This window comes from Calypte anna, chromosome 20 (genome assembly GCF_003957555.1).
Source record: "Calypte anna isolate BGI_N300 chromosome 20, bCalAnn1_v1.p, whole genome shotgun sequence".
Classification (NCBI taxonomy): Eukaryota; Metazoa; Chordata; class Aves; order Apodiformes; family Trochilidae; genus Calypte; species Calypte anna.
Genome location: NC_044265.1, coordinates 8790729 through 8862817, shown reverse-complemented (window position 1 = coordinate 8862817; position 72089 = coordinate 8790729). Strand labels below are relative to the sequence as shown.

General features: G+C 40.5%; 1 protein-coding gene across 6 annotated transcripts; it reads right to left on the bottom strand.

Moving 5' to 3' along the window:
* Nucleotides 1-24750: 24750 nt before the first annotated feature.
* DOK5 (docking protein 5) lies at nt 24751-64467 on the bottom strand. Of its 6 annotated transcripts, none has more exons than XM_030462966.1 (9): nt 64181-64332; nt 45406-45513; nt 37732-37846; nt 37512-37652; nt 36669-36858; nt 35228-35363; nt 28451-28513; nt 28137-28257; nt 24811-25420 (listed from the first exon to the last, which is right to left on the bottom strand). In XM_030462966.1, exons 1-9 carry the CDS (start codon nt 64244-64246, stop codon nt 25353-25355), a joined length of 1008 nt encoding a protein of 335 aa, XP_030318826.1. In that variant the 5' UTR covers nt 64247-64332; the 3' UTR covers nt 24811-25352. The 6 variants fall into 6 exon arrangements, with proteins under 6 accessions (XP_008496071.1, XP_030318826.1, XP_030318828.1 ...); XM_030462968.1 differs by having other exon boundaries at nt 36669-36819; XM_030462967.1 differs by having other exon boundaries at nt 37512-37631.
* Nucleotides 64468-72089: the final 7622 nt, after the last annotated feature.

The following is a 72089-nucleotide window of genomic DNA, read 5'->3' as shown; positions in this document are numbered from 1 at the left end:
TGCAGTCTTAAAGATATCATTACTTCAGACTTCTGGCCTGATTCAAAGCACATTGAAATTAGTGCAAGCTTTTCCTCTGGCTTCAGATTAGGCTGCTAAAATAGCCTGTCTCTCTGCTGAGTATCTGGCTAAGGAGTGTAACTAATACAGTTTAAGGGTGTATAATTCCTATTCATGTCATAAGTATAGAAATTCTATGAAGATCAACATCTCTTGATTGTATGGCTCACCCTTGCATTCCCGCTTCAGAGGAAAGGAAAAAAAAATAAAAATATTTTTTTCTGGGAATAAATAAATTCAAAAGTGACAGCTGAAGTGATAGAAGTTAATGGAGAAAGTAGCATTTCAACTGTGAGAAAAGATAAATAACTATTGAGGTCATGCAGAGGCAAGTAGAATAATAGCTATGCAATATATTTTGCCTATAGCAAAGCCAGTTGAATGTTTTTCCTTGATCCTTACTTCCACAGCCTGTTTATTAATGCAGACACATGGATTCTTCTGACACATTGCCTTCAAACACTGAACCCAGAAATGCATAATACAGCACTCATTTAATTTCCTTATTAATAGTTATCAAATACTTTGCAATCCCAGAACCAAACCATCCTAGTTAGAAAGTATTTGCCCTTAGAAACTCAGAACTTGGCTGCTTCAGCCTGCTTGGTGATCTGGCTCTCTGGACAAGGGCATCTTGAACATATGCGATGGGCACCAAACAGAACAAATGTGATCTCTACATTCCTACCTAGGTGCTACACTTACATAGACATTTATACAACTTGCATCATTATTAATATCAAATGTATCAATAGCTCCTGGTGAGCATTATCAGCCCATAGACCTTTAGATGGCCAGAAGTTTGTTAAAACATGGATTTTCTACTTTGTTTTTGTAAACTGTCCAAGTATTCATGCAGGGAAAAAAACCAAAACATCTGGAAAATACTTTAGAAAAGGGACAACAGGGGATGTCAGCTTATTTTTAAGGCTTCATGAATTGGGATGCAAGGATTAAGCTACAGTTTTTCTTGGTTTTTTATTATTATTAACAGTTAAAAAGAATGCTCTGATCAAGTTCTGGCCTCTATTTCCCTAGATAATAGGTTACAATTTTCAAATTGATCTTTTATTAATTCCTATTTTTAAAAAATACTTTATTTTGCACCCTTCCAGATTCAAGAATCTAAAACTAGAAGTTTTTTTTTTTTTTTGATTGGTTGGACTGGGGTTTTGTTCTGTTTTGCTGCTGGTCTTCTCTTTTATGAGCTGTCATTGCCTATCAGTTATTCTGCTGTGTATCATGAAACTGGTATCTAACTGGTATCTCCAGTAATACTGAAAGAATGTTTTGCTGGCTTCCATAGCTTGCCCAAAGAGAATCATGAATTTTGCTCAGTAATACCTTAGTTCTAGAACATGGACTGCTATGGCAGGCTAACATGGCACATTTTTGATTCACATTTAGTGAATCAAAGTATTTCAAAAGTAAATCACTGCCTTATTTCTAATGCAGTGAAATATCCTGGCTGCAACATTTCTTTACACTAAAATTTATATCCATTTTTAATATTTGTTTCTAAACCACATATAAAGATAGATTATTTTCATGCCACCTATTCAGTAGATTAAAACACAACTGATGTAAAGTCACTGCACTTCAGAGATTTATTTAAGGCTCCTAGAACCAAGAAGTGTTGTGAAGTCTATTCAGCATTTTCATTCAGGTTCTTAAATAGACTATAGAAGAAAATGTCTCTGTAGAGAGAGAAAACTTCCTTGGACTTACAGCTGGTCACTTAGCTTCAGCCTTGACCCTTGTGTTGATGATGATGATGAGCATGGAAAGCTATTTCTGCATTACTTTTGCATATCATAGACTTGCAATACCAAAAAATATGGGAGAGGCAGATTTGCCTTTTACCCTGAAGTTTTAAAATTACTTTCAATTACTATTTTAAATGACATTCAGTTAGTATTTTAAAACAGAGCAGCTTGACTGTGCCCTTAATTCTCCACTGCCTTTGTAGCAGCAAGGCATGGTGGCACACAGCAACCTAAAACAATAATCTAAATGTTAACAAGTCACCATTAAAGAATGATGACCATTTTCAAAGCAGAAACAATCCCTGACATGCTATCAGACATGATAGAAGACAAGATATTTTATTCATTTCAGGGCTTCATTATTAATCCTTCTTCAAAGCAGTCAGAACTTGTGCACCTCTCAAGTGCATTACAATGGCCCAGTGCCATAATTAGCATAAGTTAAGACTGAAAGCATACATAAGCACATAAGTACATGTATGTGCTTCTGGTTATTAAGTACAAGAAGTCTGTGTTCAGAAAGCCATTATACTGATTTTCAATTAGATGGACACCTCTGATTTTGGTCTGCCAACTTCTTAGAAAACAGAAGGAAAATGATTAAAAAGAAACATTATGCCTGCATAGCAAAACCTGTACAATAGGCCACCTCATTAAGCAAGTTTCAACAGCAGAGAGGCCAGGATAGCAACAATACAAGACTTGAGTTTCATCAGAGAGCAACTTCTGGCAAAGAAATAAGTTTTTCTGATGCAGATTTGCAGCCATCCAAAATTTCTGGTTGTCACAAAGCTGATCGTTATTATATCATGCCAAAAATGGAAGCTTGAATGCCATTCATGGCATTAGAAACAGCTTGGTCCTCATGTTTTCCTCAGCTGTGTTTTATAGGGTACTGTACATAAAAAATCCTTATCCAGAATCAATCCCAACACTCAAATACTATTAGAAAAATTTTTCTGTAAGCATTGAAAGAGCCAGGAGCTTTGGGAGAGAGAAATGAAAACAACACCTATCCTTTTGGCCTACTGTTTCATATACATTCATATCCTCAGTGTTTTAACATATTTTATCAAATGTGACCTCGTATTATTTGATTCCTGGTAAAGGAACTGCTATGGATGGAAGAAGAATGTTGTATTTTGATGACTAACTGCCCAAGTTGTGGTTTTGGGTTTTTTGTTGTTGGTTTTTGGTGTGTTTTTTTATTATTTTTTATTTGGGTTTTTGGGGTTTTTTTTTTGTAAAGACCAGATTTTTTTACCAGTCAGCTATTAAGATGCTTCTTAATAACATACAGAGAGATTTCAAACAAAACTGGGGAGATCTGAACAATGAGTATGACAGCTGCCTAAAGGCAAACAGGAGTTTCCTGTGAAACTGAAATCTGCAGGAGATTGAGCTAAACTGCAACAGGAAAATGAGTTACAAAAGTCATATCCTGAATATTCCCGGTAGGTCATTTGGTCAGATGAATGGTTGCTATAGCACCAACTCACCTTACATGAATTCAGTCCTAAAGACCCAAAATAACTTCTTTTTTAAGTAAAAAAAAAAAAAAAAAATACAGGCAGATAAATGTTATATCAGTAACACCACTGGAGATAGACAGTCTCCAATCACACAACAATAGCCCCCAATCTCTCTAGGAGATCTTTCCTTCTAGTTATGAGCTGACCCTAACAGCAGGCTCTGGTTCTACTTCCAGAAACCACTCGTGTCTTATTCTTTCACTGCAATGCTAAAAAAATCTGATCCATCAGCAGCAACTCCCTGCTGTGGTACCAATATGGTTCATGTTGCAGTTGCAGCAAGGAAGAGTAAGTTCAGTGAAGGGTACACAGATGATGAAGGGAATGGAGCACCTCATATGAGGAAAGTTTGATGGAGTTGGGGCTCCTTAGCCTGGAGAGAAGACTTAGGGGGATCCTATACATAAATACCTAAAGGAAGCGTATAAGGAGGAGAGCACCAGACACTCCTGAGTGGTGCCCAATGACAGGCAATGGGCACAACCTGAAGCATTTTTTATTTCCTAGAATAAATGAATCTTCATCAGGGTAGGACAGAAGTGAAGAGATATTGGGCTAGTAAGCTGAATTCTTATAGTCTTTGTTTTTGAGTCAGGTATTCTGGCCAAAGTAAAATAAACCCTGCCACAATGCTAAACTGCAAAGATCTCCCCCTGGCTGCTTTCCAGGACTAAGATAAGATATAGAGCTCCTTCTCTGATTTGGTCTCTCTCATGTATGAAGCATTAGCTCGGTAATATTAACTTCTATTTTAATTAAGTTAAAAACCAAAAACTTAATGAAATGGCTACATAGCATGACTATCTTTATGGGCCTAATTGAATCACAAAGCAAGTCATTTTCTCTGGGTTGCAGCAAAGAAATTTAATAAGAAAGGGAAAATATTTTCAGCTTCATGGTGAAATATGGTAATCATCTGTCCTTTCTTTACTGCACTCATTTAGAGGTCAACTCAGGTGGCACTTAAGGGGCTTCACTCTAGAACTGGTTGAGAAGCATGAAACCAGGTTTCAGAACTCAGGTACACAGCTGTCCAAATTTCCATTACCTGCTCTGTAATTACACAAATGGCACATTATTTATAGTTCATTGAGCTGGTGTACACAAAAGTTAATTCAGGTGAGCAGAGAGATAGCAATGGAAATGAGAGTAACTTGAGTTACTTGAGTGCAAGTCTCTCATGCTATCCCAAACCACTTCCAACTCCACTTCTTGATTTCTCTAAAGCCAAGTTAAGTTCACCAGAATTCATCAACATTTAGTCTTAATAACATCCCAATAAACATCTGGGAAGTCCCCTTCAGCTTACATCTGTCATTTGCTCCATGGAGCCTTGGATCAATACCTGTCAGAGGTCCCTAAACTGATGTTCATTCCTGCAGCTTGTAGAGCAGTTACAGAGAGCAGATGTGTTTAAAGCAAAATAATGGAGAAACCATTGATGTTGAGTGGTAAGAAGACAGAAGTATTGGGTTTGTGGCTCACAGATAGTTTCAGGTTTTTAACATTTCTTGGTCCTTAGTTTCCTGTAATGCCCGTTCCTGCTCATGCTTAATGTCACACTTTGCCATCTTTATAGCTTTGGCTACCTCTCCATTAGTAATTTCCACAGCTTTATCCTAACATTAGGGTCATTTTCTTAATTTGTTCAAATTAAAGTCCAATACTATTGTAACACCTCCTTCCAGCTGTGTTGAACGTGACCAGACATCAAGTCCTGGCACTATCCTATTTTATAGCAGGTTCTTTAAGAGTAATGAAATAAAATAAAATACCCTGAGGAACATTTAAGAAATTCTTGCAAACAGCATGAGGATCACATGCCAGTACTTTCTCCTTCCCTTTCAGATTTCTGAGTAAGATCAGAAAACTCAGCCAGCATCACTCTGTGCAGGTACAATTTGTAAGAAGTTTTGCTTGTGTACTCTAGAAGTTCAATCAAATAGAATCATGCAGGATTTTGAAAAAGCCATCTTTAGGCATTATTATCAACAAAACACAGTTCTGGAAAAAAAGAGACAAAGATCTGTATGTAAGAAGTGTTTGTTAGCCTGACAGTAACTGAAGTAGATTGCTCTCTCACTTACACATGGTCCTGTCAAGCTGGTGCTACCCTGCTGAGGGTGAGAACACAGCTTGGTTTGTGCTCATTAGTCTCACTTTCAGAAATGTCAGAGCCAGACTGGCTTTATTTAAATGAGAAACATACGTCCACTCCACAGGCTCCATTTCTACCTAAAAGGCCTCCTAATGACTGAGGCAATTTCTCTGTTTTTACCCACCTACACTCTTTTTCCTGTTAACTGCTGCAATTATCAAACTTGTCAGCCAGATTGCATAATGGAGTTGCCGTGCTAAATATTTTTACTTCTAATAAACATTCAGCTATATTCTTTTATATGATTTTCAAGCCAAAAGCCATGCTATGATTCCCAAGTATTCTTTTTCTTAACAGGACAAAGCTGAGAGACCTCCTGTAACAAACTGACCATGCTAATAAATAACAAGCAGTCTTCAGGTATATTTTGGGTTTCACTGTACATTTTCAGAAAGCTGACGACAGCTTTGCCAGAGCAACATTCACATGCAAAGATACTTTTGCCCATGGAATATCATTTACCATAAAAAAACCCTAAACACAGATGTGACAAATGAAGCACTTGTTTGTCCCCTCAATTGATGGGGGTCCAATAAAGCCTTCAGACTTCACTGGAGTTGGATTTTCCTTGCTATGACACCAGTTCCTTCAAACTGTGGGGGTTTTTATTTCCCACATAGCCTCCAGATACATAATTTAAAACTCAGAGCTTCTCCTTTCTTCAGAATTCTGACAATGATTTTCTTTGGTACTATCCAACTACCCTTGGCCAGGTCTCCCTCATTCCTCCACAGCTTCTCTAGGGAACAGCAGTTTCCCTCCCACTGTGTACAATCCCTTAGGTCTCTAAAAGTTGGCTGAAAAGCCTTAGAGTGTGATTTTTCTCATACTATTGCCACACTTCCAAACCTGATTTGGACCTTGGAGTACAGAAAGATCTGAAAATTAAGTGTCTCAATAAATAAAGAAAAAACATTTCAGGTTTACTTCATTTGAAGGTTGCAGGTTGGTTCTTTTGTAGTTAAATTGGGACCCATTGTGTCTTCTACCTGATCACTTTAAGACTATTGATCCAAGCATCTATGCCTGTAAAACTGCTTTATTGTATGGCTTCCATATTATTAACTGCAGTTTCAAAGATACTGTACGAGCTACAAAGTTCCATTGAGACCCATTATGTTGGCAATCAGGTGCCTCATAAGGGCAAAAGCATTCCAGGCAACATTCACTATTCAGCTTTGAAAGAATCTATGTTGTTATGCTCTTCTATGCTATTTAATGTATAACAATGCAGCATTTCAAGTACTTTAAAATTATTCTGTTACTGTGTACTTAAACACTCTGAAGTGACAGACATGGTTAGGATGTCGTAAAGTGAAAACTTTAAAAATTTATTTATTTATTTTCATTTTCTTCTAGTGAAAGGAAGAAGCAAAAATGTTGCTGAGATCTCAACAAAGGAAGGATATAGGCACATACACCCTTTTAAACTGAAATGCATATAGGAGCCCAGCAGCATTTCCCTGTGCTGGCTGTCTGCAGTGACCATGGAGAATCCACTAGTAGGAAAACACATTTCCAAGTAACACTTCAAGAGCTAAAGTAGCTATCCACAGCCCCTCTTCTGAAGGCACTGTCCTTCACATCACTACTTAGTCATTACCAAAAAGCATTTCTATCAGAACTATCCCTTGGAAGAGTAATACATGAAGGACATTCCAGGGCTGTCAGTGCCCTTTATCTGGGGAAGCATTGCCCTCAATTGGATTTTGGTTCACTCATCAAGACATGGTCTGTTCTGACTCTCCTAAAGTAGCTAAAAAAAACACCCAAGTAATTTCCTGGAGAGAGAAACACATCTGGCAATTAGGAAGCTCAAGTGCAGTGCATGTAATAGAGGTTTGGGACCAAAAATTTACTGCCTCTCACACTGTTGCTATTTATTTGAAGTTAGCATTTCTCATTTAAAACTAACAGGCACTATGAGCAGAAGAGATATATGTGAGCTGGATCCAAATAAGGTGCAACAAATTGCACAGTTTGTGTCTTGCACTTCTTCCTTCAAACAACTCCTACTAAATTCACCTCTCGCATTTCTCTCAACTGTCACCACGGTCCCCGGGCAACAATTCCCAAGATGATGATCCCTCAGCACTTGTCCAGCTACAGATCCTCCCCATCCTTCCTACTGGCCCCACACCCAAGCTCCCCAGGACAAGACCAAGAGCATCCTGAGGCACCTGGCCACACAGGCTGCTCAAAATCTCCTCAAGCTCCTCCAACCCTTCCCACCCTGCTGTGCCCAGGCCATTCTGCACAGCACCTGTGTTTGCGGTACTGGCTTCATTCTGAGCCCAGGCAGTAAACTGCCCAGATTTGCTGATGAGCAGATGACTATCACAATTGTCTGCAAAGATTGTTTATAGCTCCATAAACCAGCCCTGCATAAACCCAGGTAGTGATGATGGACAATTCAGGCCTACAGCAAAGAAAAATCCCAAGGGAAAACTCAAACAGCCAAGGGGACCCTTGCCTCACTGCTATTTCTGTCAGCTGCAAATGAGTCCTAACATATTCAATATTCTTTTTAACAAGGTTAGAAATCAGGAGCAGCCCAAGATTTTTTTTCCTAAAACTATAATAACTTATACCTATCAAGATCATTGGTTTTCCTTGGGTTTTGTTCAGTTTGTTGTTGGGTTATTTAGGTTTGAGAAAGAGCTGAAAAAGGTGAGCGACATGAAAGGTGACCAGCATGTGGAAAAATACAATTTCAGATTTTAAGGAAAACTGTTGAAAAGGAAACACAGAAGACCCCCTTCAAATTGCAGCAGATAGCAATGAAACCAAAATTTCATGACAAGGAAATAAATAAGTCCAATTGCAAAGTGCTTCCCAGCCACAACAAGCTGCAGAGTTTATTGTTTTGTTTCCAGACTGAGGTCTATAGAAAATAAATATATCAGGCTTGGGGCATTTACAGATAATGAACATCCAGACTGAGGAATGTACCCCAAGGTATTTTGGAATCATCACACTGACAGAGCAGAAATCAGATAAAAAAGTAAGGAAGAAATATGATCTGCAGAGACACAGAGAGACTCAAACCAACTGGTAAGTAATGGCATCTTTCTACCCATGGTACAAATAATTATGTTTGAAGCTTACTGAGGAGCAGATTTCAGCTGATTTAACCCTGACCAGCTTCTGAAGGTTTGTCTTTTCAGTGCAACTGGTGAACAAACCTGCAGGCAGGTTTCCTGCCTGTAAAAGCAGCCCTGGTCCCTGCCTTCCCTACCAGCAACCTCCACCTCAAGGCTGGGCACTGGCTGGGGCTGCCCTTACCTGCACCTAGAACATGCTGAGCATCCTAGCAGGGATTTAATTTCCCAGGCACGTTTGTTATCAGGATAATAGGAGGGATATTTTCACTCTTCTGCAAATGGCATTTTCATTACTCCAGAAAACCCATCTCTCTTGCCTAAAGGCAGATATCTGGGTGCAAGAATGGTCACCCAGAGCCGTCACCCATGCATGCAAAACTGTTCCCCTGCCACCCACACACCCCAAAACACCCAGGACTCTGAATTTCTGTTGATCAGCTCTGAATCCAGCCATCTTTCTGATGCTGCCATTTCTTGGTGCAGTTCACACTGCTGAGTCTAATACCAGTTACAGATGCAAAACCAGAAGAAAAAGTATACCTGATGCAAGATATCTTCCTGTGATATACAATTATTCACTTTGTTTTGGCACCAAGTAACTTATTTATTTTGGCTTGAGTAAGAGTAATAGACATCTTTGAAGGAATAGAAAGAGTACCATTACTTCCACCTCAAACCAACCTCCACCTATCTCTAAGAATAAATACGCTTGAACATTATCTGTAAAATCCAAGAACAAAAAGGAAAATCCACATGAATTCACTTCAAGTGCAAGAGCTTAAAGTCACTCTCCAAAAAGTAAAAAGGCTACACAGCTTTCTTCACAACAATTTTTTTCCAGTCTTTTTTATAACACTGCCAAGGTATCTATAGTGCTGCACTGGATAAAGGTTCCTGTGCATTACCACAGGAGCTGAGATCCTCCAGAGCTGTAAATTAAGGTTTCCCTGTTGACTTTAGCACACAGACTCTTTCCAATGAATCTTTACACAATACCAGTTTTGTCTGTTCTGATATTAACCTCAGTTTCTATTTATCAATTATTTAATCAAAAAAGGCTCTTGAAATGCATTATCACGCTTTGAAAAATAATACCAAGGATGAAAGAGAAAGCAACAGATGAGTAACAGTTCCAGCAGGACAATTCAATTTCCAAAGAAGAAGCTATCACAAGAATACCAACCCACCCCCAGGTTTCTTTCTGAGTTTAGCAATAACATATCAAGCATGTCTCCAATTGGTGAGGAATTTCACAGTGCTTCATGAACCTTTGCTGATTGCTGCAAAGCCCCCAGAGGCAAACAGCCCTGCTGGGACCCAGCTGTGCCTGAGATGCTGAGGTTGCTCTAGGTGCTGCAGGGACCTTCTTGCCCTGCAAATTTTGATCTTGAGCACCTGAACAGCAGGTTTAGTATGGTAGCACCTTCCTCTTCCAGGTACACATGATAATTTCCAGAATTTATAGCAGGGCAATAAGCTCAGAATGAAAACTCTTACGTTCAAACCCCTGCCTTCCTGCAGACTTCTAGTGCAAAGTTAGACCACGCAGTTAAATTCAGATAACACTGAAGCATCCAGCCTCTGTAAGCAATACTTACATATCTGAACTAAAGTTTGATTCATCTCTACATTTTATAAAAACAGAGAACACAATTTCCTTCATTAACTAAAAAAAATTTACAAAAAACATTAAAAACTAAAACAAATAAAAAACCCAACAAACCACAAGCTGCACAGCAATCAGAAACAGTGAACCCCATAAAAAAACCAAACACTAATTATCTCCCACCTTGAGCACCCAGTAAGAGGGCTGTTCTCCCAGGAGCAGCTCTGCAGAGGGTGTTCAGGTGGGAGCCAAAGGGATGGTGTAGCAGCAACAGCACACACTGAGCAGCAGGTCCAAGGGCAAGCTGGAAAGGCAGCAGGAAGCAAGATCCAGGGGCAGACAGGGCTGGGCAAAGGGCTACCCACAACAGAAATAAAGAAAAGCTCAGGTAAGGAGCAGGGTGTGCCCTAAATGTAGCTCCAGGGCCAGTGGGTGGGTGTCTCATGTGATCTTGATCAAGACAAATAAGGCCTTGGCAGCAAAGGAAAAGAGCCATGGTCTATGTTGCTTTTATTGAAGTCTTGGCCCTTGAGACCAATTAAAAAAACAAAAAAAATTAAAGAAAGGCCTTTTTTGTGATGAAGCAAAGTATTCCAATACCTCAAACATTTACTGTCTTCATCATCTTCCACAAAGTCTCTTGTTTCAAAACATTTTCATAATGATAATTTTCTTTTAAAATATCTATAGTTTTCACAAAATATTCTGACAGCACTCATTTTACAAAAGCATCCAGAAAAAGAGAACAACCACTCTATTAATCCAAGCTGGGTTTAATTTCTTAGTCACATCTGTCTGCCACTGCTAAGAGATGCCATAAAGGTTGAGTACATTTCTTAGGACACTCAGGACAGTTTTGGACTTGGCAAATCTCCATAAGTCATTCCCTACAACACACCTCTCTATTGCCACCAGGTTTTTTTCATTAGGGTTGAACAGAAGCAGGAGGCACTTTCTGAGAGCAACTGAGGTGATCAGCAGTCTCAAAATATCCCAGGAAACCTTAGGATGGGTTGGTTGGAAATGAATTGTGACATCTCAAGACACCACCAAAAGTGAAGGGAGTTTCAGGAGAACAAGTGACCACCATACTCAGCCCTTTCCCATACAGAAAGCAAGGGGTTACAGTGAAACCAAAGTTTGCAAATTCTCAGGAAGGAAAAGCAAAATCATGCTTGGGGGAATGACAAAAATCATGTTAATGAATGGGGCTCTTATTCAGCTCTGTTCTTGCTGCAGTCCTCTGGGTCACATGTCTTTCTCTGTGCATAATGGAAGAGTCAGCACCTTCTTTCTTGCTCTGAGATGATACAGTAAATTTAACCATCTGCTAAGTTTTGTTGGAGCTTGGAGGAAAGGGAACAGTAACAGGAAGAATAACCAGGCAATCAGTTGTGCATCTGATATATTAAACTAGTAAAGGTTTGCATGCATTAGCAGAGCATTCTGTTTTTTTTCTTCTGATTAATGTTGATGATGTTGTTCTCCAAACCCTGGAAAACTTTGCAGTAGTATCTGGATGGTATCATAACGACCTTGCTAATGGAAAACAAGTGGAGAGTGGATGGTGAGTACTGTGCCAACAAAAATACTAAAGAGGTTAACTGATATTCTTACAAAGTTCAGAGAGCATGACTCAGGAGTATTCTCCATGATTCTTGCTAAAAGTTTCTTAAGTTTTCCTTTTTTTTTTTTTTCTATTAGAACCACACAACCTGAAAACAAGAAATCCAAATACTCAAAGGCACTGAACGTCTGAACGTGTCTTGCACCCATCCTGGAGGAATATCTGCTATTATTTATACTAACAATAGAGGCAAAACTAGAGGAGAAAGTCACAGAAAATCTTCCATCAACAGGAAATTAAAAATGCTTTCACCACAACCATCTCTTTAGTTGAGCTTTGAAACCCTTGGGGAGAGCTGCCAGACAGATCTGATTCCAAGATGAGGGGCACCTCAGTATTGATCTCAGTAAGATCTGACTTCTGCAGTCAGTAAGACAACAGCTCAGCAGGTACCTGAGCCATGAGTGCAGGGTGTCAGGGTGCCAGGCTCTCTCAGGTGGGTGCTCACTGCTTCAGCAGATAGCTCCTTACCCCATACCTCAGGGATTGCCACAGCCTCCCCAGGAAAGGTGGCTGATGGAGGGAAGCAAAAGAGAGAAGAAATTGTGTCTATTTTTTATATTCATATGCAGCTCAAGCAAAGATGAAGGCATCCACAGATGTATTTCTCATGGTTCCTACACCTTTCCCTGCACAGCCTTCCCATTGCTTTTGCCCTTTTCTGGGGGAGAGCTGAGTGGTGGCTGAGGCAGGAGCTGGGCTGCAGCCTGGGAGCTGAGGGTGGGCAACACTGTGGGGGAGAAATGTAGGAATTTGGGACCTTCCACTGCTGGGAAGCTCTTAGCTACCACATACCAACACTGTCTACCTCTCTCCCTCAGTATAGTCAATAAAGGCAAAGGAAGTAGTAAGATTTCCAATATGCATTTTAATATACATTTTAAATACACAGTAACCACAGAGGCAATTTGGATTTGGAAGTGCTCATACTGTAGCCAATATGCATAAATAGTGGGGCAAACAGCATTTGACAGTTGTCAGTACCACACACAGATTGCATCATTTACTCCCCATGTGAGGCAGACTGCTGATGTACAGCACACATACATCCTGTGTATCACCCATCCAGCTGCAATCACCTCTCCTGCCAGCCTCAGCATTGCCACCAGCAAGAACAGTTCTTCGTATTTTCCTTCCATTTTATATTTTAAAACTCAGTTTCACAGTTTTAAACAGTTGCCTCAGATTAGTTAGAAATCACCTGCTTCTATTTCTCTGTTCCAATATGGCTTTTTTTAAAAAATTTTCTCATTACCTGTTTACAGTCACAACCTTAACATCTATTTAAACACTGATACATCCTGCTACCAAGAATAATTGAAGTAGGTGTTGATTTTAGGTACTCAGCAATTTACTGATTCGGAGAGCACAGTATCTCAGCACACCTTCTGCTTGGATCTCACGGTTTTGCTGCAGAGCAAAGAGAGTTAGCAGGATTTGATCTAGCAAGCACATGTTTTATTAAATTACTGGCATTCTGCAGTTTTCCATGGGGTAGCAATGGCTTACATTGCTTATCACTTCCTCTGGCTAAATTGCCTCGTTCTGTTTGACCAGGTGCAAAACCAAAGTGCATACTGTGTTTATAGAAAGAACAGTAGCATTTTAATTCAAAAGTATTAGATGTCCTCTGTGGTATTTACACAAACTCTTATTGCATATGTTTTAGTTAATGAATTGATTAATTCAGCATTAATTTAAGTATTAATATTAAACTGGGAAATTTGCATAATTATAACAATAGAAAGAAATGTCCTTCCTACTCAAAAGCTCAAGTTTTCAGGTTTTTTGGATTGTTTTGCTACCTCATGGACATCCATGCATCACAAACCACTTTAATTGACCCGATGCTGTGGGAGTGGTGCATCAAAGAGTGCATTTATTGCCAGACACAATGGGCTTGTGGTGCAGGAGCCTTATGGAAGAATAGGCTGGATTCTTTTCTCCAGGGCTGGATTATTTTCTGAAAGAGCAATCTAAGCCTATAAAACCCACCCGAAATCAACCCTATAGGATTGTCATATTGCCAGTTTTATTTATTTAAAATAACAATAAAAAATGTAAATAATAGGTGTCTTCAGAGTTCATTCAGGAAAGAAAATACAGTATATTCCTGTCTGCCCTGAACCAGGTGGAAATGACTAAAGACTCTCATCAGAGATGGCACAAATACTAATAGAACCAGAGATGTTTTATGTACAGCACTGCTTCAGCTGACAGCTCAGTATTTCCTTCGGGTGCTTCCCTGATGGAAGGAATTCTATCTTTGATCTATACTGTGAGGGGAGGAAATGGATATTTAAGTTATCAGTGTGTTGCTGTGGACTTTTATACTTGCTACCAGTAAAATAATAAGAGGAAATCAATGTTGTGTCAGTGGCTTAGTGCAATGCTGAGGCGGTGCAGATAATTCTCTGCACCTGGAATCTGCATTACACTAACCAGGACCTGGAATCTGCATTACACCACAGGGCCAGGGAACTGGGAGTGGTCTGAGCAAGCCTGACTGCAGAAGACATTTGGAATGGACTTGTGCAAAGTCATGACTGAGCAAGAGCACTGGAGGAGCCTCTGGCAGCAATTCTGACCACCAGGAGGCTGCAAAGCATTTTAAATTATTAGTCTCTGCCTACTCTGTGTGTGTGTGTGTTGGGGAAGGGGAGATAAAAGACACCCATTAAATTGCAGCCTTTCAAAATATGATGTCACAAAGAGTCACATCCTATTAGAGGAAGCAGAAGATAAATATTTGCTGTGAGCTGGTGAAAGGAGACAGGAAGAAAATAAAGTTTCCCACTCTGTGTGTAAATTGTAAAAGGTGTTGCCTTGCTTCTGCCAAAGAAAAGAATCTTTGCTAACGAAGAGAAATACAGCAAAAGATAAATATCACAAAGACAGAGATAACAACTGAGGCTTGCCATCAGAGAATGTCAGGGATTTCCAGATGCAATTGTGTTTTGCTTTGGTTTCAAACCCCACAGTCTGCAGACCAGGGCTCTGCTTTAATCCAAATGAATTCATCCAAACCTGGGGCAGAAAGTGCCTCTCTCAGGCTTTGGTTTCAACCATTAGAGATAAGAAACTGTTGTTTATGAAAGGGGAAAGTTGGGCTTTGAGCTGAAATTAATGAAGTCTTCTGTTTACACCAGTGTGTGTTATTCAAGCAGTACCAGGCAGAGGAAGGACAAGTTTCACTCAAGGCTCTCCAGCTGCCCAGCTCCTGCACTCACCTCCTGGGAAATGCATTTTTTTGTTTTTTATATAGAAAAAAGTGGCAGCTGTAATACTACCTGCCTGGCAGCCATTGACAGAGACAGTGAAACCACTCAGGACTCAAAAGAAAATGGTTATTTAATTAAAGCAACAGGAGAACTCCCTTCCCTGTGGTCGCTGGCAGCCAGATGGGCTCCAGCATCATCTCTCTCTTCATTCCCTAAATCATCTTCTGGAGAGGGGATATGCAAAGTTGGACTTTGTTTGCCACAGAGCTGGCAGGGACCAGCTTCCCAGGGACCCAAATTATGAGCTGGGAGTTCTGCAGCATCTACCTTTACCTCCATGGATCTCTTGAGCACCCAGTAAAAGGTGAATTCCTATCTCAGCCTTTCCCTCTGTTGAAAACGTCAGCTTTTCATGAAGTTTCTAGGAAATTAGTGATCTCTGAAACCATGACCACAGTGTAAACTCAAATGCAAATTACAGTCAGTATGTTGCAAGAGCAAGGTGCTCTGTTCTGAAAAATCTTTTGTTTTGCTATAAAAGAGGTCTGAGATCATTTTAACATATCTCTCTTAAGTTGGGAGTCAATCAGATGTGTCCTTAGAAGCTGGCCCCTGCAGACTTTGCTGCATAACCTAATATGAGGGTTTGCTGGAGGCATATACTAATGGCTTTAAAATAAACTTTCAGCAAATGGTGCCTTGGGAGCACCACTTTAGCCCGTACTTCAGAAACATTGTGAAATTAAATATAGTGAAACAGACAGCTAGAAAAATAGACCATATTAATACCAATAAAACCCCTAATAGACAACAGACTGCAAGGCCATTAAAATTCCAGTCATGGCTGGGAGAGCAGACTGCAAACTTTGGAGACAACAATGGAGAAAAAGCAACAGCAATTTTGAAGAGAATCTGACACGATTGTAAGAACATCAGATGGTTCTGCCTTGGTTGTTGTTAATAGACTCTGTTGTCACCCCCTGCACAGCAGAAATATAACATAATGAAAGACAGAGCATATAAATCAGCAATCAACTCTTCCTTTTTCTTGACACATCAGTAACAGCTAAATGAAATGAAGATCTGGGATGTTCCCCTGAGCTGATTCTGCAGCACCTCGATTGCACCCTCGAGTCTGCTGTATTTATGATGCAAGCAACTTCAGTGGATCAGGTTCTGTGAAATTCAGTGTCATTTTGTAAAACAAAGTACCTACGAAGCCAGTGCTTTCCAAAGGGCTATTAAGGTCACAGTTTACTACGGTGACAAAAGCTTCTGATTCCATAGAAGCCTGAATCTCTGGATTAGTTGCAGTGCACCATAAATACTTTCCTCCCTCATTCTGATGGTGAGCACGGACACATTGCTTTGAGAGCTAAGATTTCTTCCTAGACAATGTGTCTGTTGTTGTGCTCTGTATAAAAAGTTTGTGGTATGAGAAAAAAAAATTGGAAGAAATTATGAAAATTCCAGTATTTTAGGCAGAAATAGCCAGCCTGATACCCTGGTGATATACTGCAGCTACTGCCAATGTAATGCCTGTATAGGAAAGTCAGCACAATTATCTGAGTAACTCTCCTCCTTGTTTGACTCAGGCTTTTCATAAAGGAAAAATAAAAGCCTGTAAATCTGGTAACAAACAAAGAGGCAGAGGAGCTCTTTCATTCCCATCAAAATATTCTTTCAGAATCACTGTGAACACACACCTTGGTGTACTGTATCAGAGACAACATTCTTTGGGATCTCTGACAAGAAACTGCTCATTAAATTGTTCAACAAGATGCAAAACTGATGAAAAATAAAATGCAAGAGACTAAATTGTACAAGGATGATGGTTCAGGTCTTCTCACAGTTAAAACAAACAAACTCCATCCTGCTAAATGATTTATTCCTAATAAGATTTATTAGAAAGTGCTTTGGATCAGGTTATTCTCTGTAGTGAGGGAGAAAACAGGGAGATTTCACAGTTCAGGAAGATGGAATAGGAACAGTGCAAGCTGCAGATAATCCCATGGATAACAGGGACAAGGTCTAAACTCTCATGCTCCCTGTGCATTACAGCTCCTGGCTTTCTCTCCCAGCAATTCTCTGCTGCTTTGCATGGTATTTCCCTGCTCACAGAAGCAGCAGCCAGTTTTCCTACCCCACATACATTTGTTCAGCAAAACAGTGTTTGATCCTAAAGCTGATTTAACCTGCAGCTGCTTCTAGTAACTCCAAGCAAAGAGCAGAGGTGACACTTAGGTGGCAGGTACTGCCAGACACATCCAAAGGACCTATATGGCATCTTTGCTGGAGAGACACTGCAGTAGTAGCTACCTAAAAAAACCTCATTTATACTTTACTGTCATAGAACAACTCATCTCTCACATCTTATCCTGCTCTAAAACAAGTTTCAGTCCTCAATTACATCCAGCTGTCTTAGATGGTTTGAATGACTTCTGACCAGTCTAATTTTTTTTTTCTCCTTTGCAGTAGGCTCAGAGTTTTTTGCTCCTGGGAGCAGCAGGAGTATCCCAGCTCAACTCAGCATATCCATGCAATTAGGAGATGCTATAAATCTAGTTTTCCATGAAAAGTGGGAGTTATATTTTGAGTTCTAAACCAGTAAAACTCTCCCACATTTTGTAAAGCAGGTGAAGCCACATCTGCAAGTCCCTTCTGGAGGTACTAGGATTTGTATTATTGGCTCATGGGGGAGGTAAAATGAACGTGCCAGTAACAGGAGAAGCACTTCCAGCCTTTCATGGATAATGATGCATCAGGCTTGCTTCTTCTAATAAAGCAAAAAAAATGTAGCATTAGTCTTCAGAATGCCCTAATCATACTCAAACAAATTAACAAACACAGAAACATAATGAAATAGTATACAAAGATTTTTTACCAGCCTATTAGTAGATTCAACCACACTAAAAATTGCATTGTGAGCCTTCCTCTTCTAGATTTTCCTTCTTTATTTCTTCTTGCCTCGTTTTATGTGTTACAGACCTAATGTTCACATTGACATTAGCAGTGACAGCCAGTAATAATGCCAGTGTCATCCAATGTTGACTTCCTGCAATCCCATGAGTGCTAATAAATGGTTGCCTGATCCAAGCCCAGCAATATCAATGGAACAGATTCCTGCTGGCTTCTGTGGCTCAGTTGTTCACTTTCCCAGTTTAAAGCTGAATTAGGAGGTGACTATAGCAAATAGCAAAACCATCACCTGGGCTTGCTCAAATGTCAGATTTTATTTTGGGCTGTGCAGCTCAAGGAGGAAGCCTGGAGGAACCCTGACACTGAAGGCAATCTTTTCTTATATAACCTGCTATATGCTCTTATTTAAATAATGGCTCCTCAGCAAGACAACATGCTGGCACAGGAGGCTCCCCAGGGAAACAAAGACACACAAAAGAGAGAAACAATCTTCTGCAAATGCATCTACTTAAGGAGTTCTTAATTCCAGCTTTCTTACAGGTAAAAATTTGTTCCGTCCAAGCTCTCCCCATCTGACATGAAGTCTTTAGCAACAATTAGACAGCATAAGCCTTGCTGATTAGAAGTTAATGAACAATCTTACCCTCATTTGGCAAAAAGTGAAACTTAAAAAGAAAATATCCAAAACTTGAGTAAAACTCAAATCCTAAAGTTCTCTTGATGTAAAGATTTTCAATGTCAAAATCCACCCATGGTTTTTTACGTCTGCCTTCCTTTTGCTTAACCTCTCATTCAAGTGGGGCTTCCCACCACAGCTCAGTGAGCTGCACAACCCAGCACAGCTTGGCACTGATGCCAAAATTCTCCCCTCTGTGCTTTGCCCCTCTCTGTCTCCGAGCCAACACAACCTGGGAAATGCTTCAATTTACACAGACCTTACAAAAACCTCTACCCAAACAAAGCATTTCCCAAACCCAAGTGCCACTTTAAGATTGGTGTCTTCTGGTGGAGAACAGAGATCTAAAGACAAAGATCTAAATCAAGGCACAGCCCATTTTTACCCATTTTCAACCAACAAAACTGGTATGGTCTGGAAATTACAAATTCTTAGTACCCAGCAGCACATCAGCACCATAGGAGACTGGCAAGCTGAGCTTTAGGCACCTTGTACCAGTTCAGCTGCCACCAGTTCAGGCACGAGGGGGTTCTCAAACGTCAAAAATCACAGAATCACAAAAATCACAGAATCACTAAATTTATAGGCATTGAGTTATCAGCTCTAAGGATCAGGCCCATGTTAACAAGTGTACTGTATTCTTCTTGCTAGCAGGTCAGCTGGACAGATACATGTGTAATTTATGTGTAATTTATGTATATTCTTACACACTGGTGAACTATGTGGTGTCAGCCTGGGCACCCCGTTCTGCTACAGATGAAGGCAAACTCCAACAGACACCACTGAGCAAGTACAGAAAAAAAATCCTGAAAGCCATCAGAGAGCATCAAATCTCCCAAGATAATTAAACTCCAATTAAGCATTCTGTTCTCACTTTGAACTATAGATCACACAATTTAAGCCATTTTCCACTAGGCTTTGACAGTCACGTGCTGCAAAGGAAAAGCAACTTTCAATTGATTTTGTCTCACTCTGTAAGCAAGTAAATTGAATAATACATGGGATAAACAAATGCTAGAAATAACAGATGCCCCCAAACCAAGTTAAATGGAATTTTTATTTTATATATTGCTGCTTTAGGTGGACCCTGGCCTTGGATCGATCCTTATTGGCTCACTGCAAAAGGTCAGCAAAGGTCTGCCACAGAAGCATTTTTTTCTTGCTACCTTTCTGGGGCAGAGAAAAGGACAGACTGTGCTAGAGACCTACCATGGCTTTTAGGAAAGAAAATTACTCAGCCCCACTTAAGAGTGTGCATTCTGCCTTTCCTTTGGCTTGATACTGAAAATGCCTTTGGTAAAAACTCCAAATGTCTCAAGATGAAAGGGAAAAAATAGTAAGAATGTGCAGTTAGGCCAGGTCAAATCATGTCACTGAGAGTTTCTAGTATCTCATTCAAGCATCTCTGCCTGGGTATTGAACCAACTCAATCTTCTTTCCCAACCACAGGAATGCTGCTTGTGTCCTGGAGGGACCACCCATGCGTGAGTCCAGCCCGCTACCCACTGACAGATGCATTGGGGTAAAGGAGTGAGAGAGACTTTTTTCCTGATAAATTCCACTGAGAATCTGTATCCAAAGAGGAATCAGGTATGTCAGTACCCTTCCAGCCCCAGTCAACAACAGCTGGTCCTCTCTTGGACAGACTCAGCCTCTCTGGGGATCCTCTTGATCAGCTGCTGGCTGGGAACAGTGATGGACCATGACGAGACAGGATGAGCCAAGTGACTGCAGCTCATCTCCACAAGGCAGGGCCCTGCAGCATCATCCTTTCTGTGGGCTGCCACAGTTGCAAAGTGTGGTGGCATCTGGGGAGGCCACAGACTTGTTTTTCCCAACCATCTCTTCATCTGGCTCAGGAAAAGCTGTCATTCTGCTGAGGCTTTAGGTTGACATCGCTCCATCATAGTCAGCCCTGTTCCTCCATGCTGCCTATGTCCCAAGACATTCCTTTAAGAATACCATCAAAAGATTTAGGAGGCACATGAAAGTCTAGCCTCGTCTCCACTTTGGGACAAATACCTGAAGAAAAGGACAGGTTATTCAAGGGTACTAAGGGACCCTAGTTTAGAGGAGATGAGAGCCCAGCAGGCAGTGATCAGGTAACCCAGCAGTACAGGCAAGGCTGGCACTGCTGGCTGGGGCAGCTGGATCCTTGTGCCCAGAGACTGCCTGGGGCTCAGGGGACACAGACTGCCAGGACAAGAACCAAACACACACTAAGCTGCTTTCAGTCATGCATTTCTGTATTTTCTCACACTGGTGTGACTGCAAGACCAGGAATTAATTTCACCAGAAAGACAGTAACATTTTTTTTTTTTTTAATGGGTAAGATGAATACCTCATACCTTTTATTTCTAAGATTTCAAGAGTATTTAAAAGACAGATAGATGAGAAAATACTTTTATAAAAACCCAGGCATCTTGACTGTCTCAGCACGTTATTGTCAAGAAATAGGCTAAAAACTAAAGAGAAAGCCACTACAATAAACTTTTTCCTCGCAAGTTTCTTTGCTGGCATTTCTAAATCCACCGAGAAAGCACAGTGCAATCAATACAGCTGAGGCCCAAGTTCTAATTAGAGCCTTCTGTTTGAAAACAGCTTTTCTTTAAACACTACGTGGCTCGTGGTAGTGATAAGAATATTCCCTAAAAATAAGAAAATGGTTCATTAGTGTTCATGGAAACAGAAGATCAATTTGCCCTTGTGAAAGTTAATGAATACACAGAAATATCACATCATGACCCCTGACTTCAATGCCTGAGGCAGCAGTATTATTATGCACTCACCAGAATTGCTCAGCAACAGGACTCAGATACAACTCTTATTGCATTAATTTTATCCATGTGATTATCTAAATTAATGACATTCTGGCTGCAAGTCACAAACTTCAAGAGATGTTAATCTGCTTAAATATTAATGATGCTTTTCTGCTGTAAGGTGTAAGAAGGGAAAGTAGAACTAAATACTACCCATTTCAAGAATAAATATTAACAACAATACAAGCATGAAAAATAAAGCTGTTTCACTCAGAGAAATGCTGAAACAACTCACTTAAACTGCTACCCTCCTGCCCTCAAGGAAGCAAAAACTGTTTTGTTAAATCTTAGTCAAACAACAAGTGTAAAATCCCATTTAAAACAAACAGAAGTTTGGAAGTATGAAAATACCTTGAGGTCTTGAGCAACTTTTGGCAAGTCCTTGAGTGACTCCATCTCTCCCTCCAAAATGGAAATGCAGAGGATGTCAGCCACTCCATTTCTCTTGGCAACACCATGATTTACAGTGGTTACCTTGCCCTCTGTGCTTCTTTAGATAACATTTGCATTGTTACCTGTAATAACATCTAAGAAACGTAATTTTAAGTCTTAACATTATGATTTTTTTCCCCTAATGTATTTGATGCCACCATTAGCTTTTTAAAGATCATTACCTACCAAGTTCTGCTGCAGTCTGGACCAGCTCCATCTACCTACTGTGCTATTACTGGTTTGCTGGTTCATTCCTGCCCAGAACACCTATTCTTAGCATGGGTTTGAAAAGTGGGGGAAGCAGATTCTTCTGATCCCTTCTTCTCTTAGCCCTAAAATGTATTATTTGGTCTCCACAATTACGACTTCTAGGTTGACCACTGGCCTTTTGTGGGATGAAAGGCAACCAGAGGGTATGGCATTTCTGTTCAGTCTTTGAGGAGCAGCTGTCTCAGAAATCACACAGAGTTACTTAGAGCTCTATAAATGAGAAAGGTTACACAGAGCCAGACCTGTGCATTTGGATGACTTTGCAGAACAATCTTGCACCTTTGAAAAAGTTAGCAAGGAAGATATGTGGACATCTGAGAAAGAATAAGGTTAAAGGATATAAAAGGCTGAGCTGGAATTTGGTGGAGCAATTGAAGCCAGTCTGTAAAATTGTTATTATCCTTTTCAGACACAGGACAAGCTCAAACAAAACCCTTGTGAAGTCCTGTTAATGGGAAAGGCCTGTGTGTAGGGCACAGAGTGGAAAAAAATAGTTCTCAAGGATTTGTCACACGCTGAACCTTGAATCCCATTGTAGCCCTAAGCCCCACAGCTTTACAAATGGATTTGCAGAACACTTTCTCAAGTACAGCTGGTCTGACAGTGCAGCTCAAGTACCTGAAAGACTTCCACTCCTTTTCTGCATCTGTTTTCACCAGTGTATCAGGTACCACTGGCACACACGATGTACTGGTGCTGTACAAACTGGGGCTGCTAAGCAGTCTGAATGCCCCAGCTCCAAATACAGTGAAGACCTTACCCCTACCATAAAGCCAGTACCTGTCCATGCTGCAAACCCTTCACTTCCTTCAGCTAAAAAGACCTTGATAACTGAGTCAGCAATGATGCAAAGATTAAGTGACTTAATTTGTTGGTACCGCAAATTACACCAAAGCAACTTCTTGATATTGTGTCATCCACAGTAATTCAATGCATTACTTTTAGGCCTTTTTTCCATCCTTTGCAAACAGTTTCACTAGCAAGGATAATATCAGAGACAGATTTAATGACCTCTCATTTAAAGGCCAAGAGTAGAGTGGCTTTTTGGTCTTCTTTGTAATTGGATTGTTCAACCACAGACAGTCTTACTGCATCAATCATTGCATGAGTGAAAGGTGAATAAAAGCATTTACTGAACTGTCATATCCATGATAAAACAACAGATGCTGCCAGCTCTAAAGGGAATATATTAGCAGAAGTAGCCCTGAAAGATAAAGACCTATTAGTCATAACAAGCCTTTCAATCACTTATGTTAGCAGTTCAGCTTTGAAATAAAATGAATATAACCCTTATTTACAATAAATTAAGCTTATCTTTGCACTATGGCATAGCCTAAACAATGATGGCATACTGATTGGTTTTTTTCCCTCAGAGACACATTTACCTTTACCACACTCATTGGCTTGCTTCCCAAAAAGCCTCCCTCACCTCCACTTCTGTTATACAACTCTTTGGGATGAAGGAATCCCAACATCTTACGCTTTCCCAGTGTTTTACTTCACAACTGATAATGTGTTTATTGAACTGATATATGGATCCTAAGCTCAAACCACTTATCTTACTGGAGTAAGCAGTTATTTCAGGGCACTGTAACAAACAGAAAAGCTGAACTAACTTGAAACCATCTGCTCCTTCTTTATTGCTAGAGAGTAAGTCTGTTTAATAGAGGAAAGTAAAGATACTACAGAGTGCAACATAAGAGCTGAGCCATCCCACCACGCCAGCACTGCATCAGAGCACAGGGGGCTGCAGAAGCTGAATGTGCCAGCTTGGGTTCAGCCACCAGGTCCCACCAAGACCTTGCCAGCCTCAAGCAGAGTAGAAGAATGACTTCTGCTGTCTAGAAAGCTAAATGCTTCTACAATCTCTTGATATTTAGTTGTTTAGCATGAGCATGGCCATGTTGTCTCGTGTTCCACCTGTAATCTGCTATAACCTTCACATCTCTTTCTACAGGCCTGCTCTCTTGCTTCTCTCTCCAGGATGTGTTTGTGTAGTCAATCAGCCTTGCCTAGAAGCACTTGTTGCTACTGGATTTCTTCAATTTGTCCAGATCATTTTGCATTCTAATCTTTTCTTCTTATGTTGTTCCCTCCCATTCTATAGATGTGCACTTTCAATAAGCAGACTCACTACCACTCCACCCAGGTGATTCACCAGGACTGGAAGCAGATACACAACCTTAATTCCCAATGTTTGGAAGCAGACATTTCAGACCATTCCACATGGTAGTCAACTATGCTATTTTTAAAAAGTGTATTTGCTGTTAATTTAAGATGCTGGTGCCAGTCTTTGAAAGAAGGGCCAATCATTGAACCTTTCACAACACAGAAAAATCATGTGTCTGTCACCAAATGGTTTGTGGCATTGTGAGGTTCCTGTTGAATCTTCTACTCCACTAGGACACCCGATGAGTGGTTGTGTGGCTTTAGATGTGGAGGGGGAATCCACAGCAAGCAACTGTCCCCTCCTCCATCATCACATTTCATGCCCTAATGGCTCCACAACACTTTGGTTCATGATGCTAAGTGATGAATAAAAGTGCAGTACTACAAATTAGGTGGGAATTTGTTTTTTTTTATTATTTTAAACATTTACAGAGATGGAAATAAATACAGGAAATAGAAGACAGAGAGGGTACTTTTAAAAGAAATCAATCAAGTCTTCATCAAGCTCCAAAGGAAAAATTGTATCCAATAGCTGCTTAAAACTGGCCACCATTTCAAAGGTCAAGGATTAGGCTGAACAATAATGTAAATAACTAAATATAAGCATTACAATGAACAAGGATGACACAGCTGACATCAGTGAACACACAGCTGTAAGAGACAAAATGAAACCACACTACAACAGGAAAGTCTCATATTTACAACATACCTATCATACAAAAACATTTGGAAATATCTAGGGAGTGATTTCTTCTCTGTCCAGCTGTAAGATATAAAAGAAACTCTGGAGGGTTTGTTGGTTTTGTTCCCCTCCCCAATATCAATAGAATAGTTTTAACTTTTGCAAAGTTTAAAAAAAAAAAAACCTTTGTATTGCAAGAATACCTCATCCAACCTGGACTCTTCTTCGTTTCCATTCTTGCTTAACATCACTGTCATCCACTGGGGCAGTCAGTCAGAAGACAAAGAGTTTTTAAAGTTCCTCACAGTCCTTTATCGATGGTCTGACCTGTAGGCTGGAAAAGTGTCTGTGCGATGAAGCTTCACAGGGCTAGAAACATCTTCACCAGGACAGATGGAAAAAAACAGAACACTCAGTAAGACACAGGTACCTTATTTAGTACTTTATAAAGGACTATGGGGACTACAGATTACAGCCTTGTCATTATACCTATCCCTGCTTAATCTGTTGCTCCACCTGAGAATCTCCACTCAGATTTTCTTTTCCAGTTCTTCAAGAACAGAAAGTCATACAAAGAAAATTAATTTGTAAAAAGGTCTGATTGGCATTGTACATGCAAAATGAACTTTAGATCATTATTAGTATCAGTTATTTTCTGTACATTAGAAATGGGTAAAAGATTTGATTTAGAAACCATAAATTCCAGCTATGAGGAAGGAAAGCTTTTGCATAGGTTTCAGGTGCCTCTACCACGGAGTGAGTGAAATGCTGCTTCACACAGACGGAATTAGAGAACTCAGTATAATTACTTGAGATTTCTTTCTCCAGGAATAATTTCAGCATTTGAAGATTTTGGCAACCTGCTCTAATTAGAAGTGTTTGGGGTACCACTGAAGTAGTAGCTCAGACTGATGAACAAGACAAGGACTTCAGTGTCTTTCCTAATTACAACACTGTCTGCATGGCTGGTTTATTTTGCAAAGACTTCTACCCCATTTTCATGACAACAATCTCCTAGGATCCTTTTTTTTTTTTTTCCCCAATTTAACAAGCAAACTACTTTCTAAATATAAAACAAGTGGTTTTACCCATAAAATCTATTTATCTTCTGTCAGCTCGGTGTTGAATTATCATTTTAATAAAGGACTCCATGGTAAGGCACAGTAAGCCCAATCCCCTGGTTGTGTCAGAGTGCTGCAAGTAGCCTTGTTCTTGTGTGCCACAGGCTGCCACCAGCAGGTCATCTTCCCATGCCCTAATTTATTGAACAAATTCGAACAGGCATGTAAGTGCTGCTTTTATTATTCATCCCTCCTCTGAAATATTTGCTGGGTTTAGCTGGGACTTTTTATGGGCTGCCTGCCCCCTCTAGTGTTCAAAAAAGGAAAAAGGGAAAATACCAGTTTCTATGATTTGCTGAAAAATCTGCTGAGGACCAGACAAGAATACAACAGCATGCCAGGGCTGCCACCACTTGTAATTTTTAGTCACAGCTTGTGATATTCTGTGTTCTAGGGGTGCCAACCTCTGGAATATCCGGATTTATTTAAATAAATATCTGTTACTTTTTATTGCTGAGAAACTCACAGTATCTGAGAGAAGGGAAAAAAGAAAACAAAGGTACTAAAAGTTTTCCAAACCAGGTTGTTTTAAAATACCTGTTTAGTGATTTCTGAATGCTTGGTGTCAGTAAATGCCATCTCCATGTTAGCACTAGAAAGCCCTGCCAGCTCCTGAGTTTTTATGCTACACACAGGTTTATCTGTGGGGTTTTCTGCAGCAAGATGAAGCACTAAGAGCAAGGTTGTCCCCAGGTTCAGCACACACCAGCCCTGACCCACAGGGACAAGGAAACAACCCATGTCCTGATGGCCAAGCTGACCACCATGTTTTGACAGCCCAGTGCTTCGGCCCGTCTATCATCCCAATGTTTCATCAAGCTCAGCCTTTATTCCATACATTGTGAAAATAAAGGTATGGAAGCTATTGGCTCCTTCCATTCAATCCTCCAGGATCTTTCATTTCTTTTAAGGGTTCGGGCTGTTTTCTGCTGACTTTTCTGAGTAAAACCCTGATGCTGACTTCCCAACTCATCAATACCAGCTTCTGCACGCACACTAACTCAGTCCACCAACCTTAGAGTGGAAGAGTGTGTCTTGAAGTACACTTTTTTTTTTTAAACTCTCAAAGGATGCATGACTAAAAGATGCTGACTTTGGACGAGCTCCCCAGTGTTCCAGCTCCTGCTCCAGGGGCATCTCTGGGAAAAGCAGCAGACAGCTGCAGTTTGTGCTGTCTCAGGACACTGAGGTTCAGTTTCGAACCACTCTGAACCACTTGGGCAGGGATGGCTGTGCTCCCCCATCCCGTCCCTGCGCTCAGTAACCACCACTAGATGTCCCTTGATGACCACAGAGGGACAAGGAGGTGCCGAGTCCTCCCCGGGGGAGCGATTCCACCCTTGCTGCAGCTCGGGGAGGTTTTCAGGCAAGGAGGGGACTGAGCTGTGCTGCCCCTAGGGCTGATCACAGGGAGGGGATCCAGAGAAGACATCTGCCCATCTTCAGGCCCTGCTGTTGTGATGGTGGCAGCACTGCAGCTGTCGAAGCAACAGTTTTCTTGAACTACTAACAGTGGCATTTTCCTTTTACTTTCCCTAATTCGGCTGTTTACAATGATGCAGTTGTTTTGATTGAATGTTAGCCAGTACACAAAACGAATAATGACGACTGCATCCCTCTCAGTAGGAGGCAGGCATCCAAAGGGTGGGAGAGGCAAATGTCTGGTAAAAAAAAAAAATCAGGTGCCATTAAAAGAGTTTGGTAACAGCAAGGATTGGGAAACCTTGATAACTGGTCATCCTGTGACAATAACTTCTCTTTGTTTCCCTAAAAACAGTCAGAAAACTTGTCAGATCAAGCATCCCCCTCCAATGGCAGGAACAGTACCTCCTGATGACACCCAAGCTGTCCACCCTAAGGTGGGATCCACCCTTCTCTTCATCAACCAGACAGCAGTGGCATCCAGCTTCAAGCAAACATCAGCTTTCAGTGAGCTGACAGGCTTCTACAATGTCCACCCCAGTGCCTCCTTACCTTGCAGAGCATAGAGCTGCCCCGTGCTGTGCTGTCGTGTGATGTGCTGCCAATAGGCACTGCGGGGCAAGGGCACCATGGCGCTGAGGGACACGGCTCGCTCACTCATCTTCATCTGAAGCTGCAAAGCAGTAAACTGATGTGAAGGAGACAGTCGTGGTTTTCACAAATCCTTCAGGAAGAGCACGGCTGGAAGGACTTGCAATGATCCTTCCTCCCTCCCTCTGCCCACCCGACACGAGCAGGGGTCAGTCTCCACGGGCACACACACACCACTCGGGTTAGGAGGCCAGGCTGCTGCACACCAGGCTCACCTTGCTGCTCCCCTGGTCCTGGGCTAGCACTGCTTCCCCTGAGGGGAGCTGTAACTCAAGGAGCTGAAACAGAAAGGGGGATTCAATGGAATGTAGAGAAGTGCCAGCATGCTCAAAGCCATCTGAGGGTCTACCCAGTGACTCAAGCGGTTTCTCCAAGCCTCAGCACACCAAGAACCAGACTGGAGATGTTTCACACAGATGGGGACAAGTTGTTTTTAAGTTTTTAAGTGTTTTCTATTAATCTCCCATCTCCTAGAACTGAAGAACATGCCAGCTGTTGGAACTCCTGTTCAACAAGGGAGATAACAGCATCCTTCAGCTAAATTCTTTGAATGAACAGCACATGCAGGTAAGCTGAGAGGAGAGCACGTGGGCTGCAGTGCATTGCTGGAAGCCACATCTCACACCTCCCCTCCATACAAGGCTTTCAGCTACATTTTCTTAATCACAGCCCCTTGTTAGTTATACTATACTTATCACAAAAATATGTGAGAACTGACTACTTCAAGGCTTTTTTTCCCCAAGAACTTCATCAGACGTATGCACAAGCTGATAAAAATAACTGGGTTTTATCCTAAGTTCCACAGTACAGCTAAAATTCTCCTCTCAAAATCTCAGAAAAACATCAGTTCAAACATACCAAGACTTCGCTTGACTTTTCTAATTTATAAACACAGATTTTGACAAAAGAGTCAGCTTTTGTAGTTTAGTTTCACAAAACTTCAGGTGAAAGAATTTTTTGCATGAAGATCAGTAGATTTTGGAGCAAAAAGAAACAGGTGAAGCAAGCACAGCCAATAGGTGAGGGCTGGCTGTCTTTTAAGAGAGCCATTTCTAAGTTATTTGGAGGCATGAACTACCTTCAACCTTCTCTGCATAGTGGACACTGTGCCTGGGAGGGTAAAACAACCCAAAACCAAACTCAGATCAAGTCTTGCTCTTAAAACACCACCTCCACGTCAGCTGGATGTGAATCACTGCACCATGCAAAGTGCCACCTACACTGTATTTATTACAGCTTCTTCACTAAAGCCCCAACACCCTTTGCAGTGTCACCACACACAGCTCAGCACCATGGAAACAAACAATGACAATCTTTAACTGGGAATAAAAATCAGCAGAGCCTTGTGAAGAAGACAGTATTTCCTGGCTTTTACAGTGGTGCCATTTATTGGTGAGCTGAACAGCAAGATAAGGCATTTTGAGCAACAGCTCAGCCATCAGGAAGACAGGAGAAAAATACAGGCTGAGACACAGCTAGAGAAAGATCAGATACAGACACAGAAAAGGGAAGGGGCTGAAGGGGTGCCCCCTCCTGAACTCAATCAGCAGGGGAAAACATTAAAAAAGCCACAGCTGGAGATAAGAATTAGTATGCTATGTCCTGAATACACAGCATTTCATCAAAATCCCTCAGACTGTGAGCAAAGGTAGCTTTAATGATAACTGATTTCATCCTAACAATTAACCTACTGTATCTCTGCAGCAACAGAAAGAGTAGGAATAACTTGATAATGGCCAGGTTTTATGCCACAGGAACACCTCCAGCAGGCTGGGAAAAGCCAGAATTGATGTGCTGGAACACGCAGGAGCAAAGGCTGTGGGCACAGAGCCACTCCACAGCTCATTAACACAACACACAATTTCTGAATTGGAAGGCACCCAAACCATAGCCTCTCACCACCTTCTGCCCAGGGGAGAAGTAGAATGCTGGAAGCTAAAAGCAGCTGAGGGTCCCCAGAGCAGGACAAACACAGCTCCCCGCACATGTGGCAGGGCTTGAGGTATATTCAGTAGCACCTCAGCCAAAGCAGATGTGAGAATCAGGTTGGTAAAGACCTTTGGGACCACCAAGTCCAACCATCATCCATACTCTAACAAAGCTCTCCCCAATAAAGCATATCCCCAACACCACATTTAAACAACCTCAAACACAGACATTCAAAACCCGCCTGGACACGTTCCTATGCGAGGTACTCTAGGTGGCCCTGCTCTGGCAGGGGGGGTTGGACTAGATTATCTTTCAAGGTCCCTTCCAACCCCTAGGATTCTACGATTCTATGATTCTATGATCCAGGGATGGTGACTCAACCAAACCACCTCCCTGGGCAGCCTATTCCAGTGTCTGACCACTCTTTTCATGAATTTTTTTTTCCTAATGTCCAGTCTAAACCTACCCTGTAGCAGCTTGAATCCATCCCCTCTTGTTCTATCACTAATTACCTGTGAGAAGAGACCAGCACCAACCTCTCTACAATGTCCTTTCAGAAGCTGCTGTGCCACTTCTTGTCACTTGAATGAGAGATATAAAAGCTATGCTAAGGCAATTTGCTGGGCTCTGGGTCAAAGACAGGCTGCAGTTGGCTCCCAGAAGTCCTGGGGAGGAAAGATAAAGTATTTCCTTTCTTGGATGCCACCTTAACAATCAGCAAAACTTGCATCAGAGGCAAAACCATTGCCTGGTTAAAAACAAAACAAAACAAAACAAAAAAAACCAAACCAAAACAAAACAAAAAAAAACCAAAAAAAACCTTAAATAATAAAACATCCACACAAACAATCAAAAAGACCCACCCAAAAGTATAGCATCCACACACCACCAGTCTCCTATGTTAGCTGTGATCATGGTTTCAAAAGGAATGAAAAAAGAGCTGATTTAAGATTTGTTAGGTTTGGTTGGACTCCTCAATCTGGATACTCCAATTTTCAAAGACTTTGAAGAGCAATTTGCATTAGATAAACCTTTATCTTGGGATCCCCAGTTGGAGAAGGTGCTCCCTGTGATTTTGAGGGGATTTTCTTCCAAGTGAAGCAAATCCATATATTCAATCAAAATCAATTAGAACAATTAATTGATAAAAAAAAAAAAACATTGGCAAAACTCCTTACAGCAAAGCTCTAGAATGGCAAACTAATAAAAACAAGTTTGGAAATTAAAGGGCACTGACATATTGCTACTGTTTTGACAACAATTCATCTTACGTTGACACTCAATATTCTTCTCTTAATTCAAAAGTTAGCAAACACCATTTCTGCTTTTAACTATGAATCTCTGTGGAAATGACCAGAAACAATAGCAGGCTCCAGCTTGGACAGAAGCACATCAGAGGGATCCAGTGCACACCTGAGCTGCTGAGAAGGGAAGAAGCCTTGGGGAAGGCTGCAGGTAACCTGGCTGATAATATCTTTCTATGAAGCACTGAGCCAGAGCTGCCAAAGCTGAGAAGTTCACGGTTATTACTTCAGTGAGATTTAAGGTTTGAATTTCTTCTTTTAAAGCAGCCTGATCTGGGAGCAGGCATAGATGACAGCAGTCAAGCCACAGCACTGCTCCAATCAGTTTTCATGGCAACCAAATAGTGATGAAAATATAACTTGAAGAGGTATTTTCTTTTCATTGTCTGGTAAAGCAAAAGTGGAAAAAGAGAAACAGTTGGATGAGATGAGTTATCAAATGGCCAGAATGGCTTCAGGCAGTCATAAGCTAAACCAGCTCTTTCTTCCCTTTAAAAGAAAAAAGGAAAATAATGAATCCCACTTGTGAGGGGGTCACTGACTCTAGTCAGGATATGCTCAGACCTCACCAGACAGCAGCAGCACATCATCAGAAAGCATCAGGTTGAGGTTCCCAACTGAGGAACCATTATCTCATCTATTTTGCACATGCATTTCAAGAGCCAGACCCAGTTACAGTCACGAACTGAACCAACATACTGTAATATAAAGAGAGCTACTGCTAGGGAGGTGACAGACACATTATAGCCCACATTCTCAACAGTTCTTGGCAGCTTTATTTTGCTCTATCAACATGGGACACTCAACTCCCTTTTTCTTTCTTGGACAGGCTCCAGGATTCATCAGGTAGCTTAATACCATCACCCCCACCTTGGATAATCACATCACTGATGCTGCAGTGGTCAGGATTACAGGAGCAAAGAGAAGACATTCAGTGTACACTTCATTTCTCACCATCCTGTCTCCTACTTTCTACTTTTATTTACCCTTTCTGTAAATAATAGTTCAAGTTTCAATGCAAAAACTTAGGGTAAATAATTCTTGGAGCTAGAAACAATACAGACAGTTGATTGTGAAGTGCAAGCAAATTAAAAAAACTCCTTCTTGAAGCATTCAAAAGCAGAAGAAAAACAGAAATTAGAAAAATAGGGACATCAGTTGATCAGAACAAAGATGTAATTTACAAATATTTTGTAATCAGCAGTTCTATGCTCTATTATGATCCTCTGCCTAAACTTCTAAATCTGAGTGTTCTTGAAGCCCAGAGAAGCCACCAAACGTTACTGACTATTTTGGAACCAGACAAGGTTTCCATGACAGACTTGGGAAACTCCTTATTCAGGGGCAAACTGACCCATGCCCAACAATTATATTCTGCTACTAAATTACAAGACTTTCAGTTCACCAGGACTATGTTCTTATTCCCCACTTAGCACTCTAGGGTTTATTTATAGAATTAGATTTAGAGGCTGTGGTTGGACACTGTTCATGGAAAAGCTTTTAGGGGTTGTGCAGCTGCTCTCTATTGAAATCTAGAGCAACTGTGCACCTGGTGAGTCCACTGGCACTTGTAAGACTGCAGCAATTCTACAGCACAGCATCAGACATCATCTATTAGAGATGCTACTACACAAATGCAAAAAGCATCAAATAGGAAATTACCTATAAGCCTATTCACTATTGTGCCAGCATTTATTCCTGTTTTATGAAAATGAAGTTGTGCTCTCACCAGGTTACTGGATTGCTTCTAATCCTGATAGGCTACAAAAGTTAGCTAATTATGCTGATTTAGCCTAGGGTAATTTTAATCTGCTTAATTTAGTTACTGTTGAGTACTTGTGTCATCTACCCATCTGTCTCAATTTTGATAATTTTGGTTATTTTTTAAATAAATATTCCCTAACTAGAACTATAAAGTTTTTCATTTTAACCTAAAGTAAAAAACAGCAAAGATGGTGTTAGATGCTTTGCTGGGAAAGGGGAAAATCCCAGTGCAAAGTTCACCTGCTAGCTCTAACACTTGAAATCAAGCAAGCAAAGTTTCAAGTTCTTCCCAGTGAACCTGGAAACACTGGCAAAAATACATGGCCCAAATGGACACAGGGCAGAGGCTGTCATTAGAAAAGCTCCAACTTAGTACTTGAAATCACAGACAGAACACTCTCCCATGGGCTTTTACAGAAGTGACCACACAGTAATGCCACCACCACAAGTTACCAGAGTAATATCAGTTGAAAACTGGTCTTCAGTTAGTGTGTAATATATTCACTTATATATAAAAACACTAATTAGTCTCTTTCCTGCTGAAAGTGCAAACATTTCCCAACCCACACTGCCCAGAAACAGACTTGAATTCTCTTCACTTTCCCTTTTCAGTTATCCCACCTACTCTACAAACAGAAACACTCATTTGCCTGCATGTTTGGTTGAAACAATCAGTTACACAGTCCCCAGGATTGGTTGGGACACTTGGAAAGAGTTTCCTATTGCTCCTCCTCTCCTCATGGAACTATTATTAAGATAATTAACTTTCCTATTGTCTATTTGGCTTCCACTCTGTCTCAATTCAAACCAAGTGGAAAAACAAAATAAATACAAGCTCTCCAGAGAGTTTCTTCCCTTCTGCATTTGCTCAATATCCACTCTCACATTTTCCTAAGTTTACACAAGTTAAATTTGCCATTGTCTGTTCCATCCCACCTAGGTCACCAAGTTAATAAAGAGGTAATTCATTACTACAACTTATTCCTGAAACCAAGATGTTGGATTTGACATAGGTGCGGATAACAGCAGTGTTTATGACTACAGGAAGAGAAAACCCTAAGTCTTCTTTCAGGTTACATAAATCAGTTACTATTGTCTGAAACAGAGATGGATTTTATAGCCAGGCTCTTCCACAGTTGTCCATTCTGGGCATTTTATATAATCCAGAATGCCTGTTATCTTCAAGATACTAAATTTTGCTGTCAAAGGCAACCCACAAGTCTTGAGGCAGAGAGACCAATTGTGATATGGGAGAAACAGAACATTTCTTTTCACTCCACAGGTTTCATGGAGAAAAAAAAAAAAAAGTTAATGAGAGTTTGAAACACATTAGGTCCAAGTGCTATAAAATTCACTTCCTTAGATGAAATGCTTTTGAAGATTCCACAGTATCTGTTCTCAATTTGTATGCTCCTTTTGCATCTTATTCTTATATTCCCCACCAGTCATGTCCATTGTAAAAGATGTTTCTGACTTAAAAACAACTTGTGGAAAACAGACATCCATGGAGAGCTCAGGCAAATATCTAGTCCTCCCCCAAGGTTTAATCTGAACCATATGACTCTTTCCAAAGCATTCCTGGGAGTGTAGACATCAATTAGTAACTGATGAACTGAGCATGAGCCACAACATTTTGAAAATAGATTAGACTGATGAAAAATGCTTCCAAACAAATTCATGATGATTAATCACAGGAATCTTATGACAATGTGCACTGACAGGAGCATCTCCATATTAATTCACATTTATTGATAGCTTTGCAAAAACAAAAATAAAGGACTTCAAGTTTCCCCTGTTGTTTCAATTCTTGAAAAGTAACACGAGTTACATTCCCTGCTTTAAATATTAAAATTAAGCAGCATGTAATAATAATCTTATTATCTTATAATAATAATGCTTATTATCTGTGAATCAAAACCTAAAAATCCCACTGCAGAAACATGCTGTTCACTGTTACCCAGGGCAAGACAACAAAGGTACCAAAAGCAGCCATACCATGGAATTTTTCACGCTCTGCAACAAGCGCTCGTGTTGTTCCGCTATGGCCAAAGCTGCCGAGTGAACCTTCTGATAGATTGCTTCACCATCTCTGGTCTGAAAGATGAACAGTCCTTCTCCTGTGTCACACATCCTGGCAAAGCAAGGACAGACACATTCCAAGTGTGAGATTTGAAGTTTACAGATCACCACGAACAGTCAAAACTTTAGCACGCTGCTGGAGAAGCACCATCACACAAGCAGTAAGAAAGCAAAAGGTTGCTGAAATATGGCACAAAGTTATCTAAAAGTCTTTGTGTTTGGGTCTTACCAGCCCCGATCCAATCTTACTATTTTAATTCATATTTATATTGCTCTCACCAAACAGGGACTTTGCTAAATACCACTGATCTATTATAAGCGCTTAAGCTCTAGAGAGTTCATGCTCAAGACCTAGATTTTTAATATTTAGATCCTATCTAGAATCTGTGTCAGGCAGGATTAATTTGTCTTCCCCTTTTAAACTTTTAACACTGCCTGTAATGAATTGTGCAGAGCTTTGTCTTCCACTTGAAACAACAGCTACATAGCCTCAGCATCCCAACTGCATCGTCCTATGGCTAATGCATGATCAGTTAAGCAAAAATGTAACCCTCTCCTCCCCTGAGAGGACTAAATTCTGCAGTAATATGGAAGATAAATATTCAAACGCCACATCCCTTCCCAGAGAAGTCAATTGTTTGATCTGCTTCTCTTTTACTATTATAATTATTTAATGTGCTTATCTAAAATAATGCATCCACATCCCTTAGAAAGGATTTAATAGTTTTACTTCAACAAACAAGGGCTCCAATTTCAGCCAGACAAAGACTTCAGCTCATTAAGACTGAGCTGCAGGAAGCAATACAGAACAACCTCTCTAAAACAAGGATTTACATTCAAATTTCTTATAAATCCATTTGTCAACTAGATGGAAAACAGGAATCTAATCAATGGAACACAGGAGTCCCTTCTCCTTTACTTTAGTTTGCTTTTGGGAAACAACTTGGCACTCGCTGCTCTCAACCTCAAACTCCACTTCTCCTCATACTGCACCTATAACTCTGCACTCAAAGGCCCATGTTGTACAAATTCTGCAATTAGATTTCCTTCTTCCCAGATGTGTCCATCCAACTCTCTGGCTCACATAGTGCTTTACTGAACAGCCCTATACAATACTATAGAAAGCTGCCAGCCTCCACCCTCCAGTCCCCTGGCATGCCACAGTTCTCCCACCCTCCCCGCAAGGCACTTTTATTTAGCAACTGCCAATTTTTTTTAATTGTTTATAATTTTTTTTTAGCAGAAGGTACAGACTGGTTACTGTCTGAGGAGAAGGTCTCATGTCCTTCAACATGCTTGGGAAGTGGTCCAGAGTACCCCTAAGGAAAGCAGCAGAGCAGAGAGAGCACACACCTACCTCCCTGCTTCAAACGTGAACCAGGACGGGTCCCGCCCGTAGCGTCGGAGGGCACTTAATGGCCAAGAGATGAGTTTTACTCTGGGATTCTGGATGTCCCAAAGACAGATATTCTCAAATGTTATCTGCAAGGTACATTCCCCATGCACATCTAAATTAGGGGATGGCATCAAATACACATTGAATCTCTCTGGGAGAAAAACAAAAGGTTAGTCTAAAATCCCTGCCCGTTAAACGTACAAGTCATTAAAGGAATTTCCTATATTCCATCTCTAATACAAGATCTTACTTTCACTTAGAACAATTAATTCAAACACAAAAGACTCAATTCCTTCCAGCAACTTAATAAAGTCTGTGTTTGGGTAGTCAGAATACTGCACCCTGATTTGTGTGTGCATTCACACAAAGAGAACTGCATATCATAATCTTGATATTTGCAAACAATTAATAAAATTTTGTGCATGAATAAATACACTGCAATTGCATTTGTGCATGTAATTACTTAATTTGCATAGGAAAAGGAAATAGCTGTGGGCTCAGGTTTTGCATGCAATTACTATTATTTCTAATTTGCTTTTACAATACTGCCAAAGAGCCTCAGTCACAGACTGAAGCTGTTGTACAGCCATCATACAACAAAACACACAACAAAAGATAATTCCCCATCCCCAAGGGCAACGGACTTGTCTGAGAAAGAAAAGTGCTATTCCAAAACAATTCTAGTTACCTTAATAAAATTAAAATAATTTTGGTCAAATTTATTTCTGATACCCATATGCACAGTCCAAAAGGTTTCCAAATAATGCATTTCAAGATTCAGAATGTCAAGATTTATGCACCTACCACTCTGCTCCCTCTCTACTCCAGATGCTAACAAGTCAGGCTCTCCAAGGCTAATGTCATTAATTCTTGTTCCAAGACACTCCATCTGCAGCACCTTGCACCATTCATCTGCCTCAAGTTCTGTATAAAGGTCCAGAAAATCTGTGTGTAGGTATAATACATTTACAATTTCACTATTAATGCTCTTATGTTTGTTCATGTGCATTGCCATTTTACCTACCTGACTCACAAGCAAAGGTTTTGGATGTGTCATCATTAAAATAAATCCCAACAGCATGCTTCTTTGTGCTTTTTGGAGTTCGTAAGATATTCTTGACATTATTGAGTTCTGTGACCTGAAAAAGGACAATTTGGAGTTTTAACTGGGAGCTTGGAAAGATGTATACACATTATTGACCGGAGAAGGAAATAAAGTAATTATATCATGTTGAAAATACCAGAGAAAAGGAGAGAGAGAATGACTGTGCCTATGATTGCTCTTTAAGAACTGCAGCCTTGACACGAATCACCTCAATCAACTTGAAGACCCTGGACTATGAAGCAGCCAAATCCTCCAGTACTTCTTGTAGGCATGGGAGCATCAGGGCAACACCACCTGAATAGGATTTTAGCCAAGAGGCAGGTACAATCAAAGCTCACTCAAATTTGAGAAACATCTACACGGAGGACACAAGAAAGACCAACCTGATATAGCAGAAGCAATGAGAAGTGATGATAAAAATCTAAAGGATTCACTCAGTTGAAGGAGCAAGTTCAATTCCAGTACAGCTTTCATCATGAAGAACAAAACTGTAAAATTGGTGAAAAGTTGCTCTCTCAATTATTTTTTGAGGAAAAGTTGAGGATATGTTAGAATGGTCCACTTAAAAAAAATAAATCAGTTTTAGCCAGAAATGTTTTTAGCTTCAAAGATTCACAGACTTGTAAACACAAATTTCTGTTGCCTGGTTGCCAAAAACTAATTGGAAAAACAGCTTTCACACCAAAATATAAACATGTATCTACTACTTTGTATACAGTTTTAGTAAATACATACTACATTTGCTTCATGTTTCTAACACCCAGTTTTCACCCTCACAGTCACAAGTGGCATTCCTCACATTTGTCTGAGTAGGAATACTTCATTATTAGATTCCTTTTAATATAAAGGAAGTTATATTTAAATAGTCATTATCAGGAAACATTTCAATGATTATTTTACATGACAGAGGTTGAAGACAGAGAGGGGAATTAAACAGAAATGTTCCCAAAGCTGTATAACCTAACAACTTCCCTACTTTGGTCTCACGAGTTCTGTTCAGTAGTCTCATATCAAACTGTGTCAGCCCTAGACAAAGAAATAAATGCAGCACTTGTCTTATATGTAAGAGCTGGGAAGTATAAAGAGTCATCAGGGTTGTAGGGTTCAGCACCAGAAACCACTCCTCTAGAGCACCCTGGGTTCCCCAGCACACTCACTGCATCTCTTTAGCCCTTTACCCTAAGGCTCCTTGTTTCTTGGAGCCAATTTATTGCCCACTCCCTTCCAGAGGGGAAAAACAGTCAAAATCTTACTGTGAATGGAAGGAACAAAGAGTAGCTGGTGACTAAAATCTCCATAAAAATCAAAATAAAGAACAGATTCAGTATCTGGAAACTCATTCTATGGGCAGCAGAAGGAGGAAATAGTGGAAGGAGCATCCCAGGGGAGCACACCAAACCTTCTGCATAGCTGCCAAATTTACAACTCAGGTTTTCATGGCCTCCAGGTTCAAGAATTTGAGAAGTGTTGAAACTGAGACTTCCCAATGGTGTTAATTTTGCAGGAGCATTCTTCATTCTTTCAGGAAATCTTGCAATGGGAACACATCCCCCAGCCCTAACAAGACACCAACAAACTCATCATTGAATATGACAAATCTGTCATAACCTATTCACATCATGCTCAGCATATGACAGGTCAAGCACAAAGCTGCCAAGTTCAACTCATATTTTGCTCATATGCCAAGAAAGGCTTCAAATGCAAGAGGAAAAAAGAGAGCTACACTTACTCATTCAGGACACCAATTACCTTGACATTTATACTGAGCACATCTACAAATTCTGCAAGGGAATGAGCTAATGAAATTTTGTACCTACAAGTACTAAAGTTAGTAGAAGCAGAACACAGCCATACATTTTGGTAATGAATCATTTAGCCATCTAGGATTTGTCCTAATGGAAAACTTATTCTTAATATCAGACACATGACAAGCCTCCTGCTAGATATCCCAATATCTAACTCTAGTGGGGTGAATCCTGAGGATGCTATGGCAGGACTCAGGGAGATGGTGAAAGGTTTATTCTAGTCAGGGAATAGCAAACTACCTCTCCATGCTGGCTCATAAGCAGTTTGAGCAGTCAGGATGCTCACAGGCACAAACCCAGCAGCTTTTGCCCATGGCCCCCTCCAGGCCCCTGTGATGTGCAGCATCCCCACCAGGCAGGGGGATGCCCTACAGCCCCTGGAGGGAGGTAAAGGGCACCTCCCATGTGGGAGGCTGCTGCTGCACAGAGCTGGGAGAGAAAAAACCAACACAAACAGACCCATTAATGACTCTGTATTCAGGCTGAGTCATGCACCTCCAGGCCAGATAGGAGCAAATGTTCATAGCACTGCTGGGAACATGGTAATACCAAGATTAAAACATTTGCTTTACCTTCCAACACTAAAGGAGAGAGATTCCTGAACACTTTCTTTTACTGGGACTCCAATCTTGTATATCTTGCCTTCACCATGCCCAGCATCCCTAAGATCACACTCTACCCCTTAAGCTGTGATGTTTTATTCTCATAAGGGCTGCAAGTTGCAATATTGCCCAGTCTCCTCCCCATAAGCAAGGACAGCTACTTTATGCTACAGTCACATCAATGGATTATTAGGGAGAAGGGCAAAACCCAAGGTTTCCAAAGTGTGGTGGCTGGGTGATTTACCTCATGACAGCACAACTCACAACTCCTGCATTCCCCTTTAGAAACAACTAAATACAAAGAAGCATGAATATAATAGCATTGTTGTTTCAGAGTGAGAATAGCAGTATTTTTTCTTTGTTATCATAAATTCCTCTCAAAAGCCAGTTAGTTACTTAAGTAAAACACTTTGTAATCTCAAATGCAGAGTAATACATTCCCATAGAGATTTTACAAGAGCCAGCTCATGCTTGAAATCACGAAGTTCAACCTTCTGAACAGAAAAATTTGTTTTCATTTGACTATGCTTTCTCCTGCATTTGCTTTTTATTACTGTTCTCTTGCTGTACATCCTGCATTATGGAGACGACAATGCAGATTATCTAAGACATTATTTATCTCTTATCTGTTGCCTTCACAGTGTTCACAGTGATCTGTTTTGCTTTTCTGGGGTATCAACCAGCAGTTAATTCACCTCTCTAAGTGAAAATTCTCTCTAAGTCAACCTAAGAGCAGACGATGAAGTGTTAGTGCAAGGGCACAACTGTTAGTGCAAGAGCATCAGAGTGATGGGCTTGGCCCTGTGTCCAAAGGGTGGGAGGAGGAGAAGGCAGGAAGGCAAAAGGGGTACAGGGATGCAGTGAATGTTAGCTAAAAAAAATAATAGTTCTCATATAATCAAGTTGTGTGTTTATACACTCAATCCTAAACTCCTTTTTCATCACTTTGCCCCCACCTCTGGGTGCTGTATGCTGAAATAAAGAAGGGATATGACAGGGTCCTAACGGGAGTCTGCACATTGCAGCAGTGTGCAATGAGTCCAGTGCTCCCAGGGATTCCCTTTTGCCCTGTGTGCATCCAGAATGCCTGCACTGCAAAGCAAAACAGGTACTAAAAGCACATTCTGAGAGCCCTGCCTCAAAGCAGACATTTGATTCATATTAAGTGATAGTATTCATTAAAATAAATGTTTAACAGGCAATTATTAGCAGAGTGGTCACACTTGAAACATTTAATTTGTTACCAATACAGTTTTGCATTACCAAGCCTGGAAAACAATTACAAATTACACAATTCAATTTTCCAAATGCTTTATTCCACAACTAGACAGAAAGACTGTTTAAATTACTTCTGCTGTTTCAAGGCAAGATTAATACAATCGGATTAAAGCTCAGATCCCCTCAGGGAATCACTGGATTCCTGTTCGCAGTATGCAGGTAGTTGGCTTTGTATTGGAATATACAGGATTCCTCTGGCACACTGCAAATCCAAAGGTCACTTGGAGAAATAAGAACTTTTTCCTTCCTCAAATATTATTTTTATTGAAGTTTATGGTAATTTGTGGTTGATTGTTTACATTTAGCAAGTGAAAACTGGACAGCTACCTGAAAGGTAACTCTGCACAGACTCTGTAGCCTGGACCCTAATTATTTACTCTGCTTTGTGAGACCTAATGAATTAAGTGGTCAATTTGCTTTTCCTATGCAAATTTCCAGTTCACTTCATAAGCAACAGACGACTGTCCTCAGATGACCTGTATTTTAGGACAATTTAACCTTTTCACTTTTGAAAAAATATAACAAAACTAGAAAGTATCTAAAGCTCAATATTATACAAAAAAAGTAAATTTCTTTTGTGTTCTGAGCTTGCAATGGCAAGGATGACTTAATTCAGCCCCTGGTGCAGGGCTGCACAAGGGGACACACACATCCTGTATTCAAATGTGAACAAATTTGACCTCCCACTATAACAAACAACCCCATGACACTTCAGAAACACTGATCCCAATTTCAGATAGATAAAGGAGAGACCTTGAATGGACAAAGGCACCAAGGAGACCCTGTATGGTCTCTGACCACAGCAACTCCAGTGCCTGGAGCCACCAGGGTGCCAACACTGCAAATGCTCTGAACAGCCTGTTTCCACTAATAAATCAAAGAAACTTTTGCACTGTAATTCATCACCAAAAAAGCAACAGAATGAAACAATTTAATACTTGTGAAGGAGGCGGGTGCTATTGAAAAATTAGCTCCATTCAAGGTTTTCCTTCTTCTACCCATTACAGTTTTATGAAGGATTAAACCTGAGACTGAAGGGGTGAGCAGGGGCTCCTCAATTTTCTAGATATGATGCTGCTTTCAACAGCATTTGAGAATCACTTCAGAACACAGGAAGGAAGTTAACAACCCTATCACTAAAACACTGGTAATTTTCTCTACATTATCATCTATCAGACTGCACTGCAGTTGTCCTCAGAATCGTTAGCACAAACTTATGGCCCAGTGACACTTGACATGTTAACAGGACTGTCTGGGTTTCTCATTTGTAGGATTAGCTGCATTGTCAGAAGAAACAACCTCCTGGCCAGGACTGACAGAACAGTCACAGAAAAGCCTCCACACCCCACCAAACTGTCCCTGCAACAGCTGCTCTTCCTGACCAAATGTGTCTCAAAACAACAGCAATGAATATCCTAGACCTCAGGATGAAGTCTTGAGTACCAGAGTCCTACTAATTTTATTTATCAAAACCAGGTGACAAATAGTGTTAGTTGAAGACTCCAACGTATTAAGCTGATTGGTGGCTTTTGATTAATAAATAACTACACTTTTTATAAGAATCACTTCAACTATAAAGTGGTACAGAGCAGCAGTGCCATGTTCTCCTTTCTCAGCACCTCATATTCAGTACTGCTAGAAGCTGCATCATTCATCACCTTAGAATTTCACACATTTACAAAGGTTTTTTTAAAAAAAACAACAACAACTCATTTTTACCCACCGGTGCTCTGAGTAAGTTAACATATTTTAGCCAGAAAATGCTATTTAATGTTCACTGGCTTCCTTCCTGTAAGGCTCATGCAAATAAACAACGTCTGTCAGCTTGTACAGCTGATGACTCCACAAAAAGAGGATGGACTCATTTACCTTAACTTTGAAAAAGTGGGGGCACTGCAGAGCCTGAGTGCCAAAGAGCAGTACTGCAAAGCAGCAACCCTCTGTCCTGGGCAATCCCACAGAAAGCAACCCTCCTTGGTAAGCACTGCTTCAGTACAGAGAGGTAAAGAGGAGGGAGAAATGTGGAAAACAACTGCTGATGGCAAGCTTGGCAGCTCCAAGACACCAAAAAAGAAACCCAAACCATAGAAGCGCAGACCGATCATCTTAAGTATATTTAGCTTCAGGACTCAGACCTCAAGACACCCCACTCACCCCCCAGAGACTTAGGAAATAATATTTATTTATCTGTTCACTCCCACTGGAAGCAGTAGTTTCAGAAGCCCACACCAAATTCAAATTTGGTTTACTCCTTCAAAAGATAAAAACTCCTCTACCCACCTCCCCTCCAGACATTTGGCTTTACGCCTTCATCCAGCCTAAAATAACCCTGAGATTTGCCTAAGCTCTGATAAAACACACACAAAATATGCAAGATCTCTTACTGCCATGACAGTATTTCTCAAAAGCTCGTCCAAGACTAGGGTGTGCTTTAATGTTTATGCCTCTTAATATTACAGATCCCACTATCTACAGTTACAGCTTGCAAAAGCAGAAAGCATGAACTACTGCAGTAACCAGGCAATTCCCAGTGACTGAGTTGCACCACTGTTTATCCACCTAAGCTACCAGAGAAATCCACAAACTACCTTTGTAAATAAGAAGCAATAGTTTAAAATTAAGTAACTGGTTATTATAGACTAAGCTTGATTTGAAACTGAAAATGCCAGTGAGACTTTCTATGCTGCTTCAGTCTGCAGATTCAAACATAGGAAACTGCTGGCAGGTTGTATTACATGATAAACACATGCTAAGCTGCAGAACTTCTTGAAAGAAGAGAAGAAAGTCCAGGCCCATTTAGATTTTATACCCATTACCTAATGGGAACCTCAAGTCACTATGTGCTGCTAATGTATTGCATTAATACAATGGAAGAAATACAGATTTGCATCAGTAATTGACAGAGCCACACTAATATAAACACAGTGTTCAACACAAAGCTGGAAATTGTCTTATATACACAGTGCAGCCCTCTCATACATCAAGTGAAATTAAAAATAAAAAAAGCACTCCTCATCACTTTTGAAAGCTCCTTAATATAAATTTGAACTACTTCTGGGCATGAGTAACTACAAAGGTAATATGAGTACAGTACCACAGGTTTTATGACCAATCAATTACAAATTATGTGGCATGCAGACAGACAAGTCTGCATTCAGATTCCCTATTCCCTCAAGATTTCCTGTAAATGTATGTCAAAATAAATGCAGACCAGCCTCAAGCTGAGCTGTGCTCACCAGTTCCTAGGAATTTATGCACATAATTCCTAATCTTCTAATATATTAAACATTTGCTAACAATAATTATAAATAAAAGGGTTTATTTTCATCTCCATGCCCAGGAGAATTACACATGTAAATTCTCAGATGAATATGGAATGTGCACAGAAGTCTGCAAAAGTGATTACAGGGAAAAACTTCACTTTTTTAATACAAGTGAATATAGGAAAGGTTTTCACACCATCATTGCAAAAAAATTTGTATGCTTTCCTTCATTCCAGTAGCTGTCTACTGTCTTCTCACAGATGCAAAATCATGGTAAAGTGGGAATCTGCAAGCAATACAGCTTTTTGAATTCACATGTTAGCATGGGCAGTTGTTACTGTAAATACAAATAGTAGTAGTAACTGCAAAGCATTTCAGATCTGATTTTAAAAGGCTGACAAGAGGAAAGGACAACTCTAAAAGTACAGTAATTTTCCATTAGCAAGATGTTTGCTACAAAGCAGAAAACAGAATATTTCTCTGCCTTTACTACACTGAATGAAGGAACATACAAGCACGTTTAGGATTTTGACAGGAAAAAAAAAAGTTCCAATTTTCAGACCAATAATACATGTCAATTCACATTTTATTCCCAATTCTTCATTTAAAAAATAAGTTTAAGGAAAAGCCATGCTACTGTCTTACCTTGTGATAGCATCTAAAGTAAGCAGCTCGTTCATCTGAGAATTTCTCCAGCCTCTTTGGCCCCTTGCTTGAAGCTTTTTTGAATACTAACCAGCATCTCTGGTAAATCTAGAAACACAAGAGAGTAAACTTGACATCTCCAGTGACTTAAATATCACTAATACCAGCACAGTAGTTAAACTCATAAATCAGCTGCTGCTCTGGAGCTACAATTAATGACTCTCAGTAGCTTAGACAAAACATAAAATTGAGATAACAGATAGTTACATCCTGTTTCTTTTGAATTATGATTCAACCAGAAATTCTTATGAAGACAGTGTATGCTTGCATGGAAGGTGCTAGGAAGAAAAAACTATAATTGTGCTTGCAAACTCGGGGCTTTCTAGGAACCAGCTTTCCAGAATTTAAGTGACACACTTTTCCATGTGGATTTGTTACTGGTTCCAGTCTTGCACGCTTAAAACAGACATGAAGAAAGCTTGAGTAGACAGATGGGATTGGACCTTCCATCACAGAAGCATGAGAGATAAAACTGTAAGGAAATGAGAACACATAAGGAAGAAGGAACTGAATTACTAGGTAATGAAAATTATTTAACAGTAGAACCCAGACCATTCTGACAACAGGTGTTTTGTTTTCAAGGTAGATTTGAACTGAAATTCAAGTCACTTGGGACAGACTCTGTGGCTGAAAAATCATCATCCCATCCAGAGCATTAAGCCACTTTATCTCAAATTTTTGCCACCACTTGCAATCTTCCCACCCATCTCTCAACTGTGGTGTATTTTCTGGCATCCTCTTGCATTCAAAACCATATCTCACCTTACATAACATACTGTCTGTAGAGAAGGGTAGAATTACAAGGCTTGCCAACTGTTTTCAGCCTACATTCAATCAGTAATTCCAAAGTAACACCTGCTAAGTTGAAAATAAACAAAACTGCCACCAAAATTATTGTGATTTCAAAGAAAAAAAAACAAAAAATGAACGAAAACAGAACTGATCAGACATTATGAAATAGTTCACAAGTCTGGCAGGGCTTCAGTGCAATTCACTGGAGTGATCAGTGATGAGACCCATCAAAACATCTCACTCTCCTCAGCAGACAACTCCATCCTCTGAACCCTTGATGGGTTTCTACCCAAGGTATTCAAAAGTGGCTATAAGTTCATTTCTGTACCCAAAAATGATTGCTCCTTGACTAGCTGCTCTTCTTTTGCCAGCATTTAGCTGTTTCAGTAAAGCTGTTCAGGGAACCAATTACTACCCCCCAGCTTTATTATTCTGCCTCACATGTGGGCACTCATGGCCCACTTGGCTGCAGAAACATTTAGCATATGAACAGGCTGCTCTGATGCCAGGCACCAGCTGAACCTATCAAGATTTTCTTCCAATTTTCCAGCTTATTGGCCACTCGACCTGTTCTGTTTAATGCAAGGGTTTGAATTGAATTGTTCAACAACTACTAGACATAGACCAAAATGACAGCTTGCCACCAAAAAAGCAACTGAGATGTGCACCCACTTCTACTGGAACAGACTTTCTGATGTGCCTTCTGAGAATCTTGTTTGCTGGGCCCAGATAACCTCATCACACTGAACAAGAAAAACTCTTCAAAACCCCACTCAAAAGAGACTGTCTTTTTGCTTTTCAAAAACCTACAGTTCTAGTTTTAACAGTTTGAAGCCCATAGGAGAAACAGAATCCTTTAGTAATGCATTTGCCATTGTACAACACTCACGGGGACAACAACTGCAAGATGCTGATGTCCTACCCACACCAGCTGCACTCAGAAGCACCTCTCTGGGTCAGCAAGCATCTCAAAGCTGTAGCTGCAACAGCAAAGCTCATCAGCACACAGAATTAGGGGCAGAACAGGAGAATACAAATGAGCAAATCAAAGTTTTTCTCTGCCTCCAGCTTGGCACCAGCCCAGCATGGTTATGGCCCTTCCAAATGACACCAGGAGCCTAAGTACTATTAACAATCAGCTCCAGTCAAGCATGGTAGATATCTGTAAATTGGTGCTACTGGAATTTATTACTGCAGTTTAACCCTGACTAATCCATAGACTAAAATGTGGATTTAGATCACTATTGGGGCACAGCTGGGGAGAAGAAAAAAAAATCCCAACTGTTACATGTCAGTTAACTCCAAGGACACAAACCCAAATCAGCCTACAACTAAGTACTGGTCTTTAAGCTGGCCCCAAACCCCTATTACAACAATCTTCTAACAACAGAGTCCTTTATTGTCCCCAGAATACATTATGCCAGTGCCTCAGGACAACAGCATCATGACCCAAGTAACTACACCTTTAAAAAACAAACTTCATGATGCTCACTTGGATAAAAGTCAAGTTGTGAAAGTCTGTCTTTCCTCCTCTGAAAAAAAGGGGGTTGGACTAGGGGACCATTAAGGGTCCCTTCCAATCCAAACCATTCTATGATTCTGTGAATAACCAATTCAGCAGCATCTGCCTCAGAGCACTAAAAGCTCTTTAACACAATCGATACATGGAAGAGATAATGTTGTGCCCAAGACAGAAAGCTAATCATAGACCTTGTTATGCCCTACAATGTACACCAATTGGATCTTTGATGCCATCATGATCTACTACGTGTCTGAGACTTGTCATTATTTCTTCATGTCAAAGACAGACATGTGAACTGTTTATATTGCTACAGCTGTTTTGACAGCAGGAACAAGAACCAGACCCAAATGCTCTTAGGTGCCTATTCTGTCATGAATACTTAGCTCATTTATCCCTCAAATCAACATTTTCACTACTACTCCATGAATAGGAATTAGTTGAAAGTATTGCTGTAATTACTTCCACTCCACTTGGGCTGACAGTGATTAGATAATCCAAACAGCAAATCAGGATCTGATGTGCTGAGAGAGAACAGTAATAGCTGTCATTTTCATAACACCTAAAACTTACAAAGCTTTCCCTGTGAGATCTTCTGAGAAAGCCTACCTCAAAATTTAATTCAGGTATCAAAAATTAGCAACTACTGCCTCTGATGTCTTCTTAAAATTTCATCTTCTAACAGCTCATCAACCAGGCAGGAGCATAAAACTCAAGGGAAATAATGCAAATATTAATGAAGTGGATCATCTGAAACCCAGAGAGGTGATCCAGCATGCATGTCCAAGGTCATGTCAAAACAGTTCTATTTGTGGCTCTAAAGATCAGCTGATATAAATCATTACCACAACTGAAGTCAAAGAAGGAGTGACTTCAAAGGAATGATGCAATCTGAGTATTTGAATTCCTGCCCCTCAGTGCTATGCCTTCAAAAGCAGGCAGGATTGCTCAGCCCTTCCCATGCTCTTTCTGATGCTAGGAATACACTGCCAAGCAAAGGAGCTATTAACTTCAGATGGAAACTGGCTGACTAAAGTGGAAAAATTTCTCCTGACTTTCCTGGGTTTCACTGTTCAGTTGTGGTTCAAGAATACTTTCATGCAGAGAGGAAAACTGAACCCAGCAGCTCTCCTGCGTGATGACCCAAAGCCCTGGACCAGCCTAGCAAGGGATGTGAGGAGGGAGGTTAGACTTCACCACCTCCCAGCTGAACAGAAAAGCAAGTAAAAGTTAGATTTTTTCATTATACATGAAATACAGATTATTCAATGCAAGAAACAAACATTTGAATTTAGAAACAACCATTCGTATTTCAGTCCTAAGTCAGTTTACCCCATCCCTCAATACTTCTGTTTAACAACTAAAAAGGATCTGAAAATAGCCAAATACTTAGAAATTGCAGGGGGAAGGCTATTTTAAATATCTGGGGGCAAAGGGGTTAAAACTGGCTATTTTTAAAAACTTAAGTATGTGTCTTCCACTACACCATGGCAAAGCAAGCCTTTCCTACTTTAGGACCAAACAATCCTACCCTTTATTTGCTTGCAATTTAAAAGGAATATAGAGAAGTCAGAGACAGTAAAAATCTCATCTAGCAATTTTTTCCTTTGCAAACAAGAAGGGAGCCTTCAGGGAAAACTGCCCTATTTTATTCTTGTCTCGAGTTTTCCTGCTCTCTGCCCTGAAACAAAGAATTCCAATGAGCTGCATTTACAGGGACACTTAACTTGCTGTCAAAAAGCCCAAACTTTGCTTTTTTAAAAGCAATAGCTGTACTATCATGCAGCTTGGAATGATTACAAGGAAGCCTGGGCTACTGCCAGGAACTTGCTGTTTGTGACTCTGATAGCTTCTACAGACACCCTAGTAAAGGCACAGCACAATAGCACATTTCTCACAGAGTATTTTTTTTTTTTTTAGAAAAAAAAAGTGTTGTCACTTTATCCAAAACAGATAGATAGCTTAGCAACTGAAGTACCTCAGTTGCACACAGAAAATTAATTGTTTTTGCGTAACTTTGCCAAGGAGTCTCCAGCAGTCTGGAGCTACAGGTACAAGATCCCTTCCACACAGGGAATTAGGCAGGTAGTGTGGGATCTTTGTTCCTGTATTAAAATTAAAAAAAAAAAGCAAAAGCATTAACATGTCATTGTTGATTCAAAAGGTGATGAAGTACCCTGCAAAAGAATTCCCAGCCAGAATGAAATCTGTGAAGAGACTGGACCTAGAATCTTGCTCTGCATCTATAAAAATGAAAGACTGCCAACAGGCAGACCACAGCTCATTCATTTAACCATATTCACTCCTCAGACATGTCTGAAGTAGTAGATACCCATCAGGCAGCTGTTTCTCCATGAAAAACTGGAGGACTGCTTTCTAGTAAAGAGGTCCAGGTATCAGCAAATATGATGATGCCTTATGTGCCATTTTGGATAGGGCTGTGTGGCTCTAGTGAAGACTCAACAATCTTTCCATGACTTCACCAAACAGAATTACTTATTTTGAATATATTTCTTCCATAAGGTTGTGACCTCTCTCTATTTTTTCAGCCCATGTTTGTCCCTTGCCCATTTCAACCCTACACTAGAAGCTGTGTTCAGCTGTATTTCATATGGAAAAAACCCCAATGTATATATTAAAAAAACTACAAGTAGGTGGATTACTAGGAAGAACCAGATAGCTGTAAACATATTTAACTTGTACTGAAATGCCTTTAGCAGGACTTAAATGGTGCATGGAAATGTAGACTAGCTCACTGGTTTTGTAAAATCAGCAGTAAAGTTGCCCCCATGTTGCCATCAAAGATATTGCTGCACTTGGCAACAAGACAGTTTCACTCTCCCAGAACACCCATTTAATGTCAGTGTGTTATGAGTAAGCGATATTGCATTATTCATTGTGATCAGGTTATAATGACTACATAAATCAAAGTTGGTTTACATCAAGCTATCTTCTCCGGGGGACTAAAGAAAATAACCTAGATGTCTCCTTCCCCTGAGAAACACATTTGTGGAGAGATGAACCTCACTCCTTCCTCTCATTCAGTACACATCTTCAGAAACAATATTTTACAGTAAGAAATCATGCACAGCTGCTAATAGGGAATGAAGCTGTAATCTTGTCTCTGTGCTTGTTCAGAATTAACAATATTGCTCAGTATTGCAAAGTTTTTCATCAAGTTACAAAATCCTGCTTTGGCACTGGCCAGAACTTGCTAAAACGCTAGTGCACAAAAAATGCTTGGCAGATCTTTATGAATCTATACACCTTCTTTTACTGCTATGCTTACCAATGCAAGTCACAACAGATGCCTACTGCTCTAAAATATATGGCATTTTAATCACTTTCCTCTTCAAAATCTCTTTTTACCTCTTCCCTTGCAATTGGAACTGTATCAACCAGAAGTGAGATTTTTGTTAATGGTTCAGGCTCACAACTCAAAGCCATTCCTCCAGCCTTGGTTCAAAACACCAAATAGCTGGATTTGAGCCTACAGATATGGTAAAATGGCTCACCCAAGATTACCCAACAACTTAGTAATGAAGCCTTTATTTTATCTTGTGCCTACAGGATGCTCTGTTACAATGGATGGTGACTGGAAAACACAAGGACCATTTTACAGGTTTTGTTGTAACTGGTATGTATCACTCATTGGTTCAGACAAAGCAAAAAAATGCTTAACAAAAATGATGCCACTGGTCACCCCTGGCAGGCTGCAAAATGGAATGGGCTCATTGAAAGGCTTTGCTGATGCATTCCAGATTGGTGTAAGATTACTATTAAAAGGGACATCTAGGAACTTGTTAAAGCCCGCTACAGAGAATCACTGCAACTGTCAATAAAGTAGCTTAGAAGCAATGTACCCCTTCACATTTTTTTATGTACTCAGCAGCTGGAAGTCTTGAGTTCAGAGGCATGTTAATTACAGATGATGAAGCACCAGTGAAGTATCTCTGACATGTTATCTTTTGAGGGCTTTGGATAATCTATGGTCCAGTCCAGCCAGGCCAGAGAAGCCACCAGACTTGGAAGGACACCTGAAACATCTTTCTGGACCTCAAAGGGCAGGGAAAGGGCTCTGGAAACACAGGATACCCAGGAGGTTGACACCTGGAACAGAGATAGATGCTAATGCAAAATGCTAATACAAAAAAGATAGGACTGGGATTTAGGATTTGCTTATCCAACATGATTATCATAAGAGTTCTGCAAAGGAGTCATTTCTTTCCCTTCTCTGCTCTGTGCCTTGAATTTGCATTGGCAGATGCTCCTTACACACAACTCACAGAAGACTTTTTGATAAACTAAAGTGTAAATAAATTACACTGTGTAATGGGCTGCACAGGAGATGTATGGGATAAGCAGTCATGCTGTCTGATGTGATGAAGAGCAATACAGAACTTGAAGTAATTTTTTTTAGTTTCTTGAGTGACTTTCTTCTATTCATTTTAGGACCTAAAAGACATTACAAGCAAGACTTCAACTTCCAGTCTACTCTCCATACAAAAAAGATGAGTTGGATGCAGTCTCATTAGAAAGAAATTACTACTCAAAAAAGCCTTCTACTTGCAGGCCCCTGTTTATTGACTTACAGGCTTCAAAGTATAGGGTTTGTTGTTTTGTTTTTTTCTAAATCATATACAGAAAAGGTTATTCTTGTTTATGCTAGACCATTAGAGTGCCTCCAAGTACCAAGAGGCATTTACAGGAGAAACCTTCTTGCTAGTGATAGTTTAAAAAAGGTCAGTCTGCATCTAAGTTTCTGATTTGGCTCCTTGAACATCTACTAAGCTTTATATATGGGTAAAGTTAATTCTAGGCATGGAACTGGACAGGAGAAAAATCAGCCTAGTACCCTAGCTATTAAAGGAAGAAAAAACAGTAAAGGCTTCAATATAGGCTCTGAAGTGAGTTTGTGCAGAGAGCTCATGCTGGCTGAGCTCTCCAGAGTGCAGCTGAATGTGCTGTCCTGCTGGGTCTGGCCATTACTGTGGTCCAGTGAATTAACACTGTTTAATCCTTTCTGTGAAAGGACTTTAGCACTTTTAAGATTATTTTTTTCTGACCTCTTCTGTGTAGTGCAGTAGATGTAGGTAACTGTTAAATGACATAAAACAACTGCAATGAGTTGCGGTTTGGAATTATTCTTTTTTGTCACTATTTGACTTGGTTACTTTAATTACATGGGCTATAGGGGGAAAATACCATTATGCAGCTCATTAACAGTTCATGGAGCTCACAAATTAGTACATGAGAGGCGAAGAGGCTGCAGAGCACACATGCACTAACCTTTGGTAACAGCCACTCAAAGCTTTAAGAAGAACACAAGTTCACTTGCTAAAGCCATGGTCAGAGGATGCTCTCCTGCACCCAGACATCAGAAGGCACAGATGGGACTTGATCCACATTTGAAGATGAACTGTACTTGCTCAGAAACTCCCAGCAACAGGCGTTGTTTCAGCCCCCAGAGCATATAACCATTTGAAAGAGATGGACTTGTAATTTTAAGCCTACACTTAATGAGACACAGCAAGGCAGAAAGTGCACGGGTCAGGCCTCAGTCTCAGCAGAAGAGGAGCTTCTTCAGGCTGCCAGCAGCCAACGCCAGACACGGGAGAAGAGTTTTAGTTTGAGAGCCTTCAGCATAGGGCTCCAACACTTCAGTTGTACCTGTTGCCACTTGCCCACCTGTTAAATTCAGTTAATGATCTTTGTTACGTGCTGCTTTGAGAGCCAAGGATGACAAATGCCCTGCAAGCCCATAACTAACAGATGGGTATGACTGCCCATTTCTGGCCTGCTGTCACTCTGCCATTCACCAGTTAATTTAACTGCAAGCTTCAGAAAGCATCATGGGTTTCCTGTAACAAATACATTACCTCCCATCCCTCCAGACAACCCTCCAGACCTCAAGTAAGTTTCAAGGTTAGTTCACTGTACTGTCCCAACACAAGGTAAACTCATCTTCTTCCACATTTTTCTTTCAATCCTGACATCAAAGCTATACAGTGAGCTACGGGTCATTCCCCCAGCCTCTCCGGAGCTCAAATCAGTTTTAAGATCAAAATGAATCAGCATGAAAGAGCAAATAACATTGCCAAGTGAGTCACTGCAAGCTGGACTTGACCTAAATATAGTACTTTGTTAAAAGTGACAGAATTACAGCCCATTAAAACACAGTAACAAGCACTTCAGCCATTGCCTTACAAGATTGCAGCAAACAATTGAAGTAATTTACTTGGACTGCTGGATGGGCTGGTGCTCAGTTCAAAGCTGCAGCAGGGTAAATGCACTTCCCTTTTCAAGCAAGTTGGTGCACTGGCTTCAGCATGCTAACCTTCAGTGCATCCTAAATTTCCAAAGGAACAGGGGCAAAAACATCCAAGTTGGAGCAGAAAGCCCATGGGTCCTGTAATCAGTAAGTGAACCCCATCCTGGGTCCACACTTGTGCCCCTGCACATCAGCACTCCATGGCTCTGCTAGAACCTTGAAGCTACCAATGAGATAAAACATGGCACCAGTCTGCCCAATATTTTAAAACAAAAATTTTGTCAGTTTTCTAGTAAAGGTGCAACTGAGGCTGGGAGGAAGGTTTTTTGTTTGTTGGATTATTTTTTGTTTTGGGAAGGATGGAATAATACTGACTTAAAGAAACACAGCTTAAAATAAGGATTCCAGAGCCATTATTTCCCTGGTAGACTTCAGATTTCCACCATCTCTTGCAGTCCTCTTGCATTTGTCTAGGCAAAGCTTCACATTAGTTCAATTGGACAAATCCAACAAATTACTATCTCATGTCCCCATTGTGTAATACTAACTAAAGAGTTGAGTTCATTCACATTTAGGTAGACTGCATCCTCAACAAAGTATGAGTGCTGCATAAAAATGGTCTGCAAAAGCTTAGCAGAATACAGCCTTAACTTACAATACTTCATTTCCCAGAGAATAGGCACTTGTATTTTACCATAAACACTGTGCCAAGAGTGCAGTGCTCAACAGCAGTTAATTCAGGACAATCAGTTAACATCCCCCTCACTGCTGGGGAGACATTAGTGAGAGCATTAAGTGGAATTTTTCCTTTGCTGACCACAGGACATTGATAGCTCCCCAGATAAACATCACTCTGTAAGAAAAAGGACAACTTAATCTTCACCATTAATGCTACTGGGAAGAAACACCCCTGATTTCACAGTTTTGCTATTTCGAATTGGAACCAGTTACATTATTTTCAGTAAAGGGAGAAAAAAAACACTTCTCGTTCCAATAGCTTGAACTTTCACTGGTATTTCTAATAGCACTTGATGAAATTAGACAAGAAGATAACAGAACAGGCCATCAACTTCCATAGTATACTTAAAATCACACAAACATCAAATTAATGTGTCTGTCTCAGGTCCAGACCTTATATCTCTTACATTCTTTCAAGCGTTTCCACCAACAATGCAAAACCTTCCTTCATCACTGATCTAACTTCAAGATAAAGCCCATATACACCAGCAGGAGAATTACCTTCACACCAGGTAACGAATCAATGATGAAAAGGTATCAAAACCATGAAAAACTAAATTTCACCCATTTATAATTACGTTTTCCTTTCACTGCCTTTGCACTCAGACCCTTCGATAAGTGGGGCAGCTGCTGAAGCCACCTCCAGAAAACTTTCAGACCTTTGTCTAGAAAAGGAAGAGCAAACAGTGAAAATGCAGAACTGGGACCCACAAGTGGCTAAAGACAAGGAGGGAAGAGTTGGAGATAAAAGCAGAAGAAACAGGGTGATGCATTAGTTTTGTCAAAATGGAAACTCCATCCAGCAGGCAGATAAGAACCACTTGTTCCCATTAACAAACTTCCAAAGAAGAACATGGAAGGTAATTTACCAGGAAACATTGGCTGAAAAGCACAAGAAAAGCAGTTCCTGCTCCTTAAAAGTGTCACCATCAAACCAGGAATTTCATACTCAAATCATGATCTGCATAATCTCCCACCTTATACCTCTTGGAAAAAAACTGGAACAGTTCTGGGCTTTTTTGGGATTTTGATGGAGGCTTTCAGAATCAAAATATATATTATTCTCTTTTGTTTCTCTGCACATAATCCTTAAAATCAGATTTGCCTATTTTTAAGATACACAAAGCTCCAGATTTCCCATCTCAGTTTAGAATCATAGCTTGGCCTCTGTATGAATGCTGCCCCAAAATCAAAGTCAATAGGAAAAGCATTGTGATGAGAAGTAGGGTGCCATGGGAAAGATATCAGACAGATATCAGAAAGATATTCTCCATCATATTTTCACAAGGCAGAAATTAAAATACCTTAGGCAACAAAATCTAATTCCACCATGTGAGTTGCAAAATTTCATTTTAACTCATCCTGAATACAATGCTAAGCACCCTGATCCTCTAACACAAAGATCACACAAAATGAACAGCTCCCAGAGACAAACAGTCCTTATTTTTTCTCCTCCTTTGCTACGAGGATCTTTGCTTCAATTTCAGAGGTAACCTGGCATCAAGGCACCCACTGGCTTGGAAAATCCATTAACTTTGTGCCAGAGAATAACCAAGGGGGACTTGCTCCTGGGCTGGCAGACCCAATGCCAGCAGCCAGATGGGGCTGCGTTAGGTTTTAAATGACATTTCCTGGTATCCCTTCCCTTACCAGATCAAGAACAAAAACTCAAACTTTCTAAGCAACATCCTGGATCCTATCCCTACTGCCACTGACAAGTTCCAAGCAGTAATATACCTTAATATCTGTGAAGATGTTTCAAGACCTTATCTAACAGTTTACTAAAAATATGAATATTCAATAGACTTAATATCATGCAGGTTGAAGTCGGCACACAAGAAATCTGTTTATTTCTTCTGTCTCAATGCTTCCAGTTTAAAAGGAGCTGTATAGGTGAACACAGGAGTTTTATTAATAAAGCTGTTTCAAGTGTAGATAGAGACAGACAACTTTTCCCTCTCCTTCCCCACCCCCAGCCTTACATCATTCTTGTTTCTAGTTTTCACAGTTCATACTCTAAAATTCTCATATTAAATTTCTGGCACTCTTATTCAAGCACCAATCTTGTTAACCATATGGTTCCAGTCCTGCAGATTGTCTCTCCCCCATTTTACCTCTCCTCCTACAGGGTTTCACAGAAACAGCATATGCAAAACTTGTAAAAGTACATGTCATGTTCTATGTTCAACACTGATCTTCTCAATGAAGTTTTTACAAAAGTCAGTTTAATTAAAAATCAAGAACAGAAAATCTTTCACCTCTTTACAGCTTTTGGAATCAAAATATTCCACTTAAGTTAAAAAAAAAAAAAAAAACGGACAAGTCCAAACCTTTATGCACAAGTTTTTCCAAACTTCCAAGCATGAATCAGATTACCCATCTAGACCCAAAGCATGCACATGCAATAATGTTATGTTGAATAAGGAACAGTCTACAGCACAAAATTGCTGCATTTTCCTACTTAAATCTAACGTATACCCACTGTTCATCATGCAAGTTCCCATGCAATACCCAAATAACAAAGAGATTAACATCCTCCTAATTTTAGGTGAAGCTTTCACTTATTTCCTAAATATAAAAAAACATCTAACTTTACCTAACATTGCAAGTAAAACATGAATTAGGTCCAGAAACCTAAGAATTATTTTCCATTAAGCTTTTAAGTCATTCCAGAAATATGGAAATACTGCAGTCATTACTCCATGTTTCCAAACTGTGAAGATGTCAGCTCTCTCCTCAGCCACAAACTGAAGAGGAAACTACAACAAATTCCTCAAATTCCTTTTCTGGAGCCACTGAGGAGAGCCCAGGTTCTGCACTGGAGGACACCACTTACACCACATTCCTTCACACTCATAGGATTAGAAGTTTTTGAGCTAGACAGAACTATCACACAAAGAAAAGGGAATCTCCCAGATCTAGTTTCTGTCCTTACCAAGGTTAATGCTAAAGAGAGAACAAGTCCATTCTTATCCAGCAGTCACATCTCTCAGAAGAGACCCTACTAATTTTTACTTCCCCATTTTCACTACAGTCAAAACTTTACTGAATTTGGTTAAGCTGGTTCAGACCACTATTAAACAGTGTCCTAAGCAAAAGCACCCACCCTAACTTTTTTGACTATAGGTTGGTGTGACCCTTATATTAATGAGATCAGTGATACCAATATAGTTGCTTCCAAAAGTGCAACTTCTGATTTTAATCCTTCCCATCACTCCAAGAAGTCAGATCCTACTTATCAGTCACACTTCCAACACTATTCAGCACTTGTAATGAGAAATCACTTAATCATGGCCAAGCTGCTATGGAGAGCAACAAGAAAAGAAAAGAAATCAAACTATGCTGCCCCATCAGTCAGGGCAAGAGCACAGAAGCAGCACTGAACCCCCCAAAACCACATTCCCTCCAGCACAGCCAGGAAAGTGTTCCAAAAAATGAATGGTTGGAAAGAAGAGGTCTGGGCTCAACTTGGTTCAGCTACAGCTCACTAAGCAACCTTTTTGGCACAGGTATAGGCAAGAGTTCCTCCATCTTCAACAAAGGTGGCTGCCGTGACTGAAACCCTGGAGGACACTGGCTGATCCCTGTGTCCTTAGGAAACTCCCATGGACAAACACAAGTGACATCAGACTTGCACTTTGGGGATTCAGTTGCTAAAACCCCACTAAACCCTCACGTTGGGTGCTCAGATCTTTTTCTTGGATCCAGCCCACATTTCTGTAGAGGACCCACTCCAATAGACATGAGGCTGATCATTCCTTGCATAACAAGGAGGTGCCTCCAAGAGATGGGGTTACACACAACCCCAGGAGCAGGCTCTGCAGACTGGGGACTTAATTGGAAGTGTTGTGAAACAGATCCCTCTGCAGCACAGCTCTGTGCCACGCCTCCAAAGTGCAAAGTGGAAGATACCTCAGGAGACAGGATTCTGCAAAAATATGTTAGCAGCATTTCCTTTGCCAGACAGAGGTACAAGAAACAGATTGCTAGGTAAAAAAACCCTCCACTTTACTCCTCTCTCCCTCTCCATTAATTTTATTCTCTGACAAACAGATACAGAAGTCTCTGAAGAGACCTGCATTTTTAGGAAGAGAGCCTTTAGCTGTTAGCACAGCTCAAATAAAGTCAATGGATCTTCCCAAATGAGTGGTTTTAATGGCCTATAATAATGTGATAGCAACACAAACTTGTGGAGCAGACTCCAAGACTTCCAAATCCAGAAAATTGCTTTATAAAGTCATGGCAATTATAAAATAAATCAGGTTGCTTGTTAATAATGTCCAATTTTGAGAGCTGTACATGTTATTTTTAGTGTTCAGGTTGTTTTTCTGGGTTATAAACATCCAGGGTATCCAGTTAGCAATAATATATGTTCTAGAAAGATAAATACATTGTGAGGTTTTCCTAACAAACAACAAACTGCCAGGACTATTTGTTTTAAGTACTGTGTCATGCAGAAGCAGTAATCTATGTATATTAATTCGGCAGCATGTGCTGTCCTACATTGTTCTAATTTTAATAACCCTGCCTTTTATAAAGGAGAAAAATTAATCCTCTTTTAAAATACAGGTCACCTTAATTTTCATACGCAAATTATTTCACCATTTCCTATTCTGCTTTTATATATATATGATCTTGAGTGTTTTCTTGAATTCTTTGGGAAGAAAACATGTTTAAGCTTAGGAAGGCTACTTCTACATCTGTGAGAGCCAAAGTTGTTTTACAGCTCCAATTCTTGTATCTTTACTTTGAAATTAAGAGACAAACATCCTGAATAGCCAGGGAACAACTATAGTTTAATGTTAGAGAGACGTTTGTCAAGCAAAAGGTGTGATGTGAAAGCATCATTATAAGGCATTTCTTTGCTGTATAATGAAAGACATAAGTATGTAAACAACTGAACAGTCAGTTTTTTTAACCTGGACTTATATCACATCATGGGATACACTTCTCATCTCAAATGTCTTCTCAAATGAAGACATTTTAAGAGTTTTATTACTAAGACAGGTACAGAGTCCTTCAGCACTGGAAAGTTTCTGACAAGACGGAAGAGCACATGAGAGCACAAACTACTGTAGATGGCTCCACATCTATTTTTAAGCCTTAAAAATTTAAAAGATGCTGTCCATCCTTGCTGTTGGATTTTTCCTGGAAGATTGCTCAGTAACAGTCTCCTCATATTGCATCCACAGAGCTTTGCCACCTTGTCCTACAGTAGGTCAAAACATCATGGAATGAAGTACACAGAATGAAGCTAATCTTTTGATAGAACTATAACATTAATCAGTTTAAAAGTGATGCTATCTGAGGAATGGGGATATAAAGGAAATGCCTGCACACAAGACAGAGGTGTTCATAGTAGACAAAGTTTGGGGGAAAAGTACAGTAATATTTGTATCATCTTAAGGTATGCTCAGACAGGTATTCTGCCCTCCCTGGAAAGCAGTGCAAAAGTCCCCACAGCCAAACCCTGGGTGGGGAAGATACTCCCCACTCCAAGCAAGCCAGAGAGAATGTTTCTGGAAGTCAATGTTTTCTAGTCAATCAACTACTGTGCAGAGCCAAACCAAGAGACTCCACAAGGCTTGCACAGCTGTGTGCATATGTACAAGTCCTTAACAGAGACATTCTCTGCTTGAAAGCACAAGAATTGGCCTTTTTGTTAAGGAAAAGAAACATCTCCACAATATATTTCCCCTCAGAAAGGTCACATCTGTGTCAGAGAGCAGGACATGACTTGAAAATCAGAAGCACAAAAGAAGCACCTTTTTAGGTACAGCTGCTGCTAAATTACTCCCGTTTCATATATAAGATACAAAGCACTTAATCAGATGAAAGGTGGCTGCAAGCAAAAGCACTCAGGGCAACAGAATATCTTCTTCCCAAAACACAGGCCCAGTGGTCACTGGTGGAAGCACTGCTTCCAGGGCAAAGTGGGTTGGTTTGTTTTGAGGAACTCTGGCAGGTTGTGCTTTTACACTGCCAGCAGTTTTCAGGCACACAACCTCCTCTGTGTCACTGCTAATGACAGAACAGAAGGAGACCACTGGCTGCAGGAATTCTTTATCTCCCTGTAAGGATGGAAAGAATCGGGAAGAGTGCAGTTTCTCCTGAATATATTTGGCTCTGCAGAAGACACATGTGATACAAATGTTGCTATGGAAACTATTCTATTAAATAGTATTAAATTAAATTTACATATTTAAAGTGCACAAAAACAGAACAGGTACAAAACTAATTAGCCTAAATTCAACCTTGAAATTATGAAGTAGTGTCTATCAGAACTGACATTTTTCTTCTAAAAGAGGTTTGGGGTTGAGCAAGCCACATCCCTTTCTCTTCCCAAATTTAGCACCTGCACCCCGGTTATTCACAAAAGTCATTTCTTCAGATAATTTATAGACACAAGCTCTGCTCCTAGTTCCCTTGGTGATGGAATTACCATGGCATTACAGAGAAAAACCCAAAAGCTGAATTCAGTCTGAAAAGACAATGCACTGATTACAGCTGTGCCACCATAATATTGGAATGTATTTTATTAACTCCCACTGACATCTCACCACACACACAGTTCTGAAATCTCCACCAAACAGAAGTCCTACATGCAGCAGGAGTAGGCTTGTCCTTAATGGTTTCAGGGCACAGGAAAGTTCTCTTAAAGGTATTTTAAGGTCTAAAGTATTTTTTTTCCCTTCTCACCTCCAGTTCCTGGATGGCCAACAGCCCTCCCCAACACAGCTACCAGAAAGCAAGCTGTTTGCAGAGTTTCTTCCCCATGGAGGAACCCAAATTCCACCAGCCACTGAGGAAGACTGAGTTCAAGCTCTTCCTAAAGCCAAGCAGCAGCCCCAGGTGCTCAGCCAGCTTCAGCACCAGCCCTGCACATCCACACCTGCAGCAAGGAGGAAAACCCCAAGGAGAAGGGCCACATTTCACCTGTGGCTGCATACAGCAGTGGGTGCCACAAGCATCAGAGGCTTGTCCTGCCTTTAAAGGACTCAGGTTAATCACAGTTACCTGTTTCTACCTGGGTGCTGAAAATCAGAGCACTGGGCTTAAGTAGCTTACAGAAATGCAAGTTCTAGGAAGAAATCTGCAGCCACATTACAAGAGCCTGCTCTTAAGGAATGGGGCCAATACTCTAAACTGGAAACTACAAGGAGCAACACAGCTGATGAAGCTCCTTATTGCCAAGCAGGTGGGACAAGGAGATTTGAAGAGGTCACCACCTCTCCCACACAGCACAGGCCTCCATCACCAGATTTAGAGCAGTTTCAGCCAGATCACAGCAGTTACTGGCTTCTGTCCTAACATTCTCCACAGCACTGGGAAGATGTCTCTGCAGCATGTCCAGAGCCCAGGGCAGCTCATGGCAACTCTGGGCTCTTAATTTTAACAAATCTATAGCCACAGGAACTCTCCGAGACTTCACTTGCACTTCTTCACAAAAGCAGTTTCCATCACTCCTTTCACACCTTCTAGCCCTTCATAATTACATGAACTTTTGGAATTGGAAGGACTGAGATGACATAAACTGTCTTCCCAAAGTAAACCTTTAACGTTTGTTCCATTCTCACAGACTCAGTGTCATTCTCCATTTCTTCCTCTTTTTTTCAATTCAGCTGTCAAATGCACTTCTGAGAGGGCACTGAACACTTCTTCACCACCACCATCACTACCCTTAAAGTGTATTGGAAAGCCTTAATAAAAGAAAGACACAGGTATTAATAGAATTTACACCTCTCTTGGAGCTAGATTATCCTTATTCAAGTGTCCATGTATGGAAAGATGTGTCAACATTTAATCTTACACTTCACTTACAATGGACTAAACTGAATACTAATATGCACTCAATAATGAAAGGCTAGTTATGATACATTTATTCTGCTAGATTTACTACAAGGTCTCTCATAATGACATTATCTCCATTTGTCACAGAATCATGTGGTCCTTAAAGAAAGAAGTACTATGCTTCCAAGTCCAGGTACAAGAAAAATATCCCGCTTTGTTTTACCACTCAACTTCTCCATTCACAGAAAGCTTATACAAACTCTACTGGTTCCTAGTTCAGCATTTCAGAATTGTAATAAAGGTCTGATTTGGGTAGCAAAACTATGGCATTTTTACCCAGTATGTAGAGTGGTATTTGATTTCAGAATGTCCTTTCAATTAAAAGAATACTTGGATATAACCCAGAATCTCATAATGCAATTCGGGACACTTCAAAATGCTTTCTTGTTTCCAAACTAGTCATGGAGACACAAGCTACCAAATGTAGAGAAGTCACTGAACATGGGTACAGCAAGAGAATGAAGCTGTAGTTGTAATGACCCAAGCAAAAGCTTTCAAATGACCACACATACTATAATAAATCCTGATGCAAAACTAAGGCTGTGAACAATTCAGAACTGCCAATCCATCAGTTTTCAGTAACTACAAGAAATTAGTTCTCGCCCTGAGAAACAGACCAATTTAAACATGCTATATAGACAAAGCCTTCCTCCAGTTTGGGTACCCCCAAAGCCATGTAGGTTTTCTAAGGGAAACGGGAGGTGTGGAGCAGGTAAGTGCCATCACTGGAGTGGCCCTGGGAGCCTGCTCAGGGGACCTACTGCCCATCGAGTACCTACAACACACAACAGTAGCAAATAGTCAGCCTTAAAATAAGTTCAAAATTAAATAAGGACCTAGAGGGGGCTTTTATGGATTTTCACTTTGTGCAACTCAAATGAACTTAGAAGCCCTGAAGGTATCACAAGGTCTCTACCTGTCCCACTCAAGACCTTAAAGCCCTAGCATGCAGCAGCCCCCACCCCAGGACCTCTGCAGCTACAGACAGCTCTCAGCTCTGTCCAAAGTTCCCCCCGCACCTCAGTCCCTTACTCCCGAGGGCACAACCACCCCCAGCCCCAGTCCCCGCCTGCCTCCCGGCCACCCCCCTGCGCGCCGCCGGGCAGAGCCCCCCGCGCACCCTTCCGCGGCAGCCCTGTGGCTCCGGCCCAAACTTGGAGGTGGCTGCCCGGCTCCGGGGAGCTCAGCCTGAAGGGCAGAACCGGGAGGTGTAGGCAGCATAGATTTCTTGGCAAGCTGGCAGGCAGCATCCCCATCTCCCATCAGGAGAGAGATGAAAAAAAAAAAAATAAATAAATAGATACACGTGTGTCTATCTATACACAATGAATATACATATTTATGTGCGCATTTAGGGGCCTTTATTCTTCTCCCCCTCCCCCCAGTTTTTTTGTTTCGTGTCTCCCTTGCGGAGACACCCACAGAGCTCAGTTTGCAAAACGACGAGGACAAAGGAGTGGAATGAAAAAAAAGAAAAAGAAAAAAGAAAAAAAGCCGAAAGGCAGGTACCCCTCGGGCGAGCCCAGGAGGGGACCAGCACTCACCCCCAGCCGCCTGCTCCGGATGCGCACGTAGCCCTGCTTCACGATGTCGTTGAAATTGGAAGCCATCCTTCCCCAGCAAAGTTGGCGGCGGCCGGCGCCGCTCAGCCACCCCGCATGGCCGCGCCGCTCCGACCGCGCCCCGCTCCGTTCCGTTCCGCTCCCCTCCGCACCGCACCGCTCCGCTCCGCACCGCCGAGAGCCCCGGACCGGAGAAGGGGAGGGAAAGGAGGGCTGCCGGGGGATGGGAAGGGAAGGGAAGGGCTGCTGGCAGCGCCCGCCCCCCGACACCCCCCCCGCCTCCCCCGCAGCCTGCCCTGCCGCGCCCCGGTCCTGCCATCCCCGGGAGGGCTTGTGGTCCTTACTGCAAAAGTCAGTGTAGAGAAGCAGGATGCTGAGGGTTCACCCGAGCCCAATCCCCCCCCCCACCACCACCAAGGGCTCTTTCGGAGTTGTTCTGCCGGCTGCTGAAATATTTTTCTGCCGCCTCACTCTGTCCCAGGTGCAGTTTCCTGCAGCTGCAGGTGGGACAGCTGAACAGCCAGATCTGCCCTATCGTGCCGGGGAGATGTGGCTCAGACCTGCTTTTTTTTTTTTTTTTTTTTTTTTTTCCCAGTAAAGTGGGTTTCCCAGAAAGTCTTTCAGATGCCTGAAAGTCTGCCAAGTGGCGCAGCTCCAGAAGCTCCTTCTAAACCCTGGTAACCCGAGCTCTTGTCCTGTGGTGCACTTCGTGTCGTGGAAATGTCACACCAGCATATGCTGCATTTTCTAGGCAACTTGTGGTTGCAGTAAGGAAAGATTTTGCCTGGCGCTGGGCCCCGGGGTTGCCTTCTACATCCCCTGAGTTCTCCTTTTCCAAGAATGTGCAAATACTGCCAAGTATGCCAGAGAGCCCAGGTGAGAGGGGCTCCAGTGACTCCGCTTGCACTCCAGGGGTTACCTGTCAGTGGTGCACTATAAATACCATGTCCTGGAAAGAGGGACTGTTCATCTCTTCATAACATCTTTTAATAGCTTTACAAATATAGGCAGTCTGAGGAGGTCAGCCAGATAGAGGACTTTGACTTTGAGAATTATCATGCCATGAAAATTACAGATGGGTGGCAAGGAGGAAGGCAGAATCAATGAGGAGTGTAGAAGTGAGAGCACCACATGCCAGGCAATGTGGCAGCCATGACCATTTTTATTGAGTTGTTCAACGACTATGAAACTCACCTATGATAAAAGTGGCCTCTTTCTGGTTTTAGTATGTCTTTCCTTCATCTTAGGAGCAGGTAGAAATGATGGTAGCTGCTCTGCTGTAACAGCATGGTGCTTTCAGCTCTTGCTTGAGGAGGTGATTGTGCTTTGCAAGGCTTTACAAAATATTAATTGATGGAGTGGATTACAGAGATAGAGTGTAAGACTCTCTAGCTGAAGGGCTAATTCACTTAGGATGAAGGAGACAAGTCTGCAGCCGCTGCCTCAGAGTCTATTATATTAAGCTTCCCTCTCCTTTTCACTGAGCTGTTTTACAGAATGCATAAAATAGAACAGCATTAGCTAGAAACAACAAAAGCTTCCACACCTGTGCACATGCCAGAAACAAGAATATTCTAGATGACTCTGTCCACTAGGCTAATATGAGCCTAAATCAACACAGAAGATGTATATTACAAAGCATGGGTTCCTCACTGCAAAATTGCCAAGTAATGTATTTTTGTTAAATACATTGTACAGACCCAAGAACACTGTTAATACCAGTTTAATAGTACCATTCCTTAGATTTGATTGCTGGTTGAAGGCTACAAAAGTGAAGACACCCAGCCTGCTTCATCTTGTATAGAAGTGTGCATTCAGCACAGAAATGTATTTCACAGTCTCAAGCACCATAAAAATACTAATGCTGGAAGCATCAAGTATATTCTAAACCCAGGAAAAAAAAAAATCAGAGCATGCTTATTTTGGTTTCAAAGACATTTGTAGCAGGAAACAAATTACAGAGCCACTTTAGATGTCTTTTCAACAAGTTTAGACATTTCTTCTAATCCCTTCCAGTACCTGTAAACACATACTGCTGATTTCATTAGCCACTAGCATATTCTTGCAGGTAAACACATTCCTAAGAGCTTTGCTAAGTAAAGGTGGATTTAAGCCTGTGCTTATTCTTTGATGAATTAGGATATTAGTGTCCACTTATGGTTTTGCTTTGAACAACATAAATCCCTTACACATGCTATGGTTCAAAGAGAAAATACATTTTAATTCCCCTGTGTGAAATATGTTCCAAGAATATTCCCGAAAAGCTCATTATTCAGGTTTTCAACCCTATACTATCACTAGAAAAAAAATTGTTTGCCAGGTTTTCAGTTCTGATGCAAATGTGTGTTTCATTGGTTTGACAGAAGTCCTTACTTTACTTCTCTAGGGGCTTATTGACCACTTGTACTCCCTTTAAGGAAATGCTGCACATATTTATCTATATTCAAAACTGTACACAACTCTTTAAATAAGCTTTCATTGAAATTCAAATTATTTTCCTTTTAATGAGAATGTTATTGCTATTATTTCTTGTGAAGATAAAAGTCAAGGGTCACTTTGAAGTTCTAGCCTGCTGTTAATAATTTAATTGGATTACTGTTATATTCTAATCTCATTATTATTATTGTCTTGCCCTACAATGAGCTTGTTTCCTCATAGGATTCTGGAAACAGTTGTGCATTTTAACTGTAAATGAAGGTATCAGTTAGGTTTTTTCAAAATGCCATACTGACATTTTAAAAAGAAGTTACATTCACCTTATTATATTTGCAGCATGTCATCTCCCATGTCCATGATATTATTTCATCTCAGTCTACAGGCAAAATTTGACAGCCATCTCTGAGACTTACCAAGTTAAAGAATAGGAAAACTGCAGAGGCCATTTTAAGGAAGCAATATATTCTGTGGAAGTTATTTCCTTGAACAGATGGAGCTGGTACTAGTCAAGCATTTCCTGACAAAGAAGTTTCTCATTCAGTCACCCTGAAATGATTTTCTGGAAATGTATAACATACATCAATATTTTTTTAATTAAAAGCCCCCGTAGCATTTTGTCTCTGTACGGTCAAGATGTTAACATTTTTCTACTGTTGTTTTGATTTTTCAGAGTAGTTTAGAAATGATAATGTCACAAGGAAGGATTCTGACCTTATCAAGTAGTTTGAGACACACTATCTCCATTAAAAGCTTTTTGCATTCCTATGTCTGAGTTTGTGTTGGTGTGAGATACATTTTTGACATTTCATTCTGATTTTTGCAATGGCAATTCCCAATTTGGACTAGTTTTATCTGAAAGGAAATGCAAACAGATACTGAACAAAAATAAAATCGTGTCATACTTCTTAAATAGTGGGATTTTCTTCCTGTGCTATTGCAAACTTTAACATCCTTTTTTCTCCTTTTTGCAAAGCCAAGCTTGTAGTGCTGCCTTGGATCACTAGACCAGCCATATATAACCTTGGAAGAAGAAAAAAAAGTTTATTCTGAATTTACTTCTTTCACAGGTCAGAGGTTTAATTAGTTTTGCCTTATAATTGCAGATTGTTCTACCACTGGTACTAATGCAAAACCATGTCATGGACCTGCAGTACAAAACTGCTCAGAAATTCTCTTCCTTCACCATTTTGGGTGGATGAATTCTGCAGAAATTAAGATTTCTGAAATAGTTTTTTTGGGTTTTGCTGTTCTTCTGCAAATGTTCTTCTGTATCTTTGTTTCTAACATGGCAGCAAAGCTGCCTGTGCAACTGCCAGCACTGCCAGGGTTCAGGAAGAGGAGCAGCACTTTGGCTGATAGAACTTAGGAAACCTTCATGAAATTTGGGGTAGCCTTTTGAGGAAGCTTCCCTGGTCAAGTGAGGGCATGATCCTTGGTTACAATATCCTCATTTACTACAGGGATTTTGAAGGCATTAGGTATAAAATTGAATGGTAGAAATGCACACAGAACTTATTGGCAGAATTATTCTGCAGTTGTCAGTCAGTGCCAAAACATGAAAATTCATGAGACTGAACAGTTAACTTAAAAAAAAAGCAACCCTATCCTAACAGAATGTAGGCATATAGCTACTTGCACAGTAAACAGGAAAGTGCACTCCAGCATAAGCCACTGATAATCAATATTTAATGAAAATAAATAATCCATTAACCAGGTTAACGTGTCATATAGCACAGTAATATTGCAGTATCAGGCACTGAAATTACCTTGCATCTGCATGAATCATTCAAATAATTTTCCTCTCACCTACCTGGTGAGAGGGAGAGAAGATAGTGGAGGGGAAGCAGCAAATGAAATGCATCCTTTTACTGGAAACTCTGGTTCTGATTGTAATTTTTTTGCCCCGTAACAAAATTGCTGTTAACAGAGTGAATGTTAAGATGGAAATAAATATATGCTGACTGAATGTGAAAGCAAAGTGAATCAAGGACAACATTAGCTATTGAAATACGCAACATTCATTTTGCTTGCTTTGTGTTTCTGTGGCAGTTGCAGGCATTTAAGCAACTTTTTCATCCTCACTCTCCTGAAGCCATACATCAAGGGACCTTCCTGCATCTGCAGAACATGGCTGGAGGGATTAAGCGGGACTGAGTGGGGGGTCACGAGGTCACCATCCATCTTCCCTTTTCCTATAGGTAATTATCAGAGTCTGCAGTGTATCAAAGCACAGCTCTGGGACTGGCAGCTGGCTCTGATCTTTGGCTATGGCAAAGCTGGCGTGATCCAGGCTGTGCTGTTGCAGTTTCCCAGTCTGTCCATTTGATATTTTCCATCTGAGCCAGCACAAGAACATTAATCCCAGAGTAGGTCTCAAAATGCACTGGTGGAGTCTTTATGGAGCTGTGAGTAGGCACTGCAGCAGTGGCACTCAGACAACAGTGGGATGTGGATTACACCATGAGTACATGATAGACTCATTCACATTTCTCTGTGCTTGGGTTTAACTATGGTGCATTTGGAGGTGGATTTCACTGCAGGACATTTTTGTCTGTCATTGAAGCTCAATCCTACAGCACAATGAATAAGTCCTCCAAGAGATGCTTCAAGACAGGACCTACAACCACTGATGGAAAAAGCAGGAGCTTCTGAGCTAAGGAAGCATTTTCCAAGAGAGGCAAGACAAGCCTGCTAAAGGGTCTCTCAAGACTTGAATTGCCAACATCAAGCTGTGAGCTTTAGCAGACAGAGTTGTAGAAATCATATAATAAATGGACATCTTGCCTGTTGTATGCTCACAAAGGAGCTTGACTGGGAAAGTATTGATGGTACCCAGGGAAATGTTTAAGCTAGGGCCTGAATTTAATGGTATCTGGAATTTTATGGACATTCTGTAGGAACCTAAACCTTGCCTCTGGTAATACCATCTAGGAAGAGGGTTTGGGCTGCTCAGGCTGCAGTATGTCTCATCATTGCTGTAACAGGATGCTGGTTGCTATTAAAGTGTATTTAAATGAATAATTTACTATTATGCTGCAAGAAAAGCATCAGCTAAGTTTCAGTTGAAACTCAAATGTTAAGGGCTTCACTTAAAAATTCAAATAGAACCTTCTTAACATTACATCACAATTTTAAATGTGAAAAGCTGGTTCTAAATTAGACTTCAGTGTATAAATTTATAGATACTCCAATACTGATTGATTTTCTGTTTTACCCTAAACACTCATTACTGAGCCAATGTCAAACTAATTTGATGGCTGTGTTAACAATATGTCTACAAGGAAAATTCTTATCTTGACTCAGTGCATCTTTAAGCATTTATTGCTACTGAAAATTTATGCCTGAAAGTTTTTTGTTCTTTGTGTTACTGTTAAATGATTTAGAAGAAAAGTATATATTCCAATTATAGTATTTGCAGATGGCATTTGGAAAAGCAGCCCTTTACTGCCAGTTTACAATGCAGAGTTTGATATCATGTGCTGCCTTACATAATCAGTAGATTTAGGGGCTGGATTTTAACATCTCATTGTGCAGTTGCAAGGTTAAATTTGTATGAGTGTTGACTAAAACTGTGCACCTGAATAAAATGAATTAATATGCAAACAAACACCACTCCTCATTGCATCATGACTTGCAGGTAGGAAACACTAAAGCTCTCACAACACCCTGCACCCTTGAGCTAATGGATGGGGAAGGTGTGCAGGGTGGATTTTGTTCTCCAGTCTCCCAGTATGAGAACCCCTTTGCAAGGAGGTAGTGCAAAAGAGTTGTGCTTTGTAATGCACTAAAAGGTTAAAGCACATGATTTTGCTTTAGAAGCAAAACAAATTACTAGGAAAGAATGATGACTGAATCACCACCATGACACCCTGAAGTGTCAGAGGAGATTGCTAATGAAACAGATGCACTTTGTGACTCTCCTTAACTAGAGCTCAGACAAAAGACTGCATCAGTCACCCTCCTGTACAGGCAATTGGAAATGTTCAGTTCACCTGTGAAAACCCAGATGTCACTTTTTTGAAAACACAACCTCAATTTACAGATGTTCTTTGCTCACTTTGAAGGTTGCTATTCAAAACAGCCATTATAAAACAAAGACTAACTCAAATAAGACACATACCAGGACAGCAAGTCATTCTTTTTATGGCATGCAAACAAATCTGCAATTTGTATTTCAATATTGACACAAAAATATTATGAAGACTTTCAGAGTGGTAAATCACAAATGACAGGCTCACTGCTCAAGAATCATCAGAGCTTTTTGCATGTCACCATGATACCGTGTAGCAACAGGCTCTGTGTAGAATGTAGATTTTGTAAACTTATCCTAACTGCCCACTTGTGACCTTTCTTTGTGAGACACCATTTATTAATTCCAATTGCACTGATGATGAAGTTTATGTCTTACGGAAGATTCAAGGGGACTTCTGTGAGTTCAGCCACAGTGCTTCCAAGTCTGATATTCAAATGGGAAAGGATTCATAAACCTTAATGATTTCTCATATTCCCCAGGGCCTTGGTCAGAAATAGCACAAGAATTCATTCCACGTGCTTCCTGCTCCCAAAGGCTGTAAATGTTGCTTTGTTTGATATTTTGAGGAGCAGATCCACCACTGATACAGATTGTCTAGCACAGGCAAAGTTTACCAAAGGGTTAATTTCAGTTTTATGCCCGGCCACTCAAAAGCAATAAAATAAAATAAAATAAAATAAAATAAAATAAAATAAAATAAAATAAAATAAAAAGTCAGGGGGGTTGAGTGTAGAATGCATCAATAAAAATATTTGTTTACTCTTACCCAAAGTTTCTAAAAGAGCTGCCAGAAACTGAACATCAGGCTGTATTGGGTAGAATTTACAGACCTTTCTCATGCAGCTACTTCCCAGAGGAACTGAGAAGAATGACTTAACGCCCAATTATCCTTGATTTTCATGCAATTTACATAGAAAATATTGTAAATTGCATCTCCCATGTAAATTATTTCAAATGAATGTTCATTAACACAGGTGACTTTGCTTGCCAAGGCTCAGCTGGCTCTGGGGACTCATCAGTTGTCCTAAAGTAGTGGATATACACACTGATTAGCAGGAACAGAGAGGAGGAGAAAAAGCACAGCCATATATATACAAAACCACTCATTCATAAAGAAAACCAACAAATACATCTGAGCAACATGCACCACCCAACATTAACAAAACTTGTCAGCAGTGCCTTTGTTTCCTTTCTTGATATTGAAATGTTAGATCAACTCATATTTTGTTATTATTTGTGGCCAGACATCTATCTCACTTTATGTTAACATTATTTCAATAAATAGTTCCCAACACACTAAAAAAGTTAATATTAATATGTGAGTTGGGGTGATAAAAGCACAAAGCTGTAATGTTACAAATTATTGTAAAATGTAGTGCTGAAGAACTACTCCCACACTGCACAACCTGTGCACTCTGTAAC

What these genes read in the sequence shown, in the direction of transcription:
- DOK5 (XM_030462966.1), bottom strand. Translation starts at nt 64,246, where the DNA reads ATGGCTTCCAATTTCAACGACATCGTGAAGCAGGGCTACGTGCGCATC. An exon ending in AGGACCAGGGGAGCAGCAAG is followed by an intron (nt 28,258 to 28,450) that starts GTGAGCCTGGTG and finishes ACTGCTTTGCAG; the next exon opens with CTTCAGATGAAGATGAGTGA. An exon ending in GCAGCTCTATGCTCTGCAAG is followed by an intron (nt 25,421 to 28,136) that starts GTAAGGAGGCAC and finishes GTCCTGGTGAAG; the next exon opens with ATGTTTCTAGCCCTGTGAAG.